At 32.2% G+C, this 72,089-nt stretch overlaps 3 protein-coding genes across 3 annotated transcripts; all 3 read right to left on the bottom strand.

Moving 5' to 3' along the window:
* Positions 1-32,674: 32,674 nt before the first annotated feature.
* LOC132748161 (flavin-containing monooxygenase 5-like) lies at positions 32,675-43,915 on the bottom strand. Its single transcript, XM_060737712.1, has 11 exons — positions 43,841-43,915; positions 42,314-42,498; positions 41,655-41,824; positions 41,034-41,195; positions 40,783-40,909; positions 40,026-40,196; positions 39,192-39,300; positions 38,498-38,647; positions 37,522-37,707; positions 36,399-36,532; positions 32,675-34,414 (listed from the first exon to the last, which is right to left on the bottom strand). Exons 2-11 carry the CDS (start codon positions 42,493-42,495, stop codon positions 34,228-34,230), a joined length of 1,578 nt encoding a protein of 525 aa, XP_060593695.1. The 5' UTR covers positions 42,496-42,498; positions 43,841-43,915; the 3' UTR covers positions 32,675-34,227.
* Positions 43,916-48,557: 4,642 nt separating this feature from the next.
* LOC132748159 (uncharacterized) lies at positions 48,558-61,591 on the bottom strand. Its single transcript, XM_060737710.1, has 12 exons — positions 61,294-61,591; positions 60,653-60,820; positions 60,068-60,214; positions 58,894-59,856; positions 56,709-56,802; positions 53,500-53,558; positions 52,131-52,340; positions 51,745-51,888; positions 50,891-51,037; positions 49,731-50,684; positions 49,344-49,481; positions 48,558-48,801 (listed from the first exon to the last, which is right to left on the bottom strand). Exons 1-12 carry the CDS (start codon positions 61,367-61,369, stop codon positions 48,668-48,670), a joined length of 3,234 nt encoding a protein of 1,077 aa, XP_060593693.1. The 5' UTR covers positions 61,370-61,591; the 3' UTR covers positions 48,558-48,667.
* LOC132748160 (monocarboxylate transporter 12-like) lies at positions 55,192-60,385 on the bottom strand. The gene is made up of 4 exons (XM_060737711.1): positions 60,068-60,385; positions 58,894-59,856; positions 58,497-58,634; positions 55,192-56,802 (listed from the first exon to the last, which is right to left on the bottom strand). The coding sequence occupies exons 1-4, from the start codon at positions 60,201-60,203 to the stop codon at positions 56,672-56,674; spliced, it is 1,368 nt and encodes a 455-aa protein (XP_060593694.1). The 5' UTR covers positions 60,204-60,385; the 3' UTR covers positions 55,192-56,671.
* Positions 61,592-72,089: the final 10,498 nt, after the last annotated feature.

Below are 72,089 nucleotides of genomic sequence, written 5' to 3'. Positions count from 1 at the left end.
TAATGCTATAAATCTAAACTATTACGACGTTTCATTTTGTATACTTTGATCTAAATTTAGAACAACAAAATATTCTGTATCAACTGTAGCATAACAACACTGATGTCACACTAGTCTCATAAATATGTTAACTTTACAACTGTGCATATTTCATAATTGTAAACAGATACGTTGATGTTATGGCCCTCCCGTACAGAATACGGTCAGTAGCTGTTACGTGTAAACTGTAGTGCAAATTGTAGCTTATAAGTAAAAAATGAAAACAATATAGGTTCGATTTGAACAGTTTTGAGAAAAACATATTATTTCATTCTCATCTCCTACAAAAATTTTACTTACTTTAAATAGAAGCCAAGCATCCAAAAGTTGTGTCAAACGAGGCGGGAAAAAAAAGAAACACTATTCACTTAGAGAGACAGATAAAAAAAAAAAAAGGAAGAGACTATCATAAAATTTAAAAAGATATTTTGAAAAGTAATGAGAAAGAAAAGAGATCAAATGATAAAATATTCGAAACAAGAGAGAGTAAAAGAAAAAAAGAACAGATTGTAAAAATAAAAAACAAATTAACTCAAAAAAAAAAAACAAAAAAAAAAAAAAAAAAAAAAAAAAAAAAAAAAAAAAAAAAAAAAAAAAAAAAAAAAGAAAAAAAAAAAAAAAAAAAAAAAAAAAAAAAAAAAAAAGAAAAAGAAAAAAAAAAAAAAAAAAAAAAAAAAAAAAGAAAAAAAAAAAAGAAAAAAAAAAAAAAAAAAAAAAAAAAAAAAAACCAATAGTTTCTAATCGGACAATATTGCAAAAAATATTTATCATGCAGACCACAATTCAAGAGCACTTGGAGGGAGAAAAAAGAAAGAAAAGAAAGGGGAAGAAAAACTGGGAAAATAGTTTCAGAGAATGATGGGAAAAAGCGTTTTTTGTTGGGCTTAAGTTTTGAAAAAAAAAATTGTACAAGTCGCCTAGCTTTTTCAACTGTCAATGGCAGGCTGTGAGAGGGTTTTTGCACACCTTAGTTTTTTGAAATTGAGCCAATTATGCTCTTTTTTTTTTTTAAAAACTGAACAAAATGGCGACCGAATCATGAAAAAGAAAAAAAAAAGTTTTAACAAACCGCTTTGAATTTTGTCTTGAGTATAGTCATTAAAAGGGGTTTTATATTTTTTTAAAAGTGAAAGAAAAATTAAACAAGAAAATTAGGCATTGCTCTCATAAACCTGGTTGTCATTTATGTTATATTCCAGAAAAACATTACCTAAATATCTGAATAAAAAAATATTAAAAATAAAACTGCGTGTTAGGGTATATCTATTTTAAAATATATTTGAGGAAGTCCCGCCAACAAACAAAAAAAAACAATAAAATGACAGAAAAATCGCCAATGGAGAGAGGATGGACAGCTTACCTGCGCATATGTAAGAAATCTCCGCACGCACCCACTGCCCCGAGAGTTCAACCGGTTATATCCCGATTATAGCCCAGGAAAGAATTCACATTTATTTGCCCACAGACCACGATCAATCAAACATCTAAATCTAACAGAATCTGTTATTCCCTGTTCAGGATATCAACCTCCCTTGAATTCAAAAAAGCATCGCTTTCAGTGGTCACATCTTTGTTCTATATCCCCGCCAATTCCCATTTGTCTTGCCGGAACCCACCCACCATTAGGGGTCTTTCTCTTTTCAGACTTTCATCTCGTTTCCAATGTAACACGTTCCTATGGGGGTAAACATCATTACAAACACCGTTTTCCCTTTTTTCGTCCCATTCCATCATTTTCGTGTCCACATTATTTGTATTGATTTTTGATTATCCATCATATCCCCTCTGCTTTAAGGTTTCACTAGTAAGTTTTAGATTTAATAGTAACGGCTAAAAAAGTTTTTTTTGAATTAATTTATTTTTAACAAAAACCTATAAATTTGTTGTTTGAGAAAAAAATTATTCAAGCAAAACCGTTAATAATCTAGGATTTGACATGATTAAAATTGTTTATTCATAGCCCAGCGTTTAAGAAACTTAAAAATTATAATTTCTTTAATTAATTATATTTCAGAGAATTCACAAACAAGATCATTCTATTATCACAAAATGAATACAATTCTTTCGGATTTTTCAAGTCCGCTTGATGTATTTGTTCTTTACCTAATTATGAAACAATCTTCAGCGACTGTTAAACGGGACCATTCGCCAGTAATTTAATGACCTAATGGACCCTGTTCCGTTTATGGAAAACCTGTTTACTCATAGTGGGAAATGTACAAAAGCTTAAATTATTCATAATATTTGCTAGTAAAAAGTCAGATGTTGGAATTTTCCACTGTACACCATGGTCGGTCATCCCTCACATTTTTATCGCTCATCTAGATAAATTAATAATTAAGACCGCCATGAGTTAAAGAAAGTTGAAATGATTGAAATACATGTATCCCATAGCTAAGTGTTTATGATCCCTTGTTGCTTTCAAATAACCAATTAGCATCGACTATTGGTAAAGGACGGTGAATTATTTTATGGCTAAATACGAAGGTGGGCAATATAAAATGTATTTTCTAAATGAGCTTATGATTCTTGTGTTTGTGGAGTCAATGCTATTCTTCAATGCATGGTACCCAAATCATGTGTGTTGTCAATCAATTTAGAATTTTATTCACATTTAAAATTACCTTATACGATCATCTTAATGTAAAATATTTTTGGTAAACGCTCAGTTAAAAGTGCTGAAATAAAAAAGTCGAGATGGATGCATAAATTCATGAAGATTGCCACGAGTCAATTAAAGAAGAAAACGTTCCATAGCAAATAAGAAACTATTTCACGCCAGTTCGCAAATGCAACAGTTAGATTTGGGCCATCAAAAATGTTCGTCAACCATGTATTGCCAAGCGATTTACAAGTGTCAAGAAAGTTATAAATTTTCAATACCCCAAATTCCTGTTCTGTCACATCCAAGTATTATAGAGATATTAAAAAAAACACTTCAATAAAGTTCGTCCTTCGACTGGTATGAAATCGCTGTATTACCTGCATGACAACGCTCCTGCATACAAAATATCTTCTGTAATTGATTTGTCTTTTTCGGGAGAAAAAAGATGGACCCTTTATAAAAATCCAACGTATTCTCCTGACTTGACACACTGTGACTTTTTCCTCTTTCCTAGACTGAAAAACATCTTGGAGTGGAAGACGGACAAAATCCCACACGTCAAAACCCCACATCTCAAAATTTCATAGAGTGGACAAAACCCCACACATAGATCTTATAGAGTGGACAAAGTCACAAAACCACAAACCTTTGATTTCATAGAGTGGACAAAACCCTAGTTTTTTTTGTTGTTGTTGTTGTTTATCGGTCCACTGAAATTTAGCGGTTTATTACGTACATTTTACAAAACGAATATTACACCAACTGCCAACTGAGTTCAATATTTTTTCTAGATTGTTAAATTGATTTATAATTAAATAGAAAACAGAATCCCTAATCATCTCTCGTAAACCAAACACCCACATCATCTCCGCGTATTTATGAGCAATGTTGAAATTCATCAGGTATCTAGCCACAAACATGTAGGTCTAATTTATGCAAATAATTTAATTTGAAATGGAACACTCATATTGATTATGTACTTATCAGCGCATAAATATAATGCGGAAGCTAATGTTCAATCTTGATAATAATAATAATAATAATAATAATAATAATAATAATAATAATAATGATAATAATAATAATAATAATAATAATAATAATAATAATAATAATAATAATAATAATAATGATAATAATAATAATAATAATAATAATAATAATAATAATAGTAATAATAATAATAATAATAATAACTTACTTAATATGCCCATTGATATCAATGAAGTCGTTAAAGCAGTTAATAATCTAAAAAATAACAAAGCGAGTGGTTATGATAACATAGTAAATGAACAGATTAAAGCCTCTCTCTCTTTGATGAAACATGTTTATGTCAAATTATTCAACTTAGTGCTTGATACGGGTTTAATCCCAGAACACTGGACAGTTGGAATCATCAATCCAATCTATAAAAACAAGGGTGATCCTGTTAAACCAGAAAATTATAGACCAATTACATTATTAAGTTGCCTAGGCAAAGTTTTCACAAGCATATTAAATAAAAGAATCACTGATTATGTAGAGTCAAATGATATTGTTAATAACACACAAGCAGGATTTAGAAAAGGTTTTTCAACCTCAGATAATATATTCATTCTACACCATATCATTCAATATTTAAATAATACCGGAAAAAAACTATTTTGCTCATTTATTGATTTAAAACAGGCATTTGATACTGTGTGGAGAAATGGTCTATGGGAAAAATTAATTAATGCTAATATACAAGGTAAATGTCTTCAGGTTATACAAAATATGTACAAAGGAATTAAATCATGTGTGAAGGTAAATTGTCAACTATCTAACTTTTTCTCATGTAATATAGGTGTTCGTCAAGGGGAAAATTTATCTCCCTTGCTCTTCTCGATGTATTTGAATGATCTTAAAGATTTCTTTCAAAATAATAGTAATACACGTGGAATTTTGCTTCATAATGATCAGAATATAAACGAGCTATACAATTTTTTACAAATCTTTATTCTGTTATATGCAGATGACACTGTTATTATGGCCGAGACAGCAAATGACTTAAAAGAAGCGCTTAATACATATGAAAGATATTGCGATATTTGGAAACTTACAGTCAATATTTCTAAAACCAAGATAGTTGTATTTTCAAAAGGGAGACAAAGAAATTATCATTTCACTTATAAGAATGAACAAATCGAAATAGTAAATGAATATTAAATACCTCGGCATATTTTTTTAATAGAAGTGGTTCTTTCGCTAAAACTAAGACACATATTGCAGAACAAGCTACAAGATCGATGTACAGCCTGATAAGAAATTCAAATAGATTAAATTTACCAATTGACTTACAAATTGAACTTTTTAATAAAACTGTTAAACCAATATTACTTTATGGTTCTGAAATCTGGGGATACGGTAATCTTGACGTTATTGAACGCGTACAACTCAAATTTTTAAAACATATCCTAAACTTAAACGTTCGACGGCCAGTTATTTCATATACTAGCCTAAGAGCCAGGGGCCATTTAATCAAAATTTTTGTCCAAATCTGAAACTTACACCAGAGTAAGTATAAAGTCTCTCCTTTACAAAAATCCAAATCTTACAAAATTTTGCTTTCACAATGCTTCAGAATCCAAGATGGCGTCCAATATGGCCGCCGATTTTATGCAAAACAAGTATATATCTTATTATGGTAAAATTTACAGCAAAAACTATGTCATTTTTAATAAAAAGAAGTGCAAATATTTCAGAAGTAATCAAGTTATGATTAAATGACATGAAATATATAGCTTTTTAGGTTTTTGTCTTAAAATTTTCAAAATATCAAAGAAAAATGCCTATTTTTTGCATATTTTTCTTTTATGGTTACCTAGAAATAACAAAAATATTCCAAATAACTCCTTAAATTCTAATATTGTTTTGTTTTTCATAAATACTATGTGCATTTTAAGTTGTTATCATAAAAAACACAAGGAATTGCATAATTTGTAAATTTTATAGTTGATTAAAGTGGGTGGGGTAATTTCACTCCAAAATCGGAAAAATACAAAATTCGCCGAAATATGTTAATTTTATTTCTCTGCTTTTTATTTTACTTTATATGTGATTTCATACAATTATTCTCTTTTTTCATGCATTTTTTTTGTTTTTAAGTTCTTATTTTACGGTGGGTGGTGTAAAATAAAAAAATGCACATATAAATACATGTATGTGTATCGAATTACTGAAAGCTACCGGAAAATCGAAAGGTACTTAAATTTCTTAAGTTGACTTAATAAATAAAGAAATAAATTAGTTATCTAAAGCAATGGAAATGATATAAACCATTTTTTGGAAATTCAGGTATATTTTGTTATATAGTTTTCAACTTCAAATTATTTTTCCTGATCATACTCTTTCGCCACACTTGTTGTTCAACATAGATGCAGGCATGCATATGTTTTGACTGTTTATAAATTTAAATTCGATTTGAAAAAAAGTGTTTTATGCACTAATTCTCATTTGTATGCATTTCTTGTTCTTAAGTTGTTCTTACACATGTCTTTCTTAAAGTATAATGGTCTAGGTAAAAAAAAAGAAGAGAAGATTGCACATTTAAATATATGTATCAAAATACTGATAGCTACCGAGAAATACCTAACTAAACCCAAATTATCTTATGTTGCCTTAAAAACATGAAGATATAAGTCATTTATATCAAACGAAGATGACATAAATCCAAATGTTCATACCAAGGGGTATTTTTGTGCCTTTAATCACCTTTGACCTCAAGATTTAAAAATGTCATATTCTGACCTTAACCACGGCTTTGCTTTTTCCTTTCCAAATTATTGCTTGGACAAGAATAAAGATGTACGTATGAAGCGTTCAGACATATGTACAGACAAACCATCCTATCAACCTATGCTCCCCACTTGTTTTGTTGGGGAATAACAACTGAAGAAATTTAATAAAAGGGAAAAACAACACTAAATATTGCAATTTTAAACAAAGTAAGAACACAAATACCCTATTTATTCGTACAGTAAGAGTTAATGTATTCTTTGAGAAGCCTTATATATGATGCTTTTAATGACACAACTGACTGAATTATTTTTATTGACAGTCAAAGTAGAAAGACAAATCGAGGCATAATATCAAAATAATTTTAGTTTAATCATCTTTACAATATCCAGTTTATTTTTTGTAATTTGAATGTTTCATATTTTAAAGGTTTCTAAAAATAAACTAATTTTATAGGACTGCTGCGTATGTTATCCGTAAAAACAGTTTATAATTATGTTATACTATGGTATTGCATATATAAAGCAAATGGTAATTGAAACAAGCCTACTATTTGTTTTTATTAGCATATTCCAATCCAAGTAAATTATATATCATATAAATGGTATAAAGCTAAGATGATAGCAAAACAGTACAAATAATACTACATTGTATCAGACAGATAAAAGTTTAAAGATAAAACATTCTATATAACTGTCACAAGCTAGAACTCTTTAAACAGATAAATTTCAATATTCCAAACAAATGAATATATTAATGACACATTAAATTATTAATAATTTAATGTTCTAAAAATATGCAGAGCATTTATATAATCAGTATTTTTTGACGTCTCTATGACGTATGATTTGATCTCAGTGCACATTGGTCACTTTTTAAGCATGGTTTAAAGGACGTCCTATACATGGAGTAAAGGATTTATATTGCGGGCACAAAATTGTCGGACATTTGACTTCTAAACTGATGAAGATAACATAAAATGAGCGGAGAAGCATAGGTTCTGCACTACACATCACCTTGCTGGTGTGAATATTTGAGCCAAATTTGATGAAACTCTTACCAGGGTTAGGGTTTGACATGAAATTGTCCGATATTTAACCTTCAAGAGTGCTCTTGGCCTTGAAGCAGCACAGTGGTGACATATGCTACATCATATTGTTGATGTAAACATTTGAGCCATGATTGAACTTATTTCTTATTTATAGAGCAGACACGAAATTGTCTAACATCTGACCTTCAGATGTGACCATTACCTTTTTAGCTCGACTATTCGATAAGAATAAGTAGAGCTATTGTAGTCACCCGAGCGTCGGCGTCGATGTCGGCGTAACCACTTATGTTAAAGTGTTTGTAATACCTCAAACATTTTCAAAGTCCATTGACATATGGCTTTGAAACTTTGCACTCTTGTTCAAAATCATAACCCCAACCTGTAGACAGGAGGAGATAACTATATCAAGCATTTTGACACAATTATGCCCCTTTTTCGACTTAGAATTTACATAAAAGTTTTTGTAATACCTCAAATATATTCAAAGTCCATCGACATATGGCTTTGAATCTTTGTTTGCACTCTTGTTCACCATCATGACCCCTACCTGTAGGCAGGAGGAGGTAACTGTATCAAGCATTCTGACAGAATTATGCTTTTTTTTCGACATAGACTTTATATTTAAGTTTTTGGAACACATCAAATATTATTTTCAAAGTCCATTGACATAATTATGGCTTGAAACTTTGCACATTGTTCATCACCATGACCTCAATCTGTAAACAGGAGGAGGTAACTCTATGAAGCATTTTGACAGAATTATGCCCCTTTTTCAACTTAGAATTTACATTCAAGTTTGCATACCACCTCAGATATTTTCATATTTTATTCTAGCCCAGTTTTAAGATAAATTTTCAAGGGTTAAGTATTTTAGGACAGTAACAGTTTTCCGTTATGGCCATCGCGTTTCCCCTGAGAATGATAAGCGCAAAGCAAGACAGTATGATGATAACAGTACAATGATGGAGTTCGACGATGATGACAATACAACAGTACGATGGTGGCAGTACGACAGTATGTGACCACATTACGATAGTGATGTTTATTGTACTGTCATATTGTCAAATCGTACTGCCAATATAGTACTATCACAATTGAACTATCACAACTGTACTTTCATATTTGCACTATCGTACTGTTGTGCTACCACGATCGTACTGTCACCATTATACTGTCACAATCATACTGTCACCATCGTACTGTTACCATCGTATTGTCACCACCGTACTGTCACAATCGTACAGTCACCATCGTACTGTCACCATCATACTGTCACAATCGTACTGTCACAATCATACTGTCACCATCGTACTGTCACAATCATTCTGTCACTATCGTCATGTCACCATCGTATTGCCATTACCGTACTGTCAGAATCGAACTGTCCTATTGTCACTATCATACCATCATACTGTCACAATCGTACTGTCACCATCATACTGTCACAATCGTAATGTCAACATTATACTGTCATCATCGTACTATCACAATCATACTGTTATATTGTCATTATTGTACTGTTGTATTGTCACCATCGTACTGTCACCTTCCCTTTTAGCATGCCAAAACAAAATATCAACGCGGAGGAAAACGTTGACTTTGTCATAAGAACATAATAGATTTAAAGGCACGTTTCTTCATCTGACGCCATGCTGAGTGACAGTTTGCGTATTCTTGACAAGAAGAAGGCAGTATAATGGTGAAGTGCGGTAGTACGATAGTGACAATACGACAGTACGATGGTGAAGCACGACAGTACCATGGTGGAAGACCATCGTACTGTCGTAATGTCGCGTTTTGCAGCCGTACTGTCACTGTTGTTCTTTGCACTTATCGTTCTCAGAGAAAACGCGCTTGCTCTAACAAAACATTGTAGACAAATGGCTATCTGAAATTTAAACTTCGCCACATCGCCTTTTTTAGGTGGACATATGAATCATAATGAAGTTTGAAGAAATCCTCCAGCTGGGGTATAGTATTGATTCACAGTGATAACAGTATAGCCCGAAAACTTACCATTAATGACCGAAAATGACCGGCTACCCATCCCCATTGATTTCTGATTCAGCAGTGAAAGAGAAAGACAAATAAGCATTACACTTACAGCCGAAACTAATTGTCTTTGAGAAATTACGCCTATGATTGAAGCAGCTACCCCTGGATTTCAAATGCAATGCCTTTTCTATTGATGTAAGCGGGCAGACCTACCACATTTTGAGGTTGGTGGTGGTGTATTATAATAAGTGGACCTATATTAAATCGTGAATTCAATTTGATGAAATTTAGTTAAAAATTAACCATATTTTTATAACCATTATATACCCACTAATAAAAATAATTATGCCTATTCTTGAAACTAATTTTATCATGGTCATTGCAAGAATTAGTATATTTCATATAAAGATTAAAATTAAAACAGCTGTTTAAAAGAACATAAAATTTTTAAAATCAGCAATTACTTTTGTTAGTTAACTTTTCTTATTCAAGTTTACCAACAAAACTTTAAAACAATTAAAAAATGAAAAACTTAGTAATATATTCATATGCACCATTATTCTTTAAATCAAGATTGGACATTTATCAAGTTTTATTTGTTTAAATGGACTTGCCTTGTTTTGAATACAGAACTGTCCTCTGGTAATTTAAGTGATATGAACAAATAGTTTGTGGACAGGTTAAAGTATGACTGACTTGGCCTAATACTGATGGACCATCAATTTTTATGTTTTCTCAGCTAAAGTATGTATTACATAAAGCAAAGGAGCAGGCTGATATACTGTATAAAACTGAACATGTTATAAGATTTATAGCTATGTAACATTTTACTCTTTCACATGTCTCAAACGTAAAATGTAAAATAGCATTTGTTATTTCAAGCCACACATTTACAGAATAATGTTATGAATTTACCTAAAATAATTGTTTATATCTTTAAATTGCGAATATGTATTGTTAAATAAACATTATTTTGTTGGGTGGTTCCAATATTCCTACTTGAATAATGTTGAATCACCCTTAGGATATGTTGCCTGCTTTTTAACTTGTCTTTTGACGTCTTATCTGTGATATGCAGGTTTCACAACCTCTGATCCCCTTTCAAAATTCCATTTTATTTAGTTCCGCCCACTGTTTTGTCTTTTTATTACTTGGGGACCATACGCCGCTTTTCATGGAATGGCACGGAAGTGTCACATTGAAGGTTCCATGATAACCGCCAGATGAACACATCTGCGGATGTTTCTAAATTCAAAGCTTTACCATTTCATGTTTAAATGTTGAATTCTGCTTAAGGCGGTGCTAGGGGGCGTGGACGGTAGTTTGTAATTTACAGTACCGTCTATGAACAGGCTCAGTCAAACCGAGCCTGCAATATTTTCAATTTTGCCGTGTTGGGCATTCTTTGGGGATTCTTATTTTCTCAATTTTGACAATGAACAAAACTGAAGCCTTCAGTGGGTTTTGAGAAATCATGCCATCAGTCAAATTGGTATAAACAAAATCAACACACCCTTTCCAATGGGCCTTCATGTCACCATATTTTCTTGAAAAATCATGGAATAAGGTTATTATATAAAATAATTATCTTATTATCAGAAGATATTTCTCATTTGCGTATTTACAATAAATCTGGCGAATGTTCGAAGCTTGGTGTAAACAAGAAATGTCTTTTATATCATTTTATTTTTTCAAACATCAAATAATAACATTAAAATCATGCCTGTTATTTGTTCACCTATTTTAATCAACGGCATATCAATATGTTCATTACTAAAATGCCGTAATTAAGGTTGACTTTTTTTTTTTCATGCAAAACCAGAAAATTTCATCATTCAGGCCTCTCAGTCTCATATTTTTCTTAAATAAAATTAGATGTTCTGTTTAAGCATCATATTTGAACAATAACCTTTTTGTTCAAACTAATTTTTTTTTAAAAGCGACACATTTTGGTGGCCTCGTTTACCTTACATTTAGTGTTGTTATAATACTATTTGCATGGTTCTTTGGTTTTATTGATACTTTAAATGTTGAAAAGTGAATGCCTGTTAGGGTATCAGAAATAAAATTCTGTTTTCATACAAAAGAAAGTTGAAAATTTTCAAACGTAGACACTATATTTGTATTCATTATTGCACTGCCATACAAATAGTAACATTATTAAAGTAAATATAACACCCTATGCCTAAGAATTTATAATAGCAAAAAAATGGTCATTACCAATTTACATACTTGTGCAGTTTTGTCTTTTTCTGTGAAACAACAAATGCCATTCAAGCCGATTTTAAATATTTCATTCACCATTAACTTGAAGAAATTATGTTTCACTTAAAATATAATCATGTACGAACGTTAACTAAATAGAAATTATTATAATAAGTATATTTCAATATTTGCAGTAGATTTCTGTTATTTGACACATGTGCAGTTTTTTTTATTTAACCCCACCCACCGTTACTAAAGAAATTGAAAAAAGTACTTGAAAACAATAAAAGTACATGAAAAAAAAGAGAATAATTGCATTAAATGACATATAAAGTATAATAAAAAGAAGGCAAATAAAATTAACATATTTTGGCGAATTTTGTATTTTTCCGATTTTGGGGTGAAATTACCCCACCCACTTTAACCAACTATAAAATTTACAAATTATGCAATTTCTTGCATTTTTTTGTAATAACAATTTAATACACACATAGTATTTATGAAAAACAAAACAATGTTAGAAATTTAGAGGCTATATGGAATATTTTTCTTATTTTTAGGTAACCATATTAGAAAAATCTGCCAAAAATAGGCATTTTTCTTTGATATTTTGAAAAATTTAAGACAAAAACCTAAAAAGCTATATATTTCATGTCATTTAATCATAACTTGATTACTTCTGAAATGTTTGCACTTCTTTTTTATTGAAAACGGCATAATTTTTGCTGTAAAATTTACCATAATAAGATATATACTCGTTTTGCATAAAATCGGCGGCCATATTGGACGCCATCTTGGATTCTGAAGCGTTGTGAAAGCAAAATTTTGTAAGATTTGGATTTTTGTAAAGGAGAGACTTTATACTTACTCTGGTGTAAGTTTCAGATTTGGACAAAAAAATTGATTAAATGGCCCTTGGCTCTTAGGCTATACGGTGAAACGGGATGCATGCCATTGTCTGTAGATATCGGAGAAAGAATAGTTTCATTTTGGGCGCGTCTCCTTCAGAACGAAAATGGTTTAGTACCAAATAAATTATCCATACTTTGTATATCGTCATATGCTAAGAAATACAGTAGATATTAATGATAATGATTTGAACGTAATATATCCGTGGATTTATAATTTAAAATCAATACTAATAAAATGCGGGAATCAACAATGTTTGTGATTGATCATAATTTTCCCTGGTACCAAATGGTTAAAATTAACAGTAAAAAACAAAAGCTAAAAGATCTTTTTCTTAAATGAATGGTATTCAAAGATAAATGAATCGAGCAATAGTTCTTTTTTACAAAATTTTTAAACAATCTTTTGGAATAGAACCTTATCTTTCGTATCTCCCAAAAATGCAATGATTTTAATTATGTCAAATTCAGAACAAGAAAACCATAGATTACCAGTTGAAACTGGAAATTGGTCAAATATACCTGTCAATGAAAGAATGTGCATTTTTTGTAGAAATATAATCGGTGATGAGTTTCATTATCTTTCGAATGTAATAGATTTTCTAATGAAAGAAGACAATTTATAAAACCATATTTTTATAGACGTCCTAATATGTATAAATTAGAACAACTTTTTACAATGAAAGATTCGCCTGCATTTTATTAAACTATGCAAATTCTTTAATGATTATTATAAGAAATGTAAGAATGTAATCAAATATTTATGTTTTCATTTTAAAGTCAGTTGTTATTTTGTAATGTTCTGAGATATAGTTTTGTTTTTAATGATATTCACTTACCACTTTCTTACTATACAGCAAAGGTCCTTTATACCGCACATATACTTTTTTTTCATTTTCTCATAAGACTAAGTTTTTGCTGTACTTTTATAGTATTAAACGATTAATCACTGGTTTATTTCATGAATCATCTTTCATTTCAAAATTTGCTTTTTAGAAATAAATACAAGTATAGTAAATAAGCATTTTGTATGGAAGTTAAAATATTACTTTATTTATTTTACAACTTTTATGACAAATTATATCACATTTATAGCTACATTCTCCTAGTAATAAATATCTTACATTCTGTTCAAGCAGTATTTGAATGTTGTAAAATTCAGGTTTGCATTTTCTTAATAAGTTTAAAAAAAAAAAAAAAAAAAATTGTTTCCTAAGCAAAATATGCATATAATTTAATAATATGTAATAGATATGTTGATATTGTTTAGTAATTATATTCTGATCTCCATTTGTATAAATGCCTCGTTAAATATTTTGACATTATCCTCATATTACATGTTGTATGCATGTTTGAGTGAATAAAAGATGTGTTATGTTATGTGTTATGTTATGACCCACAATCGCTACAAACTATATACATTTCATTTATTCGGCCAATAAAAGAACATGGTGATATAGTTTTTGACAACTGTACACTTGAGCAAAAAAGCTGCACTTTAAAAGGTCCAGTACGAGGCTGCCCGTATTGTTACAGGCGCAACTAACTCTTTGCAAAAGCTTCTAGATGAAGTTGATGGGACACTTAAGAAACAAGCTTCTTCATTTCTACCTAACGCCATCTTATCTTTCAGATTTATGTCCACCTTTATTTGACAACGGAACTTGTCTCCTCCATAAACGTGAAGATCTTAGACCACCAAGAGCTAAAACATCGCTGTACTACGACTCGTTTCTCCCTGCAACAACTAGAGCCTTTTAATGGACTTCCTATATCTCTTAGATATGCGGTAACAGTTTCATCTTTTAAGCAAGAATTGTTTAAACAAACAAAAACTGTACCGCAATACTTCTATTTTGGAAAACGTAATAAATCAAATTATTCACGCCCGTATTTGTACAAATTGTAGCTTACTTACTTGCAGACGACCTTTTTTTCCAAAAATATCATCACATAAGCTCTTTTTACCTGTGGAACAGTTAAACAGTCTCATACTTCTTCTTACATTGTAGGCAGTATGATAATACCAGACCTTCCTTGATAAATGTTATCATGCGATACTTTTTGTATTGTTTCAGTTGGAAAGAATGAATTTTTATGTAAAGCTGTTCACACTTATATTGAAAAGTTAAAACGTTTTGACTGATCTGAAAATGGCCCATCCTCTTAATGAAGGTTCTGTACCTTCAAACTTCTTTATATCTTTATACTTTCTCATATTTTCTTCTTTACTCAGATTTCATTCCTAATTCAAACTTCTTAATACTTCTTAATGTTTTTCTCTCGTTATTCCTTTTTCAAAACAGTGACCGAAAATTTGCTTATTGAACTTTACAAGAAACTTATTTTGAAAATACATTTAATATATATATATAATTTTTCTACAAAGGGAACTGAATTTTAAAATACAAATGTAAATGATATATATCATTTAATTTACATTAAGTAATTTTACAAATTTTTTTTTATAGAAAAAGTATCCCTAATGCGCCAAGAAAAAAATCCATTTCTCCGGCATATAATCTTTTAAAACATTAAAAAAGATGAAATGTAAAACAAACTTTTATTGCAATATATATAATTAATTATATTTTGTTTAATACTTGTAATTTATAAACATTCATTGTGTGTGTTATGCAAAAATATCCTCAAATATTTTCGAATTAAACAAATTTTCCACAGCAGCAAAAAGACCTCTCGCAGGCTTCTTTTTAAAGAAGCAAACTTGTAATTATAACATTTACATACGTAACCGGAAGCGGACCATTTACTGAGTCGGAAATGTGAAAATGAGATAGTGTTGCACACGAACACATCGTGATTCAACAAATAGCTTACCGGTATTATTATACCCCTTTTCAGGTTACCATTTACATCTTGTGGATTTTGTTACGTGGGATATAACTGAATATTTATCAAAAGAAATATGAATCTTTTATCTGTATGGTAGAGTTGCATGTTGCGTAAGATTAATAACATCAGTTTAAATATAATCTACTCTTCTTATATAGCCGATCATTTTATAACGAGTGTCATTATATTTTTTGTGAGGTCCGGTCATTAATAAATTGGCGGAGAGGGTCAATTTTCAAAGTTGTTACTTGGCATATAAATGTAGCAACGTTGAAACACACTCGTCAAAACATTGATTTTGTTACCCATGACATTTGTTTGTTTGTTTGTTTGTAAGCTTGCTTGCTTTCACACCGGCCCTGTAAAGAGCATAAGGCGATTCCAGTTTTTTAAGTCGAAAAATACAAAAGAAGTTCGGTAAGCCTTTTTCCCGTTTTTTTTAAAAAAACGTCTCGGGTGTCATCTGGATACATATTAAGCAGTTATTGCTGTTATAAAATATCTTTTTTCCCTTATGCATGAACTTTGGATGTATCAAATTAATATAAACGTAAAGATTTTTTTTATTAAAAAATACAAATTCATGTTTCACTTTCCACACCATATCTATTTTCAATAAAGTAAAGTGAAATATGCAGTGTAAAAACTAGAAAATAACAAGAAGTGTTTTTAACTGTTTTCTAATCTTAATTATCTACTACTATAACTTTATTTGAAAATATTTTTACATCATTTTACTAAACATTCTTTGTCCAATTAGATCTATATCAAAATGCAAACTTGTAGATATAATGGATCCTTATAAGTCCTCCAACATGGCAAATAAAAATGTTTGCAGGTTCGGTTTGGCTGAACTTGATGGAATGCTAGTTATCTTCAATGCTCACGAGCACCGGTTTTAACTAATTTCAATCTATATTTATACGACAATAATCATGGAATTCCGAAAAAAGACACTTTCTTGCCATCCAATGACTGGCAGCGGTCATTTTATATAAAAGATTATGCGTGTGCTATAGGAGCGGAACAAAATCAAATGATTTGTGACGGGATGCTTGCGTAACACAAGTAGGTGTCAAAGGACAACTTTAACAGAAGGTTGATCAAGGAATAAAAGAAAACAGTAGGTGTCAAAGGACAACTTTAACAGAAGGTTGATCAAGAAAACAGCTGAAAGAAACAAAAATACATACAAAACATAATGAAAAATGTTTTGTTGTACGATCTTCAGGATTAAAAATGTAACAATTCCAAGTATACTAGGTAAAGTTGGCGATAGGGCACATACAATGCTGAGGTAACGATGTAATAGAAATAATGTTTCCCAACACAAAGTAACTGAAAATGTTTCCTGATAAATTTGCTGTCAAACCTGTTCATGGACGACAGGTGTAAATGAATACTACCTTGCCAGTCGCCGCCTCTATTTACAATTCATAATAGTATATGAAAATAGATATTTTAAACTCAGCTACATCTGTAAATATGTTCATACGGCGGTAAATGTGTTCATACGGCTGTAAATGTGTTCATACGGCGGTAAATATGTTCATACGGCGGTAAATATGTTCATACGGCGGTTAATAAGTTCATATGGCTGTAAATATGTTCATACGGCTGTAAATATGTTCATACGGCTGTAAATGTGTTCATACGGCGGTAAATATGTTCATATGGCTGTAAATGTCTTCATACGGCGGTAAATATGTTCATACGGCGGTAAATATGTTCATACGGTGGTAAATGTGTTCATACGGCGGGGAATGTGTTCATATCATACGGCGGTAAATATGTTCATACGGCGGTAAATATGTTCATTATGGCGGTAAATATGTTCATATGGCGGTAAATATGTTCATGTGTGTAAATATGTTCATACAGCTGTACATGTGTTCATACGGCGGTAAATATGTTCATATGGGGGTAAATATGTTCATACGGCGGTAAATAGGTTCATACGGCGGTAAATATGTTCATACGGCATTAAATATGTTCATACGGCGGTAAATATGTTCATACGGCTGTAAATATGTTCATACGGCTGTAAATGTGTTCAAACGGCGGTGATTGTGACGGTTCTGTCTTATGCCATCGCTTCATTTTAATGAGCTTGATTTGTACTGAAGTGGTACGTTAAACGTGTCAGTCTACCTTGTTTTTGTCTTCATCTTTTTTGTTGTACTGCAGTGGTTGACCTGGTTTTTGTCTTGACCTGTTTTTTGTCATCATTTTATACTGCAGTGGTAAAAATAAGTGGTAAACTTGACTTGGCTTCTGTCGTCATCGTCGTATTCCCATTAAATATTCACATCATAGCCACTTTTAGTTGCAGCCTTTTTTCCTGAAGGAAATCGAATCACAGCCTCCCTGTTTATATAAAGATAAACCTTGCGCAATGCTGGGCATAAATGAGACAAGTCTTCAAATTATGGGAACAGGCAGTCATTTAATAACCGGTTTTGGAGTGATTCCCTTTTATAATTTCAAATACGTTATCATTATCATATGTCCATATGTAGCATGCATGTGTATGATAATATTTTGTTTCTGTTTGTTTGTTTGTTTGTTTGTTTGTTTGCTTGAATGGAATCCTTTTTGAATACAAAATGACGGATGATGACAATTTAGCGCGTTTTTTTTTTGCTGTAGAGATATACAGCAAACATAACATTGACACCATCAGTCTAAATAAGGACGTGATGACCTTTTATAATTCACATGAGTACCATCGAAACATTTAACAAAGTCAGTATTTTTTTAGTTTTGACAGTACACATGCTCAAAACTTCATTTACACATTATATGTATGTGATATGCTGTAACATGTTGTTGTTTTTGCTTTTTTTGTGTGCGTGTTTATTATTTTTTATTTATTATTATTATTTTCTTTTTTGGCTATGTTTTTTTTGTTGTTGTTGTTGTTGCTTTTTTTTTACAAATTACAGTGTACCTCGTGAAGTTAGCTTTACATTCATTAGTTATAGGTACGTTAATTGACAATTAAAACATGTCAGTAGGTGAAGGTGAAATCCATAGAATAAAAAAAGTTAAAACCTGCGAAAAGGCACACTAGGCCTCAGAAAAGAAAATATCATAGTGCAGACCTATTTTTGTCATGCTGTAATCAATCGGAACGTCCTCGGCTATTATTCGTAATTCAATTTTCAATTCAATTAATTGAATTATTCATAATAATTTTCCGAAGACTGACGGAAAGAGCCGAAAAGTAGCGATTGTGTAATAATGGATGGCTGAGATATATGGCAAATGAGTAACGTTTTGACATTAGAATTTCTAATAGCAGCGGAACATGTTCGCAGTATTTAATATTCAGTAAAAGATAATCAAGTATCATCATCAATTTTGTCTGACAAGTCATGTATAGCCGTTTTACTTCCAGTTGTATATGAAATTGTGGAGACGTTGTTTGAAGCATCAGAATGAGTATGGAAATATTTTATAATAATGGCAAAACATAAACTTGTAGGCGTATTTGTAAGTATTTTAACCAATGTCATTTATTCAGGTCAATGTTAACATATAGCATACGTTTGATGAGACAAATGTTACCTATATATATCTAAGGCTTAATAAACTATTTTCTTCAGATAGCGTTCATTGAACGCCGCCTTTCCTTGTTGATCTTGTTTATCATATTTTTTACTGTTACAAATGTTTCATGAAAAATCATTACCGAGTATTCTGACCACATGACATCAATCGAGGCTTAATGAATGAAAATTGCTAACTTCGTAAGCTAGCCTGATATCTTCCTCACATGATACATAATTCGAAGTCCCTGACGGTAATCGAACTCACAGCAATAAGGAACATGTCGTTTGTCAACGACCTAAACCACACGGCCACGGACGCCCCAAGAAACCTAAATAATATGTGTATAAGAAAACAGTGCTTACCTTCTTCAATTTATCTCAACATCAATTATATCCATATGTGTGTATTTTACTGAAGATAGTATAAGATTGTACCACGATAGCTGGAACGTTTACAGTGTGGGAGATAGTATACGTTTAATCTTTAATGTCATACAAAAATTGAATGCTGCTGTTTATGTAATCAAATACATATATTTTTACAGCATATATAAAACATGATCATAAAATAGTCTAAACAAATCCTAGAATTTATCATTGGTACGTCCTTGAATAGAGAACGTGCTAAACTAGATTCTAAAACGATATGAATTATTAAACGCAGTTTTACTAAACAGTAAATAACATGTAATTAAACATGTTTAGTTATACATCTGGATTTTTAAAAGATACCTTATGCGCTTCACATATGTACAAACTGCATCGGCGATGTCATGTGACACCGTTGTTTTGCTCATACTAACGTAGTTAAGCGCATCATGAACGAATTACAGAAACTTCATATTAACTCTTAACTCTTGTCATTTGGGCCATTTTTTGTATTTTAGGTATCTTGGGTATGTGATAAAAGAGAATATTATATTCGTGTAGGTTCATTATTGAATTTATTGATTTCATTGAATAAAATTAATATCATGCTTGCCAGGGGCTAGCGCATTATCATTCTAGTCAACTCGTTCAATAAATTTAGTACAAAACTTACACTAACTCAATATACTCTATGTATGCAAAGTTATGCAAACGTCACTTATAACCAAACGATAACAGTCTGGTTCCCAGAAGACATACTGTACAACATAAGGACGAACTTTACAAAGTCTAAACCACGCCCACTATCAGAGGGGCGGTTCTCTCTCAACCATAGTTCAATCGTTAAGTTTTAGACATACCCAGGTAAATGACGTAAAGAATAAAGAACATTCGTTGTTTTGAGTGAATATTGAATAAAAATCACTTTGAAAGGACAATTTTTGCACCTTTGGCTTGCACTCTTCACAACAATGACAAAAGAAAACAAGAGGGCCATGATGGCCCTGAGGTCGCTCACCTGTATATAGCCCCCCCCCCCCCCCCCCCCCGGCCCAATTTTTACCCAAGGGCTTTTATTTGTTTATTTGAACAGACTTGGTAGACACCCATAAGAAGATGTTTCATGCAAAACATATAAGTTCTAGCTCATTGGGTTTTTTAAAAAAAGATTTTTTAAGTTTTTACTATACACATATAGTTAAAAACAATGACACCCCTCGGGCAGGGCAAGTTTTGACCCCTGGGCTTTAATTTGAACACACTTTGTAGATATTTACTTAAAGATGTTTCATGCTTAATATCTAAACTCTAGTTATTTGGGTTTTTTTCAAAGAAGATTTTTAAGTTTTTGCTATGTATATAAGGAAAATCAATGACCCCCGGGGCGGGGCCATTTTTGACCCCAGGGCTTTTATTTGAACATACTTGGTAGACACCCATTAGAACTTGTCTCATGCTAAATATCTTAGCTCTTACTCTTTGGGTTCTTTAAAAGAAGATTTTTTAAGTTTTTACTATATGCATATAAGGAAAATCAATGACCCCCTGCGGCGGGGCCAATTTTGACCCCAGGGCTTTTATTTGAACAAACTTGGTAGACATTCACTAGAAGATGTTTCATGCCAAATATCTAAGCTCTAGCTCTTACAGTTCTTTAAAAGAAGATTTTTTAAGTTTTTACTATATGCATATAGGGAAAATCAATGACCCCCTGGGGCGGGGCCAATTTTGACCCCAGGGCTTTTATTTGAACAAACTTGGTAGACACTCACTAGAAGATGTTTTATGCCAAATATCTAAGCTCTAGCTCTTACGGTTCTTTAAAAGAAGATTTTTTAAGTTTTTACTATATGCATATAGGGAAAATCAATTACCCCCCAGGGCGGGGCCAATTTTGACCCCAGGGCTTTTATTTGAACAAACTTGGTAGACATTCACTAGAAGATGTTTCATGCCAAATATCTTAGCTCTAGCTTTTTGGGTTCTTTAAAAGAAGATTTTTATAGTTTTTACTATATGCATATAGGGAAAATCAATGACCCCCTGGGGCGGGGCCAAAATTGACCCCAGGGCTTTTATTTGAACAAACTTGGTAGACATTTACTAGAAGATGTTTCATGCCAAATATCTAAGCTCTAGCTCTTACAGTTCTTTAAAAGAAGATTTTTTAAGTTTTTACTATATGCATATAGGGAAAATCAATGACCCCCCGGGGCGGGGCCAATTTTGACCCCAGGATTTTATTTGAACAAACTTGGTAGACACTCACTAGAAGATGTTCCATGCCAAATATCTTAGCTCTAGCTCTTACAGTTCTTTAAAAGAAGATTTTTTAAGTTTTTACTATATGCATATAGGGAAAATCAATGACCCCCCCCCCCCGGGGCGGGGCCAATTTTGACCCCAGGGCTTTTATTTGAACAAACTTGGTAGACACTCATTAGAAGATGTTTCATGCCAAATATCTAAGCTCTAGCTCTTAGGGTTGTTTAAAAGAAGATATTTAAAGATTTTTCTTTCGGTTGCCATGGCAACCAGAGTTCTGCATGGAATTAAATTCTTTGAACAATTTTTAAAGGTGACCACCAAAGGAAAATTCCTGTGAAGTTTGGATGAAATTGGCTCAGTGGTTTATGAGGAGATGTCATTTAAAGCAAAAGTTTACGGACGGACGACGGACGACGGACGGACGGACGCCGGACGAAAAGCGATCACTAAAGCTCACCCTGTCACTTTGTGACAGGTGAGCTAAAAATAAACAAACAATTGAAAATGAGAAGTGAATTTAAAAGAACGTGACACACATAGTTTCACCGCTAACTTTGCTAGGTATACCTTGACCTTTGCGCACTCAAATCTCTGTATTAAGTTATAAAAATTCAGAAACTATTCATGAATTATTTATGAATGACAGTCTTTATTTGTTTGTTTGTTTGGGATTTACGTCACACCGACACAGTATAGGTCATATAAAACATTCCAGCTTCCCAGGAAGACCTCAGGTGCCCGCCCGTGCATTATTTCAGGCACGAACGGGCAGCTGTGTAGAACCATCGACGTTCCGTAACCTAGCTGAATAGCTTCCTCACAGGAAGTATTTCCAAAGTTCCTGTCGGTAAGATAGTGTAACGTGTATATGTAATATGAAAACTTATTCTTAATGAATATGTCGGGTTAAGAAAAAAAACGTGATGCATCAAAAATACTGAACTATTTAAGTAAACATAACATATCAAAATTCAAAGTCATTTCACATAAAAATTGCTGGACAGTGGACTGATCACATGTTTGATAATAGAATAGAAAAGAATATAGAATATAATATAGAATATAATAAGACAGGATATAGAATAGAATTAGAATATAATAGAAGAATAGAATAGAGAAAAAACATATTCGTCACTCTATGTAATATGTTTCATTTACTGGCATAACTCTTCAGAACATCAAGGGAGATAACCAGAGTTTACATTTAAACTCTTACTTACTTACCAAAGCAAACTGCCAAACTCATATATCCTAGTCAGTGCACGCGTTTGAAATTGGCATGTATATATGTATGTGCGTGCGTGCGTGTAAGGCACAAAAAGCAGCTTTCGCTGTCGAGTACAGAATCCGGACATGTACAGTAATCTGAGACAAGATGAAAAGAAGGGAGTCCTTAAAAGGGAAGTTGGTGCCAAGCAAATGGCCTGCCTTTCAAGCCGTCAGTCTTTGTGCTAGGGGCCCATGTACTCTAGCACACTTTACTCGTCGGCGTCATTGCATGCTTTGTAAGGCAACTCCCCTCGGCTTTAGTCAGGACAATTACAAGTTTTTGTCTTTATTTTTCGCCATCCCGAGTTCTTCAAATCTTCTGTCGATGTTCTTTGCCTTCTCAACGACGTGAACGTACCGAAGGGGTGTGAGAAGTTCCAATTTTCCTATTGTTCTATTCATACGCGGAAAGTCCGACCGGGTCACAGGATATGCGCTCTTAGATAATATGTATGACGTGTATAAGTTAGATTGCAATCACATTTTTTCTACCTTTGCAAAATTAGAAATTCTTCGGGAAATGTAGTCACCCACACGCTTGTGCTTAAATACAAGTACAATCGTCGTATTGAAAGCTCTTTCAGTGCAACGACTGCATTTGGATTGCCAATGTGAAAATTTTGTGCAAGAATGGATAAATCCTATCAACAGCACATTCTGACTCCTCATCATGTAGTATACATTAATCCAGAAGAAAAAAGCAAAAGACTTAATGTAGCGTAAAGAAGAAGAACGTCAAAGAACCATTAAGCAAAAAAAAAAAATAATGAATAAATAAATACAAGAATAATCAAGCTGTCCTTAAGAAGTACGGCTTCTCTATATGAGATGGCAACATAACAAGTGGATGATATTGTAGTTAAAGCATAATGCATAATTATTGTCGCAGCAGTGTTAAGACCTTCTTTATATGTGTCTGTCTGTTTGTTTGATTGATTGATTTGACGCCTTTTCCCCAACAGTATTTCAGTAATATATGCAGGTAGTTTCCTAACCATCGGTCCTAATGAGTTACATCAGTACTAGACTACCTTCCTCCGATATGTGTCTGTGACTTTTCGGATGTGACAGTTTAATTATTTTGTTTAAATGTATTTATTTTTTAGTTTTGTTCATAAATAGGTCAAAATTAATGTAAATACACGCTATCTTAATTGTTTAAATGCATTAGATCTAAATCGATGTCTAATGTCAATTTTTTTGCTACACGATTTTGCAAAGATCTGTTAAGACCTAACGTAACATGGAAAATGAAAAATGTAAAATATCAGATTAATGAATGATAGATATGAAATAGGTTACGTTATAGGTCTTATAATTAGGACTAGCCTATCTCATGCATGCGGATCTCATAGCTGTCTCGAAATTCAAATCAATGCAATGTATACCACAGACACTTGTTTAGAAGCGAATATAAGGCATTTGTAATGGCATTACTCCAGTATATACTATTAAATAACAGTACAATGTACTGTGTAACTGTGTGAAGCAGTATGATGTAGATGTATTCAGTGTGAGTGAATAAAAGATTCACAAGACAAACTTAAAGAACAGAGCGAGTTACAACTTTACTCACAGGCCATGGCGTGATATTCATAGTAATGATACTTCAACAACTTATAAACATCTAACATTTAGTTTCATTTGCATGCGTCTTAAACGATGCGTTTTCGCGGTAACTGTAAAATATAGAATTAAAGGCCTGCATGCTCTGTGGTATTTTCTGATCTTTCCTGTATAAGTTTATTTTTATATACTTTAATTCACCTTACGCAGCGACTGCGTTTAGATTTTTTTCTATAACAGTTTGAGATTGATACATATGGAATTTGGCATGCCTAGAGTTGCATCAAAAAATCATTTTTCATTTTTTTGTGACAGCCACACTTTATCCTTGCATATCGTGGCTACTTCCTTAAAAAAGACACTTAAAAAAATGTTGCCTCAACTAGGATTTGAACCTTAGGCCTCTTACTCCCTAAACGAGCGCGCTACCTCTTCACCACGGTGCATTAATACGTATGTAGCTTGAATAAAAACAAATACATTGTAATTCTAAAATTGAGAATTTCCATATCGTGTTTGTAATCCTTATAAATTTCGAGGTATTTTTTAACGATAAACCTGTTGTTAAACACTGATGAAAATGATGTAGCGAAAATCTTCTCGCCAAAACAGTCCGACATGTATATATTCCACTACTCGACAGATTTATTTGTGTACTACGCTCTGGAGTATTCGGTAATCGACATAGATAAAAATAGCATTTTCATTGATTAAGCTTTACGGAAATAGTCGAACATTATTCATTGGATAAAAAAGATATTCATCCGCGAAATTTGTGATTGTAACCTCATATTTATATTGACTAATCTAAACTTTTAATGCACTGTAATTTGTTAAATGGCTACATTAAAAATTATTTTTTCTTTTAAATTGCTGGCTTTTAAGCAGTTTTGCGTGAGAACTACTTTGCGTCGTTAGGTCTGTGAGGAAATTTTGTGTTAGACCGTGGATGTTAGCTATGTATTTACTGATCTTGCGATCAGAAAATACAAAAATGAAAAAGAAATTATACTTTTTCTGATTTTGACAGATGGCTGGAAAGTAAGAATCAGCTTTGTTAAGACTTTTTTGGTTGGTTTATTGCAATACGAAGAACCAATGAAATGATACATAACAAAACATTTAGGTAATGAAAAGACACGTACGAATAATAGATTGACAGAGCGACATCGTCTGTAAACATTTGACGTCTTTGTTAAGAACGACATCGTCTATAAAAATACGTTAAATTTAGAAAATACATGTATATTTCTAAAGTAAAATACAAATTATGTCTAAAACTAATTTGAAACCACTAAATGAATCGCAAAGAGCCAAAAGGTTTCTTGGATGTCTATATGCACTAATATTAGTAATAAATAGACCTACAATGTATATGTATAGGATGGTCCCCTATGGTACCACTGTTCTTATTATATCCAGCAAATTGTATAAATAAAAAAAGAACTTGAATTTACTATTTTATGAAATTGTGTTTAAGTGTCGCATCTTGACTTTAAAATACACATTTCATTCATAGAATAACTCAATGATTTTAATTAGAATCATCTATTATTAGTCCGCCATGTTTTTAATGGGAGCTTAAACGGAGAGCACTGTGGATAATGGTACCATGGTTTGTAAATTTTTGGCTTCATTAGAATTTTTTTCAACAGAATACGACGTCACTACAGTTTCAGAGGAAGACCTTCACTTGTCGGAACATGAAATTATCACAGACACTTGGGGTTTGGAGTTCCTTGAAAATCCAAATAAAATGCATATTTGTCAATCCCAGCATATATCTTATTTCAACATGCAAAACTCCTTTTGAAATACAAAGACATATAAGCAAATCCATCATGCATCAGATACATGTATGCTCATAATTTTATACATAAAAATCATTTCATTATTGTTGGGTGTACTTTTAATGGTTTTCAAAATCAATATTATACAATAATATCCTGTATATGAACGACGTGCACGAATTGGGACACGGTACGTGCTACCCTTCTATGGTTTTTATCACTTGTTCCAGCACGTCAGTACGTGTTGAGGATTGAAGCTGGCTTAAGCCAGTGGAAGGGGGCGTGGGAAATGTTGCACGTTTACATGATCTATCACCTAGAAATACCCTGCTCTCATAAACATACATCAAACTCAGTATCAATTGCTTTCGATCCAGACTTTTATACATGAACACTGTAACGACGTGCAGTAACTATAATTACTTAATGTAATAACGCCATCAGTGCGTTACCATATTATTACTACATTAGCACGACCAGTTCTCGGGTGACACCACTGTGACCAGTTCAATAGATTGTAAAAAGTCTGTGTAGAGACGTGCAACACTAATTCCTGAGTGGAAAACTAGTCTTTATCTATGATTTCTGTTAGATGCACCAACTCGTAGACATTAATCAATGTCCTAACATACTGAAACACGTGCTGCTGAGCACGTGCATCTGTGCTTGATACATGTAGAGTATGCTTCATGAGAGTCCATTCACCCGTTAAGGCACAAAAACCAACTTTCGCTGTCGAGGACGGACCCATTACCTGTCACCAGTCATTCCCTTAAAGAGTTAATTTTTAAGCACAGTAGTGATCACGTAAATTATCCCCAGAGTATTAGCCAAATAAATTATTTTAAGCCAAAAGAAGATCATTATGCAGCGGTCAATGAGCACCTACATGTACACTCACCAGTGGCAGAAAAGGACTGTTTGTGCCAGCAAAGGGTGCCGGCGTTCGCACTAAGGATTCACACACTGGTCTTTCCTCGTTGTATACGTGTACCATTTTGGGGCTACTCACCTTGGCCTCAGGATTTCGGCAGCTAACTTCATGCAGACTAAGCCCTGCGCTTTCAACTTAACCATGGGCTGTAGCGAGAAAGCACGTGTATTTTTCGTTGCGCACATTGGATCTTCTGCCGAAAGCTGAACACGTGCAAGGTGAACAAATAACACATATTTGTGACAAAAATTGTAATTGATGTGGTTATAGCTGGCAATGTACTTTTCTTATATATGTGTATACTTTTTTGCAAGTATTTAGATGATGTTTAAGATAGTGGAAAAATGTATGTGGTTGGGGTGGGTTTCGAAGGGGTGTCCCCTCGCATAGACTGAGAAAATTTTGAAATATGAGGTTGAAAATGGTGTTATTTCCTTGACTTTCTAGTGCTGTCACACTGCTGTTTATGGTACCTTTTAGATAGTTTAACATCACATTATATTGTGTATAGTTTAGTGTTTGCAGGGTCTTTCAAATAGAATTCCCCTGGTGTTTAGTAGTAAGCATTTACAAAATAACAGGACACTTACCAATGTGTGCGTTGATAAAATTAATTTCAAACACTTAATCAGTTTACTCATCTGAATAATAGACGATTTTCCAAAGTAAAGTGATATTACATAGCCCCTACTAACTTTCTATAGTACAAAAAAAAATTCACTAATACTTATTAAGATTTTTTTTCCATTAATGAATGCATTTAAGAGACTAAAGAAATCAGTAAAATTTAAATTTTATTCAAAAAATTTAACTGACATAAAAAGTTATTAAAAGCAAATGACCAATCATTTCATATTAATAAAAATCTTACTAACTTTAAAACTAGTTATTTAAAAGCAATTCCTTAAATACTTGCCACCTTAATTAACCGGACGTCTCAAAATTGCCAAAAATCACTATTTTGCCTCAAAATTTATTTCAAAGTGCTGCAACTTCTCAAGGGATTGAGATAGAGTCAAAGGCTTTTCAGCGTTGGTTACACGTTATCTTATGATTGACCTAGGGTCATTTTTAGCCTCTCACAAGTCCAAAATTTTCTTGGCGATGAGGAGGACTGCCCGCCCCCCTTCAAACCCCCCCCCACCCCCTCCTTCTGGCAACCCCCTGATGTATCTTTTGAATGGGGGGGGGGGGCGGCGCCGAAAAAGTGCTCACTTTTTTAGCAACATTTCTCAAACAAAAACATGTGTTTGGGGCCCAAATAGGACATTTTTCACTATTTAAGGCCTTATAGAGGGAGGGGGTGTCGAAAGTGCTTTGTTTCGCGTATATATGAGATAAAGGGTTAAAACAAGTTATTTTGAGGTCCACAAACTGATTTACATGCTTAATATTAAGTCTTGGCCTAGCAGTCTCAAAATATGTCTGAGATGTGTTCTGCTTTATAAGTCTATATAAATCAATTAGTCAATTGGGCGGGACCAACATTGAATCAAAGGGCATGGGCATTGTGGTTTCGCATAATGAAATTTAAATGTGTTTTACTATAAACGTCTATTTAAATCAAGTAATTCCCGGGCTAGAAGCCCGAACATGTGTTCTGCATACCGTCTCATGATAAGTAATAAGTTTAAAAAAAGTCTTAATTTCTTTTTTTTCGGTTCAAAAGATACAGAGCGGACACGAACTTCTGAAAATGATATAAAATAAAGTGTAACCTTGACCTGAGAAAAGGTCAAAACTGCGCTCAGTATATCGTCTCATTTTGGTTAACATTTGCGCCAAAAACGTTTAGTTTCCTTCAACTGGTTGACTGGACACGAAAACTGCTGATAGATGGATGGACGGATGGACCAGTTGCATAACATTATACGCCGGCTTTTCTTTTCGGGCGTATAAAAAGATATTGTATTTGGTATTTTTCATTCTTTTCTACTTACAGTGAATTGTGCTTGCTGTACTAAAATATAATGCTGGTTTTTAATGACAAATTATGCCATACGGGTCGCTTTTTTTTAGTGTTCTACTTAAATTCTCGTCTCTTTTGAAAGATATATGTCACATTTCATTTTTCTTTTTTAACTTACAAAAGGCAGACGACATATTAGGATACTTCGATATATCGTCTGCGTCACATAAAATATCATTGTTACGCATGATGTGCTTTCTATTATTTGTATTTCGACTGTTTTGACGAGATGATCTTACCAATATTATTAAAGTTATAATCATTATAAAATATATAATTTTCTGGCAAACACATTTTAGGGCTTATATGCTAACATATACAATACGTTTGCCGAGAGATATTTTATCGTTTTACATTTATAGCTGAATAAATTACTGCTTCCAATAACGTTTTCTACTGTAACCAATTTAAGTTTCATGAAACATAATAATTTCTTAAAAGTTGACACCATTACAGGTTAATTAAATTATATTAGCTGAAAGATGCAATATCTTTGAAGTACCCAAGCACCGACCTAAATTCAGTATTCAATCTTAAACACTTAATTTATCGGAATGAATACTCCTGGGGGTACCGAATATACATTTTGTTTATAACAACACTGAGGTCAAATGAAACAATCATTGAGGTCAGATCAAACTAACACTGAGGTTAGGTCAAACTAACCTATCAAACACTCGAACCGGAAGAGAAAAGCATCTGTAATATGTATACAAGAAGTTCATTTAAATTATAACCATTTTGCGTCTGTGTATTATACTTTAGATAATGTAAAAATATATATATGTAGCAATATAGACCATTTTTTACATTACGATTTTGCGTATGAAACGGAAATATCAATTGGCGCATGCGCATTCTGCGTTATGCAAAAAAAGGTTGATACAGAGAGAATAATGTTTATCAATATAAAACAATTTAAAAAGCGATTTTATCTGATTCAAAAGGTTAATCAACAACAGTGAAGAAGTATTTTGATAATAACCAATGCAAACTTAATTTGAACTTTTCTACATCTATATATTCAGGTTAAGATTATTTTTTTTTAAAAAAGAAAAGAAAAAATTTGCATGATGCATTTGATTCTAACATAGGAAGGACTGATAAAACCATCTATTGCATTAAAGGAATACTCAGGCAAATTAATGACAAAAAATATTAAAATGATTTTGTGCATTCAAATCACACTAAAATGACATTTTTAAAGTCCCAGCATAATTTCTATATATTTTGGGTTTGAAGTATGAATGTATCTAAATATGTTCAACGGAATTTAGACGCCGACAGAATCACCGAGGGTTTTTAAAACAAGTCATGTGACTTTAACAAACTCTGGAAGTTACAATAACAGATAGTGTGGATACTGTATTATTGATACAAGTCGTTCTTTTGGTATGTGCTTTAACGTTTCCAGATTTCACTGTGACATCTTCATGTATTGTGAAATCTTCACGCTGTAACGTGACCCACGTGAGTCAAGTTAGGAAACCACCATTTTATTCTTTATAAGGAGAAAAGTTTTGCTCCTGTGACAGTCTAGTGATTTAATTTTGAGGACATTTATAGAATTATGAATGAAAAATTCAAAACTAAGAAATAAAAAGTTTGCCTGTGTCTCCCTTTAAGGGTACTGTGATCTGCTGAAGTTCATCAGACGACTTTTTTAAGTTATATCATTTAATACCAGTAATTTAGATTGGAACAAACGGGTTGTTTAGTACCATGAATAGTTAATAAAGTACATGCAAATTATGATCATAAAAATAAAATTTATTAACTTTTATATATACATTTTTTATCAGTCTATGGAATCAAATTAATGAAGTGACAAAATAATGTAGATATTTAAAAATGTATTACTTTAGGCTAACGAGAATGTATTATTTCGCTTTAGACTATTTTCAATAGTCCGTTGTGTAATCCAATTTCTTACTGTCGATTCGAGAGACCGATGTGTATACAATGGCACATAATCAAAAAAAAAGAGGGCCATGATGGCCCTGAGTCGCTCACCAGAAACAACTGCTTTTCAGTGATAGAATGTCAATATATTCTAATATAAAATTTGAGCATAGAATATGTTTAAACAATAATTTGAAAAAATGCAATGACCTGGGGTATTAAAGCTTTAGCTTAAACCAAGCTAATCAAATTAATATGAGCATACTTGATAAAAGACTACCTAAGAATGCTACAAAGTTTGGTGATCATCTTTCAATTATTTCAGTAGGAAATGATGTTCGAAGGGTTTTTCTATTTTTAGCTTTAGTGGCCCCTAAAAGGGGCTAATCAAATAAATATAAGCAAACTTGATAAAAGAAGACCCAAGAATGCTACAGACAAAGTTTGGTGATCATCCATCAATTGGTTCTGAAGTAGAAGATGTTTAAAGGATTTCCTATTTTTAGCTTTAGCGGCCCCTAAAAGGGGCCAATCAAATGAATATGAGCAAACTTGATAAAAGATTACCCAAAAATGCTACAGACAAAGTTTGGTGATCATCCATTTATTAGTTCTGTAGGAGAAGATGTTTTAACGTATTTCTATTTTTAATTTTAGCGGCCCCTGAAAGGGGCCAATCAAAATAATATGAGCAAACTTGTTAAAAGACAACCCAACAATGCTTCAGACAAAGTTTGGTGATCATCCATCCATTAGTTCTGTAGAAATAGACATTTAATGGTATTTCTACTTTTAGCTTAAGCGGCCCCTAAAAGGGGCTCATCAAATTAATATGAGCAAACTTGATAAAAGACTCCCTAAGAATGCGACAGACAAAGTTTGGTGATCATCCATCAATTAGTTCTCTAGAAATAGACATTTAAAGGTATTTCTATTTTTAGCTTTTGCGGCCCCTCAAAGGGGCCAATCAAAATAATATGAGCAAACTTGATAAAACACTACCGAAGCATGCTAGCGACTAAGTTTGGTGATCATCCATCAATTAGTTCTATAGGAGAAGATGTTTAAAGGTTTTTCTATTTTTAGCTCTAGAGACCCCTAAAAGGGGCCAATCAAAATAATATTAGCAAACTTGATAAAAGAATACCCAAGAATGCTACAGACAAACTTTGGTGATCATCCATCCATTAGTTCTCTAGAAATAGACATTAAACGGTATTTCTATTTTAGCTTTAGCAGCCCCTAAAAGGGGCCAATCAAATTAATATGAGCAAACTTGATAAAAGACCAAGAATGCTACAAACAAAATTTGGTGATCATCCATCAATTAGTTCTGTAGGAGAAGATGTTTAAAGGTTTTTCTATTTTTAGTCCTAGAAACCCCTAAAAGGAGCCAATCAAAATAATATTAGCAAACCTGATAAAAGACTACCTAAGAATGCTACAGACAAAGTTTGGTGATCATCCATCAATTAGTTCTCTAGAAATAGGCATTTAAAGGTATTTCTATTTTTAGCTTTTGCGGCCCCTAAAAGGGGCCAATCAAATTAATATGAGCAAACTTATTAAAACACTACCCAAGAATGCTACAGACAAAAATTGGTGATCATCCATCCATTTGTTCTGTAGAAGAAGATGTTTAAAGGTTTTTCTATTTTTAGCTCTGCTGACCCCTAAAAGGGGCCAATTGGAATGACATTAGCAAATTCAAGTGTGACTGTCACAAGGATGATAAAGACCAAATTTGAAGTAAATCTGCCCAGTAGTTTCAGAGAAGAAGACAATTGTTGACGCATGACGACGGACGGAGGACGCCGGAGCATCCCCCTTTGATACTAATAGCTTGACCTGAGCCTTCGGCTCTGGTGAGCTAATAAAGCATTGGTTAAAAACACACAAACATATTATAAAGGGGATACTTTCGTGAGTGAATTTCTGTACTTCTGTACTATAATTAAGTACATGTATGTTAAGAAATATGGCAACATTATTTATCATTTAATTATTTTTTTTTCATTTGTATATTCGTTATGTCATATTATATTTCATATTTTCCCTGTAACATTTTTTTACTTTGACACGTCCCTCCCTGCCCTTTCTACCCCCTCCCCCACCACTTACATACAGAAACTTCTGAAAAACACATTCATAACATGCATTCGTGAAATGAACTCAAAATACGTAAAAAATAATTAAAATTGTAAAAAGAATTGTCGTATAATTAAAAATAATCACAAAGTATCTAAGATCAATTATCAAATCATCGGTTTGACTAGAAGATATTCGATTTTTAATTCCATTTTGGAAAAAATGACTACATTGACTATATTTTTTGTTAGTGAAAAATAGCAAACTTTATTATCAGTACAAAGCAAATGGGCAAAATGGATTGCCAATGTAACTGTTTGGTACACTCATATTTATGGCACTGTTTGGGTTAGAAAACATACATACGTTTTGATTGCATCTTCAAACAGTTTTTACTTAATGGATCTAAAATTGCTGAATTAAAAGCCCATTATGCCCCAAAAATGATTTTATAGTTTTAGTTTCCAAAACACATTACTCATGGGCCTATTGCCTGACCCGTTCAATGTCTCTCTTGCGTTTTCGGCAATTATAACATATAACAGTATTGGTGATTAAGCATTGATATTGCAGTCAAAATGTCACTTTGTTTACATTTTCCTACTTTTATAATGAACAATTTCACATTCAGGGCTACTCACTTTAGGTAATAAGCATCCAACATGATATATAAACAAAATAAAAACGTTATAAAACTTCTGTTTGCCCTTTCTAAAGAAAAATTTTTTTACTCGATTCTGAGGCATTATGTGCCTTTATATTTTGATCAAAAACACCAAATTAGATGTACATAAAACATCTTAATTAAATAGCCTGAAAATACCACTGCGATGCTATACACAAATGTATATATACATTTAATTAAACTACATTTCATCGGACTTTTTAATCGTAATAGAATCATTATGAAAAATTAATAAAAACAGATACAACATAAGAACAACAACAAAAACACGTTATACCAGTAATAATGATTAGAGACATGGCGTTTTAAAAAATCAGTGTACCTGTGTACCCCTCTTTAAAAAAAATATTTATATCTGTTCCAGTACACAAACAATGCATGTCAATAGAATAATTCATTTTCTGACGAGTTGAACGCATACTCAAAACAAACCAGTAAAGAAAGAATATAAATAGTATATTATCACAGTCACGAGTACTAGTGCAAATATTCCAGAATAATGCATCAATTCTGTTAAGGGAACTTTTTTCACCGCTTCTTTAGCCCCTTCCCACTTGTTTGGTCCCTGAAGCCTCCATTGATATGCACCGCACGATCCTAGAATTAACCTGTAAAGTATGTGATGTGTTCGTTATTTTTAAGACTAAAAACAATCTTAATATTGGAAAGAAACTACAGTGTAATATCAAATGTTCGTTATTTTAACTCTTCCGCCGCAGACGACAACTGATCCTAGGACCATTCGGAACTGCCTCGGCTATTATCAATTATCCGAAGACTGACGGAAAGGGCCGAGTAGTTGCAATTGCAAATAGGACAAGTGCAGACCAAGGTCAAATGTAATCCAATCATGATCTGCACTGTTCGTTATTCAGGGAGTACATATTTTGCTATTTTCCCTTAAAAGGATAAATAATTTATCAAGAATGAAAAGTTGACTGGTCAATTTAAGATACATAGCATGGTAAGGACTGTAGAAACTTTTTTCGTGTTAAATCTATCAGAATTTAGCAATCTTGATATCTCTTTGACCTCTTCCTCAAAATATATACAAGGGAGAAAACACGACATGTGGTGTGTTTATCTCAATCAATTCATATGATGTATTCAAAATATTGAAGATAAAATGAAAGATAGTAGACTCAAGAAAAATATTTAAATAAATTGTATCTTAATGATATACATGTACTGCACAGTCTTATTATGACACGCCCACTGTTTTCTTGTTTAGGGCTCAAGCATTCTTTTACATTGGAAACCGTAACACCGCTTTTCATGAAATGGCAAGAACATGTCGCATTTTCAAATGGTTTCATGGTTAACGCCGTTTAAAAGCATTTCCAGAAGTTCCGAAATTCAATTATTTAACCATTTACATGTACATGTTTAAATAATGAATACTGCTTAAACCGGTGCTAGGGAGCCTGGATGGTAGCCTGCAATAACCACTACCGTCAATCAAACGCACCATTTTTGTGTTCTTTAGGGATTCCGTTTTTCTCTATTTTGTGGAATTGTAAAATCAATTATATAGAGGATATTTGTTTGTTTTGCATGTAAGATTGAAATATAATTTCACTGAGTGAACCAATCTCCTACGCAGTGATCTCCCCTTATCAGTACAGAGATCTCTGCCATCACAAACAATTTGGATATTTATATTTTTTAGTTTTTTAATTTATTTTTCATTATTTTGATATAATATAAAAGACGTAGGTACAAAAGTTAAAAATAAAACAGAAAGGGAAAAATGACGTTAGATTTTCTATGTAACGGTCGATATTTACATTTGAATTTCGACGTTACGTCATGTGACCTTCATCATCATATGACGTCTGTGAGGGCAGTGATTACAATTCTGCCAAGGGAGGTAATCACTGTGAGGAGTTTGTGAGTGAACACCAGATGCAATATTTTCACGAGTGGCGTAGCCACGAGTGAAAATATAATAGCTGGTGTTCACGATTGAAATATATTTCAATCTTATATGTAAAACAAATAAATTTTCTTTTTATTTTATGCTTTTTAAGTGATTTTAAGTAATTTTTACTGATTTTGCCGCGTAACGTCGCGCATTCTCCTTTGTGACGTCATTATATCATGAAGTCACATCATCAGTTTTGAAATCTAGTTCTGTTAAATTTCTCTAATTTTGTTAAATTTCTAACATGATGTATGATGACATTGACTTTCTTTTCCCAAAGAAGCAAAATTTACGCATGACGGCATTTATTTCTGCCTGTTATTCCATTTAGTTATGATTTTCTGTTCATCCGCTTTCAAATATAGTCAGGCTACAGTGAAAATTATATTTTATAAATTTCACTCTTGGTTTTTATTAGAATATAATCATCTGATATTTTACAATAAAACACTGGAAAGCATGAAATATTTTTTTTATATTTGTTCATAGTGGTTTTACTTACGACCAGTCTAAGATATGATCGTTTGATAAAACATTGTCAATTCAGAATACATGTACTGTATTTGAAATTCAGACTTCAGACTTTCATTAAATGGATCTTGTTGTTCAACTTCCATATGAAACGTAAATATACTTTAACTGGATCAATAAATAATTTAAGACAGTACCTCCATGCTAGATCAGGATGTTTCAATAAACTTGGTTTAGCACCTATAAATCCTGCAACCTCGTCATTATAGACTATAGGGTCTTTCTGAATGGTATGACGAGCTGATTTGGTATATTTTCCTTCATACTGGCTCTAGAAAATAAACCAAATGAAAAACATCATCAGTGTTTGATCGACTTTTGAGATAGAAATAAACGAAAATGATTAGTATATACAGATGTTGACGGTTTAATAAAGTACCTATGGCAGTTGGTTGTGGTATTTTAGTTCCATCGAATATTTTTTCTTAATGAATGGTTCTAGTATTCCAATTTTGGAAAAAGTTTAATAATCATTGAACTATGTTTTTGTCCCGTGACATCAGTCCATGATTTCCAGGTTAAACTACCTATGATCACTCTCGGTATTCCGTTCAATTTAGTTCCGCCCTTTGTTTCCTCGCCTAGTGCACACGTTTTATTTTACTTGGGAGCAATACGCCACTTTCTACGGAATGGCATGAACATGTTACATTAAATGTTCCATATAACTGCCGTATGAAAACATCTGTAGACGTCATTAAATTCTTAATTTCGCCATTCCCATACTTAAATGTTGAACTCTGTTTAAGTACAAGCGGGGGTCTATAACCATTACCGCAAATTAACAGATTCAATCTAATTTTGTCATAATTTAAACTTGTTGCAAGTTTTTTTTCAACTAGGCCCATATGGGCATCAGTGTTATAAATAGCAAATTTCACAAACAAATGAGCATTAACAACAAAATAATACAATTGTGTAAAAAAAAAGCTTGTAGACAAACTAATTTGCATGTTAAATACAAAAATAAATGACTTATAGAGATGAGAGACTAGAAAGAGATAAAATACTAGTAACATAATGCAACCACACAATGAAAATTCCTGACCGAAAACACAAATGAGGTGAAGAGGTGCTAATAGCGTAACAACAACATGGGATGAGCCCCACATTGTAACCACACCATGCCTGTATAATTAGTTCCACTAACATTTATTAGAAAGTGTCATAATGCGATTACAAATGTCATAAGACCTTTTGAAGATGAAAAAAATATTAAAATAATAAAATAAAAACATAAAATAAAAAACAAAATCTAACCTTTTCTTCTTCCATATCTCGCACCATTTCTGACCTGTTAGGTAATCCAACACGTCCTTTACACATCTGTGCAAACCATCTTGCCTGAGTTTCCGACATGGTCAACACACCACCAGAGGCCGGCTGCACAAACCCTATGAAAGCCAATGTCCGGCCAATATCCGGGCTGAACACGTTCTTGAAAAGCTTTTGAAAATAGAGAAATCATCATTGTCATAAGTTAAAACAGATTTTAATAACAAGTAGCCTGCACATGCAATAATATTATAAGAGTTTTTGGATGTATAGATTTTGTACAGAATTTTGGAACAGTTTTAAGATAATATATTCATATATTATTTCATGTTTTTTTGTTTGTTTGTTTTTTTTTGTTCCTTTTTTTTTTAACTTTTATTTTTCACGTTTAATATTATATTTTAAGTAGAAGTATGGAAATTGAAAAATTTTCAGTTCAAAGTGCAATTCAGTGTTTGTGCGCTTGAAAAGCATAATGAGGTTGTTTTGAGTTACTTTTTTAACAAGTTCAAAACTAAATATTATTTTTTTTAAAATTCGTCTTCTTTTCATGAATTAATACAATGTATATGTTTCGAACAAAAAATAATACAATTGTTATATTTATAAACTTTAAGTTTGGCTTAAACCTATGTTTAAAAATAAGGAAACAGCTTCAAAATTTCATTGATGTTAACGCAAGGATATGACAGTTAAGAAAATTCTAAACAACAATGATATTGCAGATGCTATGGGTCGGGGTAATAAAAGTGTTACAATTGATTTTCAATCAAGTGATATCATAAATTTTTGATTTTCATATGTTAGTGTTTGTTCTACTTGAATGAGGCGGTGTGCAAATCACGCCTTCATACTAACCATTGTGTCAACTTAACCAGGTTTTGGAACTAAGCAAACGGACTAATACACGCTGTAAATATGTTGCCAACAATTTGAAACCGCTTATAAATTACAGATGTACCTTTATTTCGTTAGTTTCCTTATTAAGCACTAGTTTTTGCATGTTTTCACTGAGGAAAGGCAAGTCTATCCTATATCCTGTACACATGATAATCTTGTCAAATTCTTCACTCTTTCCGCCCACAAAATATACGCGACTACCTTCAATTCTCTGTGAAAAGTAATCAGTCACAATAATATCTTGTCTAGGTTTGACATTGAATGTATGGGTTGAACTTTCAAAAATAACAGGCGTGAAAACAAACTGTAATACAAGTTGTTACACTCTTAAATTTACAGAATCCCCAAGTGGGATAACAATTAATGAAATAGCAAGAAAGAGTTAAGGATCATTTAGACCATTTGCTAAAAAGCTGACAAATACTTCATCAACCCAGTATAGCAGAATACAAAAGGTGGAAAGGGCAAGAACATATGATTTCTTAAAAATGAAATTTAAAAAAAAAAAGAAATAGTGAAATCTTGTACCCTTTCAACAAAGGAACTTAGACAGTCAAATTTTATTTAAAATTAGATTTTGAAAAAAATATAAGTATCATATCAAGTATTTAATATAAAATCAAGTATTGGATTAAAAAAAAACATATATGTTTTTTGCGCTTATCTGACATAAATTTTAAATTGAAATAAACCTTTTTTTATCTCGAAATAACGTTTTTTATCATTGTATCAATAATGTTGTACTATGGGTATACCTGTATATTTGGTACGATTTTGATGTTATGTCTTTGTATATGATGTACTAATGTAGGGCTGACTGTTGGCTGACTCTGTAACGCTCTCATCTTTGGATTTAACTTCCATCTAAATAAAGTAAGTACAATTCAAATATAACTAAAAATTTTGCTTGTTTTACAGAATTTATTAACTAACCATCAAGGTAATGAGTTAAGTATATTGTTAGATATGACATAAATATACTGTAAGGTTAGGTATACTTTAAACCGTTTGTTAGATATAATGTAAATCTATCATAAAATATAACATAATTGCTGTTTGTTAATTACATGTATACTGTAAATCTACTGTAAAGTATACTGACATCCCACAGTAAATATACTGTAAAGTATATTGTAAAATCACTGTAAAATATACTGTATGTCTTATGTAAGATACATTGTAAATCTAGTGATAGGAAGAGCAACGAAACACAGGCTATCTGATTTGTAACAGGGGACTAGTATAAATGCCTAATTTTTTGATATTCTTTCTCTTTTATATCATTGGCAAAAACACATGTTCCATGTCGTCACAATATTAAAACCCAGAAAAAAAGTTAACAATGTAGGAGCATCTGAATATGACTTTTCTATCGTTATCTCTTTTTCTGTCGTCGCAATAAGTAAATACCAGAAAGAATAAGCCAATCAACGAGCATGCTCAAGACAGACAGACAGTGAGTGCAGGTAACTAATACCTGCACTCTAGTTAACGCACTATGCATGTATTCAATACGTTGTATTGGTATAAGATTTAACTCTGACACGTTTTCATCACAGTCTCCAAACTATGATACAAGCAAATATTACCGTGTAGGGTGTCCACTGACCAGAGATATCACATTCTCAAATATAAAGTTGGCAAGTGTGAAAGGCAGTTTGAAGAAAAGCCGACATGCGTATATATCTGTGGGATGTCCGAATATGTAGTTAGGCACAACCCAAGCTCCAGACCGGGTGCTTATATACACTGACTTTGACCTATTAAAAAGTATAAAAACAACATTTTAACTTAAAAGGTATTTTTATGCAAGACATATAGAATAAACTTTAAATTAAAGAACCAATGTTTTACGCGTGACAAAAAACGTTAATAACAAAACTTTCATCCATATCATCGCCTTCTTATAGAAATAAATTGAGGTTCTTTTATAATGAGTAAACCGTCACAGACAAAAATATCATTTATTACATAAAAGTAAATTGTAATGGGTAACATTGATATTGAAGTCAACATGTATAACTACCATCAACATATATAATAAACCATAAATATTGCAAGAATCAACATTCTCTTTCTGCCTAATGTTTCGATTGACAGGCGCCAATAGGTTGCATCGGAAGCAATTGCTTGAATGGTGTCTAAATATAGTATTTATAATTTTGAAGAGGCTAATAGAGACTTAACGGTAAATTATGGTGGCTGATTTACGCCATGTCAGTAAACTGTGATGGCTGATTTGTGCCATTCTGTATTTTTGCTCCACGTGTTTTTGTCTAGCACCCTGCGGAACGAACATAGGACATGGCACAAATCAGCTACCATAGAAAATAGATAATTTATCACCTCCCGACTGTTGCACAATCAACTGCAGCATCAACCGCACTGTTACCAATCCCAACAATCAGTACACGCTTTCCCGTCATACCATTGGATATTGCGTCATTATAACTTACACTGTGGATTATCTCCTCTGAAATGCATGGCACTACAGATATATGAACAATTTATATACTTTATTACCAAAAAGGGGACGAGTATCACACACACGACATTACAATAAATATCATCAATAGATCAAAGAAAAAAGAGCAAACCTGTGAATGAGTCTTGACCAGGAAATTTTGCCATGCTTGGTTTAGCATGATGACCTGTTGCTATAGCGATGAACCTTGACCTATATATTTCAGGAGATTCACCTTCAAGTATCCTCTTTCCGTCTTCGTCAACGAATTTAGCTGTAACCTGCCACTCGTCGTCTAAAAACAACAACAACCATAATTAGTTCATCGAGTTAGTAATTTTGTGCCATGCCATGGACCAACAAATTATCTATTAAAGTATATCATTGCTGTTCAAAGAAAGAGTGAACAATAGGGATACATATTTAACATTATAATTAAATACAGATTGTGATAATTTTATTTGATAAGCTTTCTATGTTTTCGAGTTTGTCTTCGGACAGTACGCTTCGCTATCCTCAGTGCTTGGTAGTATGATAAAAGCAAAAATGATGAAATCAAAACACATTGATGCTACGACCAATTTTATGTTTTTGCTGAGTGGACACGTTGTCCGTATCTTGCATTAAAATGTACTCTTTAAAAATGGTTTTATGTCCCAACCAATACTTTAGTTGTATCTATAGCTAAACGAAGAAACGAAGTGAGCAGAATATAAACACTAGGTGCATTAAAGTCATTGGTGCGTAACTTTACCTATTTTCTCAATATCTAAAACTTTTCTTCTAAATCTGATGTCATCTTCAAGGTTAAAGTTTTGAACATAGTCAACGATATATTTAGCCATGTCTGTGTTGTGGGGGTAGTCTGGAGTGTCGTCTGGAAACGGGAAATCCGAGAAACAGTAGTTATACTTAGACACATTTCTACAAACACGAGAGAAACAATATCTTTCAAAGTATTTTCTCACATAAAGCAAAGTTCAATTCAATTTTACACTTTAATATATACAAGTATACATTTTATATATAATAACACTGTACATTTTTTTTTGTTTAAGACATTTAGACATAGTAATGCGTAAAGGTGAACGAATCGTAAAGGTGAAAAGAAATCGTGTTCATCTCAAAATTTAAAACAGCTTTTTATTAAAAAAAACACTTCATAGAACATTTGATTGGTATCAACGTTCAGTTTCTAAGTAAAACATCCTCCACAAAGTTAACGAGATGATTCGGTAACAAATTTAAAATTAAAATAGTACAATCTATAAATGACAGAACATGCCGATTATATTTGGTGACTACTTTAATATATATTTTTTTCTAGTGATAGGACGGAAAGGCGAAATCAACAAAGCATTGCTTCTTTATATTACAACATATTTAAGCTTTCTTTCTTATACTGATTCTTACATGTGCGTAAATCTCATAACACCGTAGTCATTTTCTCGGAACATCCAAAGCCCGCCTACTTCCCCTGTCCGTTCGAGTACGACTGCCGAAAGACCCGCCTCTTTTAGACATTTTAATGTAGCGAGACCGGAAATGCCCGCCCCTATTATGACGACGTCAGTCCTGATAGCCGACGAGTCCATTATCTGTAATATAACCAACAGTTAGCTACACTTATTTCCATATGACTACAAATGTATATATATGAATATTTGAATAAAAATAAAACTTTAATAAGGAAATGCAAATCGCCATAAATTATCTGTCACTTTTGTTACAAAATCTCGGAAATTTGATGTTATCTAAAACATAAATACAAAAGTCCAGATTCAGCCTTCTCGAGTGTACGGGGTGAAGTATAACATTCAAGGCCATAATCCTGCCACAATCAAACAAAAGCACTATCATACAAAAACTTGGTAAGGATTCGCTTCTTTACTCAAAGTTTTCAATTTTTCAAAGTGCTAATTGACTAATCTGCCTATGTAGGGATTCTTACCTTAATCTAATAGTTGAATTACGCAAAACGTTAAGTCACATGATTATATTCATCAAATTTTGTCCTCAAATATTTAGAGACCTTGAAATGTTATCTTTTATTTTATGATGAAATAATCAAACATATATATTTGTTTAACAGATAACTACAATCATTACAAGATTACATGCATGTTGTAGAGTAAACATGTAATTAGTTTTAGAATATACATTTTGTTGTTTCAAAGACAGACATTGATCTTATAAGACAACATATTTCACTTATAAGGGACTTATTTGATACACATTAGTTCTGCCGTTTAAATATACGCATATTGCGCATGCTCAGTAGCACGCTAGTCAGCGTCTCGATATTAGGTATTAGTATACAAGTGTTTGTGTTATATTTCTATTTTTTGTGAAGTTTACTTGATTATTTTATCTCCCAACAACAAAACATTAATGTTATTCCGAACAACAGATCAAGTTTGTTACAGAATGAAAAGATGCGCCCCAAAAAAAACTTTGAAAATGACCTCAAACATTTGCATCATTTTGAAATTTCACCAATATACTTTATTTGTTCACTTAATAAACTTGAGACATTAGTATCGTCTGCTTGAAAAACGACAATGATAGCAAATACTTTAATCATAACATAAGAAGAAATGTAAGATTAATCAACTTTTAGCCAAATGTTAAAAACTTTTAACAAATATAAAACTTCCTGTAGCTAATGTTAAATAATTTAAACAATTATATCAATTTAGAAAAGCAACCTTTCACTAAATATTTATAATTATTTAAACAAATGTTATGTTAAACATTATTTAACTAAAATTTGTAAGTGCGACAATTATTTAGCCACTGTACAAGGTTTTAATAATATCAGCTCTAAAACCGTTTCAGTTTCACTTTATTTGTCATGTATTAAGCACTAAGTTATTAACGTTATACATGTACATGCTACTGAAATACACGACTAGAGCAGAAAGTAGAATGTTTACATACCTTTATTTACAAAATTAAAATGATCTTCTGTTATGCTTCATTGATTTATCTGTAAAACTACCAGGGAAAAGGGTTTAAACCCCAATTCCCAAAACCCAAAACTTTCCACACCCTTAATAAAAATTTTAAATTTTCCTTATCACTTTTTTAACTTAATTTTACTTTTTAGGGGCTAATAAAACCCAAGTAATATAACGCTAGGGTTTTTGAAAAATTTAAAAAGGGCCATTTTAAAAGTTTTTTCATTAAATAAAATAAAAAAGGGGGAATTTTAAATTTACTGGGCTAGGTTTATTAAATTTTATGAATTACATGACAAAAACTTGCGTAGCTGCTTATTGATTCCATAGGTATGCTTACGATGTAACCTTTGTCAAAATTAATATACATGTATGTTCATACAATCAAAGGTATGTAAAGCACAGGTGACAGTATCAGTGTTTGGACTGCCACTGGATCCCTGGAAAATAATTTAAATTACTAAAATATGTTTCCACTCTTGCTTTAAATAAACCGTTATTATACAGTTCATTTGTAAATGTTTGTATGCGATACAAAATCCTATGATATTAATCTTTTTTTTTTCTAAGGCTTTGCCAAAATTCTACCGGACTAGTCAGGCATTGAATAATAACTACAAGTAACAAGGGGCAGGACGTGAAGTGGTTGCACACTTGGTTCAAGCGAGCGAATTAGTTGCAAACTTGACAAAATGCCGAACACGGCGTGATTTTTTGAAACGGGTGAACGAATTTTTGCCAGGCAAGTGGGGTTGTTTGTTATTTTGAAGTTCATTTAGTATGTCTATTCCATAATGCAATATATATGCCACACTCGGTTAATGGTTTCAGCATCCTAGATTCTGTTTTTGACGAAGTTATTGAAGATATAAACTGATCATGTAGATATTTTTTGAAATTTGACATGTGAACTGTTCTGGTCGGGTTTTCTCCTAATTTATTTGAATTTGTAACTTTTGAACTGCATTTAACAATAACAAAATATGTTTCTGTCAATGCTGTACAAATGGTTTAGTTCGCAAGTTCGAAGATAATAATTAACGTTCAATACACAAAAATATCTTGTTCAAGCACATTTTGGTTGCAGACTTATACTTCAAGCATTTTTGGTTGCAAACTTATTCTTATGCTATTGAATCCATAGTAAAACTTTGCAAAAAGGAGTGTAGAAGGTTTATATTTATTAACCTATTTTTCAATGGCAATTTGACATTTTATGTTCTGTTACTAATGTTTTTGTTATAAATGTTATTTATACTTTCTTCTTTTACAACAATTATGGCACTTTATGTTTCAAATTACATGGTTTCTCAGTTCAATACTATAATCATCAGTAAAAGCCTGCAAACAAAATAATAGCATATAGAAAAATATTTATTGAGACTTCAATTCTAAAATATGTCATCATATGTAAAATGCAAATGAAAACTACATACAAAACAAACGTATGTGAGAGTACTGTTGTATGTAAGTGAATTTCATCATAAACATAAGGACATATGCACACATACGATGTTACTCGGCAAAATTTCCAAAGTTTATCAAAACCACAAGAAATGTTAATTGTTTCTTATGTAAAGATCATCAGTTGCTTTAGACATAAAGTATGTAAATGTACTTAAAATATTTTTACAAACCAAAGTTAAAATGATATGCTTGTTTACAATATTTCGGATTTGATGTCAATTGGTATTCTAAAGATGATTTTAATTATTAGATCATAATATAAATGGAATACGATTGGTTATTTACATTGACTGATACGTGACAAAACTACTAAAAGTCATTGTTCGAGTTAGGGAATTTGGAAGATGTTTCGATTGGTCAATAATAAGGAACAATTTAAAGAAACATGTGAATAATGCCCTTGTGTCAATGTTAATATAGTTTTTATCTACTATATACTCAAATTTATTTTAAATCTAAAAAAAGAACAATAATGAAAGCTGTTTGTTGCTATTTTTTCTTCTTTTCCTTTATAGTTAGTCATGCCAAGATACAAAAAAGTCCTAAGACTTTGTAAAAAGAAGAGGAGAAAAAATGATGAAGATAAACAGAACTGAACTTCAATTTAACATATTGTGTTTTATATCTATTTGAAAGACCCTATGTTAGGATATATCTGCACGCATGCACAATTTGCATATATATTTCTTATTAGATGAACGGGTATAACTGCCTTAATAATGCTAATTATTTAAAAAAAAAATAAAAAAATTAGTTATTCCTCGCTAAAAATATGCATGCCTCATTATTGACACAAAAGTTTGCAACCAAAAATGCTTGAAGTATAAGTCTGCAACCAAAATGTGCTTGAACAAGATATTTTTGTGTATTGGACGTTATCTTCGGACTTGCGAACTAAACCATTTGTACAGCAGTGACGGAAACATATTTTGTTATTGTTAAATGCAGTTCAAAAGTTACAAATTCGAATAAATTAGGAGAAAAATCGACCAGAACAGTCACATGTCAAATTTCAAAATATCTACATGATCAGTTAATATCTTCAATAACTTCGTCAAAACAAAATCTAGGATGATAAAACCTTTAACCGAGTGTGGCATATATATTGCATTATGGTATAGACATACTAATGAACTTCAAAATAACAAAGAACCCTACTTGCCTGGCACAAATTCGTTCACCCGTTTCAAAAAATCACGCCGTGTTCGCCATTTTGTCAAGTTTGCAACTAATTCGCTCGCTTGAACCAAGTGTGCAACCACTTCACGTCCTGCCCCTTGAGTAAAATATATCGGATTGATTTTAACTCTCAAAAATTAGCATCGGTAAACAGTTTATGTGAATTTCCGCTGCACCAGATGTGAAGCATAACACCAGATCTAACAGTGAAATTAGGTCAATCGCAAGGTAAGTTTTCATCTTTTTAAACAGTTATATAAAAATCAAACCAATTTTTAAGAAAATCGAAATGTTTGAAAAGTTTAAAACTTACCCTGCGATTGATCTAATTTTACTGTCACATCTGGTGTTATGCTTCACATCTAATGCAGCGGAAATTCCTAATTACAGTTCCTTGTTACTATTAGGTATTCAAGGGAAATCTAAACGGTAAAATGTCATTTAAATGTTATCTCTATCTGTGGTTATGAAAATAATATAAAGTATGAGTTTTACACTAAACTCTGCTTTTTCACAGCTGGAGTGATCTCATTTAGGAGAAACGCTCTTTATTATAACCATAACTCTCTTATATATAATTTTGAAGTTATTACCCTTTGTAAATTTCACATTATATTTTATTTTCAGGAGCAAAACTGAAGAACTATTAGATATATCAACTTGAAATTTCGTAGATTAAGTGATTATTAAATTATTGTCCAGTGTATTTTTCCATTGGAGTAAATGAATTTTGTATGTAATTTTTCGTATAAAATTTTGTCTGGAGCATATCCTAAAGTCAGATGTAGACAAAATAATATGTTGAGATATCTGACAGAATCAGTAATTTCTATTCATAACAAAGGAACATGACATGAAAAGTTGCCTGCATTTTATATTTGTCTTTTGACGTGTTGATATATGTTTCTGGTCCTTCGGGATCATTGATGCCAGCACTATTAAGTGTTGAGAATTGCTCAAGTCGGTGCTAGGGGATGTGAGGAATGTTGCACTTATTCATTATCTCTCATATACAGACTCAATCAAACCGAGTCTGCAATTTTCATATAATTTTGCTGTGATTAATGCTTCCGAGGGATCAGAACTATCGATAACCTTTCAAAATTTCATTTTGTTTAGTTTCGCCCATTGTCTTCTCGTGAGGCACACGCATCCTTTTTAAATGATTAAATGTTGATTTCTGCTTATGCCGGTGCAAGGATAGGGACATGGACGGTAGCTTTCCAATACTGTCTATGAAAATGCTAAATAAAACCAAGCGTGTAACATCTTACTTTGCCGTTTTGGGCGTGCTTTACTTCAATTGAGTCAATGAGCTATAATGTTTCAAGCCTTACCAAATAACGAATTGATGGTCAAAAGATGTCTAACGCGGTTGCATGTTTGCTTATGTAATTGGGTTTCCATGTTATTTATAAATTTAGAATTATAGTGTTGCTTACAACATAAATGCTATGTCTATGTAGGTTAAAGCTGTCATCTTCTGAATTGCTTAAGCGGTATTAACAGTTATCGTCAAGTTATTTTTTTCTGGATATTTTTTTTCTAGCCAAGGGATGTTTGTAGCATGTCAGAAACTCGAAAACCCCTTTGGCATACATAAAATCAATAAACGTCATTTATTTGTCATACCAAGTTTGAAATTCTTATGCTCAGGCATTCTTAAGTTATTGATGGGAAATAATTTGGACTACGCACAGGAAGACGGACTGACCGACAGACAGACAAGTGCAAAGAAATATACACCTACAAATGTACTTCTTCGAAAAGATACATAATTAAGCACGTTTATATCACTTTATGATGAAAAGAACAACGTTTCTTCTAATTCTTTCGCAAGCTAGATGCAAGAATGAAACTGATTCGCATCCTTCAGCGCTTGAGATTAATAATGAAATCACACTGACCAGTTTCTGGCCATATTACCAAAAGCTTTCTGTAAACGGTTATCATTATGTTGTACCATCTTACGTGCATATTTCTTCATAAAATAAAACAAAACAAAGATTGCAATCTTCCAATATATATCTACTAAGTAATTTTTTTATTATACCAACATCTTTCAGTTTTATACGCATGCATAAAAGAAGGTTTATTACAAAAAAACGTCCATTAACACAACACCGTTTACTGCGATGTTATCTTAACTTTTTTATATATCCTATTTCACTTCAGTTTGTTGCTGTCTTCTATGGAAATATGGCAAAGATAATGCAAATGCAGCACCCGCGAATGACATGGTTCCCAGGAAATGGTATGACGCATAATAACTTCCGGTCAAATCCCTCAAAGAGCCTGAAATAAAGGATGATTTGTTTCAAAAATTATAAAAGTAATGGTTGGATACTACCTGTAAATCAATCACTAAATCTCAAATAGTTTGAAGATATCAGTTTTCGAGGAAAAACAACACACACTGTTTTCTTTGTGAAACAAATTAGAAAATAAGCAATTTAAAGAAAGAACGGTAACATACAAGCTCTATGAAAATTATTTTTGAGATAAACAAAGATGTTTCAAAATGTCCGTGTGTGGATTAACGTTAGTAGTGCAGTTAAACAACTTGACTTTTGTATAATCTACCATAGAAGGAATATAAACTACATGCATGTTCGTGTCATATTGAATTTATTCATAACACACGGTTTGTTCTTCCATTAAAAATACACTTCACAAAAAGACGGGGACTAATCTTGCCATTGATAGATATACAATACAAATTCATAGAATTTGGCAGAAATAGCACATAAATGTAAAGACTTAAAAGATTACCAAAAATATTTTAGTATTCAAATGATCATGAATATCAATTGCTTAAAATACATGAATGCTATTACCAATAACAAAGAATGTGCCTGCAACGGACAGCCCGTGACATAATATAGTGAATCCTATACAGGTTTTCAACTTGGGTAACGTCAAATATTCCACCAGAACAACTGGATACATTGATAGATATATATCAGAGCACAAACCTACAAAACAAAGACATGACGTTTTAATTGTTGGCTAACTCTTAAGACAGATTCCATTGTAATTGACATTACATGTAAAAGACTTGACATTATCAGAAAACATACCGGTATTAAGTAAGGAAAAGTATAGTAAAATTTAATCTGAGCATTTCAATACATTTATTTCTGTGGTTCAATATAATAAGATTATTTTATAAATATAATGTAATATAATGTTCACTGCATTAACAATTAAAAAAACAAACTTACCAATAATCACAGCCATAAAAACTAACAAAGGAAAAGACGTGAACAATCTAGCACAATGCGCTGTAATTCCGGCCAGTATTGAAACAACAGCTAAAAGTGTAGTCAATCTAATGAACTTTTTGTCGGCAAATAAGGCACACATTATTCTTGAAAACATTCCAATACCATATGCAATTGACATCAGGATTCCAGTCTGGTCCGAACTTAAACCTATATCTTTTGCTAATGGAGCTATAAACAATGGAATTAAATAGCTGGTCGATACAAGCATAGCAGCCATCAATAAAAACATTGGGAATAATGGACTTTTAAACAGTTTCATTTCGAATGAAGCTTTAAGGTTATTGATAAATGCTGACTTTGTGTTTCTGTTTATGCTTTTTGTGTTCATGTCACCTGTTCCTTTGTCTTGAGTATCAATATAAGACCCATAAATTCCGTCAGCACTTGAAAACAGCGTCATACATGACCGTGATATTGGCTGGACAGAACTATTCAACTGCAGTAACTCATTACTTTGAGAAACAGTTTGTTGCTCCCTGGAACCAAGAGACAATGCTCTAGCCCGTGGTAACAATTGGGAACCAGATTTTGTGTCTTGAAATTTTGTATCTAGTAACGGTTCCAGTTTTTCATCTTCTTCAGTATTTACCAAAATCTTTTCAGAGTTTGTCTTATAATTTATGTTTTCTGCCGTCTGTTTATGCCTTTCAAAAGAGTTAATTGGTCTTAACAATGCACTGGTTACAAGAATATTCAAAGTGAGGCCAGCGACAATCATATATGTTCCCGTATATCCATAGTCTGTGAACAATGTAGAAAAGATTGGGGCAAATAATAGCCCGCCAAAACTAGCACCACTAAATGCTAAACCGTTTGCCAATCCTCTTCTCTTATCGAAATATTCTCCAAGAGTTGCAATGACAGCAGGGTTTGTCAAAGCGATTCCAAAACCTACAAAGAATAATCAAAATTATGCGGGAGTAATGACATACAATCATTTAGAACTAAAGATGCTGAAAACTAATGCATCTACTTATTATTTAGAGAAATACTTTCTTTCTACTTGATATGGAATTACATTGAAAGTAATTTTTGTTTGAAATATCTAATGAGAATCTGGCCATTGATGTAACCAAGACAACACCAACATGGCTTACCTTCTAGGAAACCTATTGACAGGAAAAGCAGACGTAAATCTTTCGCGAACGCTGAGATCATGTGTGCAACTGTGATAGACAAAGCTCCGAGCATTATCGATGTCCTCTTAGACATGACCTGCAACCCTAGAGCCGTGATGATCAAAGCTGCAAATAATCAGAAATCATCAAAATTCATTATCATTGACATCCATCCTTTAAAAGTAATAAAATCATAGGGAAATAGAAAGATAAGTGAAAATAGCAGATTCAATTGAAAGAAAATGAAAAATAGTTTTATATTATGTATATAAAACAACATTTCGACTCGTCAATAGGTTGCTAAATCGTCTAATGTTTGCATTAATTTCCACATTAAAACTATGCAAATGGTTTTACTTTTGTAACCGAGTATCAACAGTCTTCTTTAATTATCTTAATTATCTCTTAGATTGTTTTACAGCTTAAGATCCTGTAACACAACTTTTTATGGTTTTAAATCATAAATATGATGCTCAAATTAAAATTTATCAATATTGTAAGTTCCAAAAAGCATTATTTATAAAGGTATTACCGAACTTAACATTTCATGTAAATAAAGGGCGGTTATAGAAAATTTATTATCTATAAAGACTAAGTTAAATTTTTCAATAAGAAATGAATGCATATATTTTAATGATTACATATTATATGTAAAAATATTTGCAGTAGATATTTTACATATTCTTCGATGTTTGAAAATTGTTTAATATGTATGATTATAGACATATATATATATAATTTCACTTAAGTGTGGTATATAACCTCAATTTCAACATACAAGATCTTTAAAGTAAGGAAGAACAAAACATTGCTAGTATTTAGGCTTATCTTACACGAGAAACTCATGACTAGATTATGCATGGTTGTCAGTAATGACGTCAGAGAAGCTGAAGATCCAAACTTGGTCTGTATAGCGACGAACAAAATACCATAATTCTTCCTTATACCTCCGTGTATAATCATAAATAATGTTGTTCCTGCAAACGATGATATGATTTGTTGTTATATTGGAATTTATCATTTTTCAAATTCAAACACAATGTTATGAAGCAAAACCGAATCCAAACAAACAAAATAAAAACATAGCAAGACTAATCAAACTATTATGCAGACGACGTTCTACAAACTATCTTTTAAATATGTATGATAATCTTCTAATTTGTAATGATATTTTATTTTGTAATGATATTTTAATTTGCAATAATCTTTTGGTACTTACCGGCAAGTACAAACCATGCCCAGCCTTTGTCTATCGGTAAATGTGTGGTTTTAACTTCTTCTATGGTAGATTGCTTCTCTCTCTCGTCTCCGGTAGCAATAGAATGATCCACGTGTTCCTGCGCGTGGTTGTTGTCTAGTCCAGACAGCTGTTTATGTTCTACCATAGTCATTTCCTCTGTTGAATTTTCAATTTTGCCATATCTGCGACCTTATACAATATCAAACAATAAACCACAAAGATCCGGTTTGAAAATGAAATTAGGTATTCATTTATTCAAATTTGAAACTCACGACCTTTTGCGAAGTTCACCTGAAAAATATTTAAAATAAAAAAGAATATTAAACGACATAAACCTGTAAAATGATATTTGTTATTTACTTACTATTTCTAGCAACATAATTTATGAATTGTCTTTCATGGAATTTTTTCATTGTGTCAAAGGCCGCTGCAAACGCCAAATATGCATATTCTCATCCTATCGTTAGCTTTGAATTATGCAATGGAAGCTCAAACCATAGCAAATTTTGAATCAACGTGAATGCAAAGTTATACAATTCTTGTGTGATGATGAAGTGAATATTAACGTATATGAGCGTCGGTTATTTATTATTTACATAAGCCTGATCCACAGACTTGAATATTCTCCGAAATCTTCATACAATAACTATTTCATTTTATGAACAATTTACAATTCATCATTGGTAAAGTTTCCAATTTGACGCGAACACAACATAATTAACTGGACGGGAAGCGCACTTTCCAGTTGTAGGCATTTGTTTCCAATTCTATAGAGTGTATTTCAAAGCGTGTTTATTAGAAGGCAAAACAAAATGCCTTTTCACTTCATCGTAGTTATATAATCCAGTTTTAATCCATCAACCATTAGCTGTTAATATTATGTGCTTACGAATGAATGAATGCAATGTTAAAATAGATATAAAGTTTTGATCCCCAAGTAAATTTTATGTAAACTTCACGTCCTTCACTTTCTTAACCACTACTATATATTGAAAGCGTTGGTTTACTAGTCTTCAGAATAAATCATAATTTAGATTCAACTAATTTGATATGAGATTTACCAATTTCCTGCTTAGTTCGCGAAGGTTCAAGCTGATACTATGAACAAAGTAAAGAGTTGTTTACTAAAAGAGGATGTAAGATGACATTAGAGCATTAGAGCGAAACCAAATATGTTACCACTACATTGTATACATATTATTTTGAAATAAACTTAAGCAGTGATTTTTAATTAGATAATATTCAAATATAGAAAAATCGAAGTGAGAAAGAAGACGACATAAAAATGTGTGACTCATAAGAAAGAGCTTTTCTTTTCTACAAAACAAATAATAAAGATTGTTTTTACCTACATGTAATTTTATATCATCTTGCTCTTTGGACAACTGGTCTGGCTTTTCATTACTACTAAAATCCAAAGTATATTATTAACATATGAAGACTGTTATACACTGTTTCATACTTTACGTGTAGTAAAAAAAAAATATCATTCATCATATCCATGATAATGCCTTTTTAAAAAGAACGAAAATGTGTAATTTAATGTAAACAAACACACACACACACGAGATAAATGTTGGTTATTTATTTTTGTGTTCTAAATTGATCGTCCGTGTGGTAAATATGTAAATTATATCATTTACATGTTTACCTAAAACGTACCAATATAACTGGTGTTGAAAGGCCACTGACTTTATTTATAATTACAGTTTAGAGTTAATTTTACTGTTAATTAAAGAAAACAAGTTCTTTACACTTCAAGATTAATTGGAATAAATGATTGATAAATAGACAGATGAAACTATAACCAATAAATAAATGCACGACAATTGTAAGATAACTTTTCCTCATTTTCTCATGATTTAAAACAAACGCGTTAAATAAAGAGTAACAATTTCTGGCGTAAAACAAGGGAATATATTTATCAAAGTGCATACAGCGCGGAAAAATGCATGAAACATCTAAAAGTAGACATTTTATAAAATCATCTGAAAGTATAAACGTAATATAAAAACATCTGAGAAAAGAGATAATTGAAAATCATCTGAAAGAAGACATATATGTAACCCATGTATACAGAAACGGACGTTCAAACGGGACAATACTTATGTGGTTACTTCATTGTTCTCTCTATTGTTCTTCATAACTTTTAAAGCAACATGAAGGAAAATAGCCACACAAAAGCTTATGGAATGAATGACATCAAAGAAAAAGAATAGTTACCTTTTGTTCCTATACCTACAGAAGTATTCAAATGTTAGCTTGCAGAAACAGAAAATTAGTTCTGAATGAAAACATTTAATAAAAGATCTTCTTGAACTTAAAGTTCAATACCAGTATATGGGTCAGTCTTTTATACGATTGATTTGTAAAAATAGCCAATTTGATAACTCTAATAAAGTACGTTTCTTTAAATTAAGTGCTGTACTTCAAATAAAGCACATCGTATTTTGTAGACAAAAAATACACGGGTCATTTGGCTATATAATACAGAGACTGGAAATTAGTACAATTATATTCAGATGTGGGACTCTGCGGCACCGAGGATGGGTACAGCAGACAGAGCACTTAGTAGAGAACAGTTTTGTCTGGAGCATGGGTTTTTTTTATAGAAATTCCTAAGTGATTCCTAAGTCATAGGACTTGTGACAAACTATAGGACTAACTTAAGACCGTTTCAATGAATATTTTCATCTTGAGTAAAAGTTTTATACTTTAATTTATCTAATACGTTCTCCTGCAAAAAAAGATATAAAATACAATGGCATGAGCTTCAAGCTACAATGTGTAAATAATCATCTGCATCAGAAACTGCATGAAAGCCTTAACATTAAGGAGTCATATGTTAAAACATTTTCTTTGAAACGAAAATAGTCTCAGTTTTGGACATATTTTAGACTTAGGACTTTCCATGAGACGCAACGCTCGAGTGTTTATATTAAAAAAAACCTTGATCTTTTTTCGTAAAAAAAAATTAGTGATGGTGAACTTGTCTGCATAAATCTTCCTTAAGACATGACGTATGTAGTTATATGCGCACTTTTATGACTTTCAAGATGATCATGGTATTCAGTTTTGAAATCCGTCTATTTGAGTGAAATGTAATGTGACAATTTAGTTTAATCATATTTTATTGCATATTTACATACAGTATAATATATTAACACAATTTAACATCATTATCTTACAAACATAATTACAATGTACTTACAAAGTAGTCAGACCAAAGTTATACCAACTTTATTTGGCCATTCTTGAAGGGTATATCTTATTGGTTCATTTTAACTTTATAACTAAGTGCCATATATTACTATAAATTGTTTGGAAAAAAATCGCTCTATCTTAAAAGCCAAACAAAGAAATAAAATCGTGTTGATTCGACACTCTGCACAATATTGACACAGCACAATTTACATTTATAAACAACGGTAGTTTGCAATTACCACTTCCGTCTATGAACAGGCTCAATGCAACATTTAACCATTTGCCATATTTGCGGTTCTCTAGGGATACTTATTTTTAATGCAACTGCAAAATGAAAAAAAATATCAGGATATAAATTTTAAAGCATAAATTTCAAAGCACGAGAATTGAAATCTGATAAAGGGGCTGAATTATGATTTCAGCTATCTGTTGCCTTGTTTTTTTCTTTTTTATTTATTTCTTTTTTTATATATCTTGCGTTGTCCTTTTGAAAGATAGCCTATGTGAAAAATGTTGTGAGATAATTGTTTATAGACATTTTTTTTTATTACAGAATTGTTATATTCATCTGTTCATTCGAGGTCACTGATTGCATCAGATTTTGTGTCGAAGACCGATTGATGCGCAAACAACGATATGTTTTTAGAAAAGAAAAGAGTTTAAAACGTAAATATCTACATATCAATAGTTGTTAATGATATATGACTTTTCTTAAAGAATGAGCAATCATTTGAAGCGTGAAAAATGATAAAAAAAACTAATCTTGTTTAGATATTACAGGGAAAAAAAGAACTACGTTTTGATAAAATACCATTATCATCTTATGTTGTTATCAACTTTTTGATGCATGCCTGCAGACAAGAACGGGAATATTAGAACGCTTGTGTCACAGTGCTGGCTATGTAAATGTAGACAGAGCACTATAGTACGAGCGTATATTCTGTCCTTATCTCTACTGCAAGCTATTATATCGTAATGTGTTTTTCATTGTAATATGTACAAAGAAGTACAAACCCGATTAAAAAACTAAATTCAAGTTTGTAATGGTGAAAGTGTGATTTATTCACCATACATTTTCTGTAAATACTGTGCTTTTATTTTTTTTATATAATAACACAAAACATCAGTCTTTCAAAATAGACACAGTCATGTATTATGTCTTACAAATGAAAATTACTGTACTTTATATTTATATAACTATATCAGTTGTTTACAGCAGTACATACCAAAATGTTTATATGCATTTTTTTAAAAATAATTTCCTCACATCTCATCCACATACTATTTCAGCTACCATGTAAAACATAATTATGGAATTAAACTTCGTTTTCTTGCTGTCGCCTATGCAAATACGGCAAAGACAATGCAAAAGCAGCTCCAGCAAATGACATGGTTCCCAGAAAGTGGTATGACGCATAATAACTTCCGGTTGAATCTCTTAACGAACCTGAAATAGAATATGATTTGAAAAATAATAATATAAAACAAAATTATTCATCTAATTAAAGAACAGAAAGAACCCATTTTTTTGGGTTATAATACGCTTAATAGCAGTATTAAAAAGTTATCTTTTAATTATGAAAGAACCCCCATACAGGAAATTTGTCCGAAAAATGTTTTGAATTTTTAATACTTCTTTAATTTCCTTGTCGGTTTCTATTATTTCCTATTATGTATTATCAAAGTAATCATCCCGGCAGTGTTTAGCCCTTGTGTCATATCCTGTTTTGGTTCTGCTTGCTACCTTGTCGGTGGTCCCGTGTTGCTGGGTCGTGTGGAGGTTGCGTTCATTGAATGTCGCCCTTCCTTGGTGATCTTGTTTTTCATAATTTATCAAACTAGGTGCACCATACAGGGGCCGGGTTTTACTTCTTGATATGATTCATGTAACTTTTAGTTCTAGGCAATACTACATACTAGATATTTCTACTATGGGCATTCTAGTTTTCCAAAGGAAAATTAAAATGTTACCTTTAGTTTAAACATGTCTAAAAAAAACTGGATGAAGTGTGATCCATCGGAAGCATCAATCACATCAAAATAACATAAAAAATTGCAGACTCTGTTGACTGAGTCTGTAAATGAGGGATAATGAAAAAGGGTAACATCATTTACGCCCCTAGCACCGGCTTTAGCGGTACTCAACTTTCGATTATCAATCAATGATCCCGAAGGATCAGAAAAACATAACAACACTGAAGTGAAGTATATGGCAACTTTTTTACAGCTGCCACACGGCATTTAACTCCGCTGTTGTGAAGTATAAAACATCTGGATAAAGTGTGATCCCTTGGAAGCATTAATCACAACAAAATTACATGAACATTGCAGACTCGGTATGATTGATTACGTACAAGTCACGAGCCCTTTGTCGTGGTTTATAAACCATTTTTAGAGGTCAACTAGGAAATGCTACATGTCTAATATCCAAACTGTCGCATTATGAATTCAAAAAAAAAAATACTAAAATGTAGCTTGCAAAATACCACTATTGTCCATGACACACCTAATCAAACTGCGTCTGAATCATTCTTATTTTTGCCGTTTAAGGCGTTTCTTTGCAATTCCGTTTTTATCTATTTTATTGTCACATCAGTGTTGTTTTTTAATGTGGATGCTGTAAATAATCGCCCCCCCCCACCCCGCGCTTCATTCAAGCTCGCTTTTAGTGCTTGTAATGGTACTGCATGAAAATTACACATTGAAGGTTCGATTATTACCACAATACAATGTATTAACATGTCTTCGGTGCATCTAATTCCCAAAATTTCAACATTGCCACATTTATAAATGTTGACTACTGCTCAGTTCGGAGCTAACGCGTGGATAGTAGTTTGCAAGTACCAGTACCGTCCATGAACGGATTCAATGGGACTTAGCCTGCAGTATTATCAATTTTGCCATTTTGGCGTTCTTTAGGGAATTCTTTTCCTCTCTTTCTTTCTTATTGTTTCCTTTTTTTAAACCAGAGACATGACTTATGTAACGTTTGCAGAAGCCAACACACTGAAATTACTTAAATATGCTTGTATGATAAGCAAGAAACCAAAATGTATCTTTATTTAAATGATCACGACGATCGAATGCTATCACGGAAATATAAGTCTATGAAATAAATATTGAATAGATAAATGGTAATACCGACAACAAGGAATGTGACTGCAACAGCCAACCCGTGACATAATATGGTGAATCCGATACAGGTTTTCAACTTGGGTAAAGTCAAAAATTCCACCAAAATAACTGGATACATTGATAGATATATATCAGTGGACAAACCTACAAAACAAATACATAGCTTTGTAATTGTTTGGTAATATCAAACACTTATTTCATTGTCATTTTCATAAGGATTACATAGACTGACACTTATAAGAAATGATATAAACTAAAAGAGTATAATTGATCTGAAGTATAAATTGTAGACAATTCCATGCCTTATTTTGATAAGTCGGTCATTGTAATAGCTTTAATTAATTCATGAATAAATTGTTTTATAGTTGGTTTACTGCTTTCACAATTTAAATGAACCACATACCTATTACCACAGCCATGAAAACCAATAATGGAAAAGAAGTGAACAATCTTATGCAGTGTGCTGTTATTCCCGACATTATTGAAACAACTGCTAAAAGTGTAGTCAACCTCATAAACTTTTTATCAGCAAATAAAGCACAAGTAACTCTGGAGAACATCCCAACACCACATACAATTGACATCAATAATCCAATCTGGTCCGCACTTAAACCAATATCATTTGCTAAAGGAGCTATAAACAGTGGAATTAAATAACTGGTTGGTGCAAGTACTGCTGCCATCAGTAAAAACACAGGAAATAATGGACTTTTAAATAAATTGACCTCAAATGAAGCTTTAAGCTTATCTAAAATTGTTGTCTTTGGGATTTTGCATTCGTCATTGTCGTTCTTGTCGTCTATTTCGTTGTCTCGGATATCAGTAATAGATCCATAAATCCCGTCAACACTTGCATACAACGCCACACGTGAACGTGATAATGATTCAACAAGATTATTTAAGGGCGATAACCCTTTATGTGAACCTTGAGAAACAGTTTGTGCTTGTCTGTTACCGACAGACAAGGCTCTTGCCCGCGGTAATAATGGTGAACCAGATAGTTTGTCAGGAGAACTGCTTATTAAATTCTTGTTTAAAACTGGCATAAATTTTTCATTTTCTGCAGTATTTGCCAAAACATCTGTTTTACATTTTAACTTTTCTGCTTTCTGGGTATTTCTTTCAAAAGATTTCAATGGTCTCAACAAAGCACTTGTTACAAGAATATTCATGGTTAATCCAGCGATTATTAAAAATGTTCCCGTATATCCATAGTCTGTAAACAATGTTGAAAAGATCGGTGCAAATAACAGACCGCCAAGACTACCGCCACTAAATGTTAAACCGTTTGCTAGTCCCCTTCTCTTATGGAAATATTCTCCTAGAGTTGCAATGATAGCAGGATTTGACAAGGCAATTCCTAGACCTATAAAAGCATAAACAAAATGATGCATTTGTAGTACATGAGCGTTCACTAAAATGTTTCAAAATAAACTAGTAAAACCAATGATCTTAAAAAAATTTAATACTTAATTAATGTGACGTCCTTTCAATACTCTTTTACAGTACTTAAATATGCTAAAAATTGGCAACAGAGTTTGGCCATTGTGGTAACAAGACAGAATCTATTGGCTTACCTTCTAGGAAACCTATCGAGACGAACAGCAGACGTAAATCTGTCGCGAACGCTGAGATAATGTGTGCAGCTGTGATAGTCAAAGCCCCTAGCATTATTGATGTCCTCTTAGACATGACATGCATCCCTAGAGCCATGATGATCAAAGCTGCAACCAGTAATGAAAGTGGAGATCAATCGAGTGCAATGAAATAAAAATATAAAAACAAATGTACATTGTATGTAAAATTATCAAAGAAATTAGTTAAAAAAATAAGCAACATTTACAGGAACTCTATGCATAATTTGCCAGATTATCTTTTTGCATTAATTGTCACTTGCAAAACTCTGTAAAAAATGTCTACTTTAGTCATATATCATTGAAATTGACATTTGATATCAAGAGCTAATAACCGGAAATAAGATACCCACTCCGGTGTGCAGATTTATACCTATTTAAGTTAAGCCTCTGATTTCCTTCCATATACAGTTGACTCTCGGTAACTCGAAATCCAAGGGACTGAGCATTTTTTTACTTCGAGAGAAACGGAATTCGAGTAACGTGGATCTGCATGTATATTGTTTACATAGGAACAAAAACATAATCATGATAGTAACAAGACCATCTTACACAAGAAGCTCATGACTAGATTCTGCATTGTTGTCAGGAGCGCCGTTAGAGAAGCTGTAGATCCAAACTTGCTCTGGATAGCCACGAACACTATACCATAATTCCTCTTTATACCTCCGTGTAAAATCATATAAAATATTGTTCCTGCAAAAGATAAAGTTTGAAATTTTTCAACGTAATGAATATGGCATAATTAAACTTATTAAGATATTTGAGACATTCTTCTGTCATAAGTATTGAAAATAAAGTACAGTGTCAAATACATTTAGAAACCCAAATAATTTATTCTGTACAATCCGATATCACTTTGCACATCACGGTAAAATTGAAATTCTTGAAATGAATGTTTAGAAATGATGTTATCTTGTTAAAGATACATATGCATTGATATGTGTTATATAGCATGAATAAATTTATGCTAGATTCTTTTATTTTATTCAAAACCCTTCCCCTTTTTTGAAATTACAATCAGTTGTCAATGAAAATACTATGTATATCGATCTGAAAGTAAGTTTCAAAAATTTGTAAAGGTATATATATTAATTTTAAAAAACGATCTAAAATGACCTGTGAAAATGTTTGGCAATCATGATATTTGTGATGATATTGCTGCTTACCGGCAAGAACAAACCATGCCCAGCCTTTGTCTATCGGTAAATGTTTGTTTCTCTCGTTTTCAGTTTCTCTCTTCATGCTAATTCACTTCTCTTTTATGCCTTTCTTGACACCAGCATCAGCAGCGAATTTCTGGTCGGGACTAACGATAAATCAAGACAATTGTACCTGTTCTATATCTTTGTGCACGACAGAATAAAAAAGAAATGGAAAAAATTAAAGAAAGCCTAAGAAGGCAAATTTGAAAATATTTCAGTTTCGGTTTGAATAATCTTGTGAACGATAGTAATTACTGTATTTTTCAGTCTTTGCCTCCCAGCCGAAGCATTCTTCTGTTGAGTTTTAATTTATATATTATTGACCTTTAATTTATACATTATTGACCTGTAAATTATATACATACATAATATGATAAACTGGCATTAGTAACCGACCAACTTATACAATTTCAATCAAGCATATAACAAATGTGAAGATGGAAATAAAGATAGTCTTTTGTAACAATAATTATTTTTTGGACAGTTGTAAATAAGACATTTAATATTGTACTTGAAAGCACTTCAATGAAGACAATATTCAATACGTGTTATATTAAGTAATCATTTACAGTTCCCATCACTCAACACATGTTTGTAAAAATTGCTAGTTTTTGCATTATTTTACCAATTAATTTCCTTAATATTTACCTCCTATCATTGACGTAAACAACTGCAAATTTTAATGTCTGCAGATAAACATATATTTCAATAGTTTGATATATTAATTTTTCGTTTTTAAATATCAAGCAATCACTTACCGAATTCGTATATTTTGCACTTGCCTGAGCGCAATGTATACATGTACTGTAATGAATTCATTATTTATTACTTTACTTTTACTTGAACAAGAACGATTATCTGCAGTACACATTATTGTTGTTGATGGTGTTAGTAGTAGTGGTGTTGCAGATACTGATTATACTGTTGCCGCTAACAAAAAAAAATGTTTGAACTAACACGACGACGGTTTACCAAAAAATTAATTGTTACTGCATCTTCCTTTCTATTGATGTCGTCCAAACATGACACAAGATGTCGTTACAGCATTAGAGCGAAACCAACTATTTTTAAACTTCATATTTTATATAATGTATAAGTATGACATAAACTTGAATATACAAATAAAAGTTAGAAAAAAGTACATTGTAGCAAAATATAATGTGGAAGTTAACGATATAAAAGGTGTTAGATATACGCTACTCAAGGAAGAAAACAGAAAATAAGGAATAAAAAAATATGAAAATCATATGTGATTATTTTTAGATTATATTATATGGTGTATTATATCTGTACGTGTTTTAGCTTTATGATTATTGCACTTATCTTTTATCAGTATAATCCATAATGTATTACTTCCATATGAAGACTGCTTTACACTGATTCATTGCTGACATGTTGTCAATATTATCCTTTAACAATTGTTTTATCTATATTCTATATAAACACAAAATCAGTCCATGTCTTAGCGTCTATAAATAGAGCGAACATGTATAAACGTAAATAAAACATATAACCACGATGTTGGGTTGCAATGTATCCAATTAAATTGATCGCCCGTATGCTAAATATGTAAATTATATCATATACAGGTACATTTAAAACATAAAATCATTCTTGGTTCATATATGCATGGGAACATCTGTTACTAGGGCATTTGATTGCATGGTGAGATTTTAGACCAAATTTAAGACAGCTGTAGTTAAAGGCATATGCTACAGCTGCATATAAACATAAAGTTGAAATAAAACTGTTTATTATATACTTTTAAATGAAATATTGAGAAATATTGATGAAATAAAATGCGTATTTTCATTTTCCGTATTTTCACTGTAAAAATTTATTTTTCACTGCAGTGAAACATATTTTCCGTATTTTCACTGGTGTCTTGCCGGACTACTTTCTTTTAAATTCTGCCAGTACTCAAAATTTAAGGGAAAGTCTTGCAAATTTTAATGTCCTGAAAGAGAAAATTGTATATAAAAAGCAGAAAATTCAAGTTTTTTCTATAAATACATGATTTATTTTCATCTTGTGGCATGAAAATTACCATATTTCACTCGTGGCTACTGCCACTCATGAAATATTTATTTTCATACCACTCAATGAAAAAAAAAACATGTATTTATAGAAAAAACTTGAATATCCTCTATATATTATTTATACATTGCATTATCTAAGAATATGATAACAGAAACACTGGGATTCATAATCTGTCATTAATCAGAAAGTCACTTTCAATGACGTATAACTTGAAACAAAGCCGGTTAACCACTTTTTTGGTTTGATTGTTTATTTGTTTGTTTAATATATCATATTCATAATTCATGCAAAGTTTGAATAAATTGATATACAAAATTTATTATTCTACTATAACCACTGCATACGCCTTTAAAACAGACTGCTTATATACTCTAATGGGTTAATGTGACATAGTGTTAAAAAGGTAAAAAAACAACATATATACACTTAACAAATCTTATAAATGTGCATGTATGATATATAATGTGAGTCAATATTGACCCTATTATGTTGGAATTTTCAATATATATAGGTGAGAGACATGGTATGATACTCCATTTATTTATTTTTATAAGAAACACAAATTTAACACACATGGCCTATAAATGTGATTGTGATTTCGCAAAATTATAACACCTGTGATTTCTATTCTAAAACAATGTTCGTTTACAATGACTTTGATAATAACATGGTAGTTTGATTTATTGTTTGTACATTTAATTTCAGGGTAGATTTTAATCTAAAGAAATCTTGGCTGGTTACTTGGCAATGGTCTGTTGCACTCCACAGGGAAGTTCAGCAAGTCTGTGCCACTAACAATGTGTTCATTAACAGTAATTTCAATACAATGAGCTTCAAACTACGGGTTTATCAATGTCTTAAGAACAACATATGATTGCAGTTTTTACAGGATGCCTTACATGTACACAGGCAGATCGCCAATAATCTTTCTAAACATTCATAAACAACATCAATGAATCGGAATATCACCAACATCAATCAATGAATTGGAATATCACCAACATCTCTAGACTTAAATGTGATAGAAGCTATACGGAAATGTGATAGAATCTCAATGGGGTTAAATGAACCACCTCATAAGCAGTTTTCGTACAGTGGCACAAACCATCGACTACGAATATGCAAAGATTGTCTGTCCAATAGAGAATAAATCTCCTCCAATATTATGAAAAAGACTTGGTCAAATCCATACCACAACGCTGCCAGGTTGATAACAACATTCATACGATATAAGAATAATTTTCAATGATACATTAATTTTGCGACATTGGCGTATAACGCACGTTACATATTTTTGGCATGTTTATTTAATTTGTGTTTCTTATGATATTTGATAAATGGAATATCATATCATGTCTCTCAACTGTATATAATGAAAAGTTCAGCACAATCGTGCCAAAATTGACACACATAATAATAATATTATGATACCATTTATACATGCACACTCATATGATTTGTTAAGTTGAATACATTTAACTAATTTGGGCGGGACAGACTATGTAAGAAGATTCATGAATAGAAGATGGATAGAAGATGGATACAAAAAAAATGTATCCAGTGTTTCCGTCGCAATCATGTTTTTTATAGAAAGACCTTCGATCCACTGTTTCTGCCTCAATATTTTAGAGATAGAACCCTAAATCCACTATAGCCGTCTCATTATTTTCTGTACAGATAGACACTTGATGCTTCCAACAGTCTCGTCGCTATGCTATAACAATTACACATCGTTTTATTTGCAGGTGTATAATGTAGATGTTAAAGTACGCAAATTTGAATCTAACAATGGAGATTAAATGTAAACTACAATAGTAAGCTTGTTTGTTGGATTTTAAGACACGCGGAAACTGTAAATGAAATATGGCAGTTTTCCAGTTTTCATGTCAAGGAAGGTCAACAGTGCCCTTTCTTGATTAGCAGGCACCTGATAAGACTAAATTCGATAGGATAGCTTCCTTACATAAAAGAATTCAAAATCCATAACGGGATTCACTGACTGGACCCACAGCAATGAAGGACATGTGATATGAAGTTGGCGACATTAAGAACTCGGCCACGGAGGTCCCTTCACCTCAGCTATATGTCATTATACTATGTGTATTTGCGTGATTTTGAGAGTATATATGTATAATTTAAGGAATTTGTTAACAGAAGCTATGTTCTTCATCTCAGAATTCTTATATTCATCTGGTTATTGAAGATTGATTGCTGCTTAAACCGCGGAACGATTCAAAACATATATCAACAGTGGTTGATTAAATTATTAATTATTTTGTTTTTTCTGCCCGACAATCATTCTCCCTCAGTTTATGTCTCAAACTGTTCAAAAGCATTGTTTTCATTTCATTCATTGTTAAGATTCAATAAGTTATACATGTATCTGTAATTTTTTTTATTTTTTTTTTCAAATAAAATCATAAATGGACTTAATATAACAGTTATTAATATGTTTGTTTTGTTTACTTCGAGACTTCCGTTGTCGGATTATTATCAGGTTTCAAAACTGTCATTGTTTCAATGTTATAGGAATAAGAAAACACTATTGCAATCTAATTTAAGACATGCCTTTGTAAGATTGTCTAATCATCTATTTATATAAAATTATATCGGTAAAAATGAGTGCGTAGTAATACTAGAAAATGCTTTTCGTGTCATTTTCAATACATGTATTTACAAAAACAATCATTTAGAGTAAGCAGCCTTTTAAATTATTTAACGTTGTGAAATATTATCTTTTATATATGGAAGCTTGAATTTACCCCCCGAGATGCCGTGGTCCGTGATAATTTATATGTGGTCATGTTGATATATGTTAGTCCGACATGGCGTGCTGTATTATGGTTTTGATGGAGAGACATAGAATCTGTACAACATCTGTATCAGACCATGTCGACATAACTTATGTCTATTATAAAACAGGACGGGGACCATTTGAACGTCATAATTATTATCCGGAAACTAAATCCCGCCCATCGAGTAATGACTGATGTGTTTTTTAGTTTCCTTTTAATTTCATATGTACAATACTATAACTCAGAATAATACATTTGGCTGCAAACTGAAATATCATTTTAAAGGTGTCCAAACGTCTTGATAAGTGTACATGTATATACGTATATAAAATACTAGTATATGGTTGCTAACCAAGCACTGACTAGAAAAATTGTCACGGTTCGGAACTGTTCACTATTTCGGGGCGATGATGTGTAAGCGGCCGGATAGCTCAGTCGGTAGAGCTGCGGTACGGTATTCCGAGGGTCCCGGGTTTGAGTCCCGGTCAGGCTGCACATTTTTCTCACCCTGTGACATAATTTATTTGGTATAACTGCTAGTTAGATAAAAACGCATATACAAAATGCACTGCAGAAACGGACATATACCAAATTTTATATTAAAACGCAAATGACCTTTCAAAGTGTCTACCAAGATGCTCTTCAAAGGGTGAACAATTCAAAGATTTTGGTTTGGTGGGAGGAGTTTACTTTCCGAATATTAATTGGGTCTTTCCGACAGTGCCCATGATGTTAATACGCGGTGATATTCTCCAAGAAGCAGATATAACAAGGCTTGTCGAGATAAAATACGTTGACATAGCTATTATTGATTCCCATTAACTCCATTACTGACAAAAAATATGTCGACATGCCTTGAAACAAACGTTGCCCATACGTCTTTATTATCTCACCAAACAATAATAGAAGACGACATGTCGCGTAAATATAAGTCGACATGACGACACACGAGTAATCACGAACACGGCATCTAGGGGGTCAATTCAAGCTTCCATATTTATATATTCACCAATTACTGATAACTTCAAATTTATGGACGACGTATAGCATATACATACATGTTGTATAGGTTATCATAAACAATTTTAATTTCATGAGATACACATTTACTGACGTTTTCTATAAACAAAAGTTCACCATATAAATTTTCGAATTTTGGATTCTAATTCAGCCAGAGTAACTGACATGGAAAGAACAAACAGAGGCAATATTCATATTGATATAATATGTTCCCTTGTTTCCTTTAAAATGATACGCAGCAGCAACTTTTGATGCCGATGACAGCATGCGATCAAAGTCGTTTAAGTTTTTTATTTGAACAACTCTAATTCATGTTATCGCAAGAAAGGTTCAAGTTGAAATATATAGGCTCCCAAGAAAGTTACAGTGATCGGAAGTACAACGTGCTTGTAAACGCAAGACATGGTATAGACTGGTTTGATTTTGGGAACATGTTCATCCTAACGGCATTTTTTAGTACAAGCAGGTAGTTGGGCTTACTTACCTATTTCGAGTACGCTGAATTCATTTTTTGCTCTACCACGGCTGTATTTTTAGTCCTTGACCTTTAAACATCAATTTCAAAATGGCCACCATTGACTTTTTTAATTTTACTTTAATTCTCTCATGGGCGAGGTATATACACATTTTTTGGCATTTTAATTTAAGGCTTTGTTAATTTTAGTCTGCTAAAGTGTTGACGAGAAGAATAGATGCAAAAACAAACAAAAAAATATTGAGGCAGCCATCTTGGATTTCAAAATGGCTGACAATTTCCTAAGTTTTATACATTGTTATTATAAATAAAAGTAAAGAAGCACAAGAAGGCATATTACCAGGCATGTTTTCTTTATTAGAAAGTGCAGTGATTACTAAGTAATTACTTCCAAGCGCAGACTTTTTGAAAAACATCCATTAAAATTACAAAACTTTATGGTGGCAAAAAGGTCACAATTTATACCCTAATAACAACGTAAATGAGAGTCATAATTGCGTTTCACCTTTGTCATTTAGATCTTAATTTATATACTTCTAAGAATACAATGGATGTTCTTTAAAAATAATTGCAATGTTTTTTTTAAATTTGATTTGTATCGCCCTGAGGGGGCCTGCTCAAATGTCTGTCCGTTCTTTCTATCTGTCCGAGCGTCCTCTTTGTGTCAGTTAGGGGTATTTATAGTATGAATCATTGGTTATAGGAGGTAAAAGGCTGCTTTTTTACTAAGAAACAAACATGAAGATAACAGACATCTTTACAAATCTCTCAGTATGAGCTTGTCCCTGTCTGCCCGTTTTTAATCCCGTCCATATCTGTCATTTTTAGCTCGACTATTCGATAAGAATAAGTAGAGCTATTGCAGTCACCCGAGCGTCGGCGTCGGCGTCGGCGTAACCACTTATGTTAAAGTTTTTGTAATAGTTCAAATATTTTCAAAGTCCAAAGACATATGGCTTTGAAACTTTGCACACTTGTTCACCATCATGATCCCAACCTGTAGACAGGAGGAGGTAACTGTATCAAGCATTTTGATAGAATTATGCCCCTTTTTCGACTTAGAATTTACGTTAAAGTTTTTGTAATAGTTCAAATATTTTCAAAGTCCATTGACATATGGCTTTGAAACTTTGCACACTTGTTCAACATCATGACCCCAACCTGTAAACAGGAGGAGGTAACTCTATCAAGCATTTTTTTTTACTATCAAGCACTAAGAATAGTCGAGCGTTGCTGGCCTACTGACAGCTCTTGTTGGATAGATTTTGAAATAAATTGCAATAATGTGTGTCACTTTGATACAATGTCATTAGAAAGACCCAGGTTTGAAGCTCAACTCCTAAAGTTAGACTTGAAAGTGCTTAAAAAGATGTGCATTTGAGTATTCTGTCATTAAGAGATGGATTTTGAAATAGTTAAGCATAAATATACGGCCTATATAGGATTAGGAATGATGTCCCTTATAGTATTACTTATTCTTCAAACAGGGATACCATGAAAATTGTTTGGTTATTTCTTATGTCAATGTCAATTGCGCAAAAACATGTACTGGAACTTCGTGCTTGAGAGCCAATTCAACAGTCTAAAAGATCAGGGTAATGTCTATCAAGAAAGACAATTTTGTAAAAGTTCATTAGTGGGGAATCCGGTCAACAATTTTTCATGCACGACCTGATATTCAAAAAAAGTCTTAGTATTTCCAAAAGTAATATAGAAATCGCCATCCTGGCTGGCATTCGAAAACTTATTTTTTTCATGAAACAGACTACTTTCCTGAAGAATAGAGTTAATGTTTCTTCTTGTAAGAGAAATATTCCATATTGTGTTTATCCCATAGAAGCCCCTACATACTAGTGCCGAGCTTCGTGCATGAGGATAGTATTTTATTTGCTTATATAGGTAACCCGACAAGAACATGGTGGTTGAGGCCCCTGTGTTAGGACTTTTGTCGACTATTTTGTTATCATGTGGTATTAAATTATCTGTTTTGATTGACCTAGAGCAGGCGGTGTACGGGTAAAAATATTTAAATCTTGTTTATTGTATATGCCGCCGTCCTGGAACGACAATAACTTTGCGTAAATGTGTAATTTGAAACGGTCGTGTAATGCAAAAGCAAGGTTATGTCTACAGTTAAACTTCTATATAATAAATCATGATATAAACATAACAAGATCATGGTTGTGTCCGATCTATAACTTTCTCATTAATTGATGCCTTTTGAAATAATTCTGCATAAATATATGGCACATATGAACAATGAGTCACATGTAAAACCAAGCTGATGATGTAAATCAAAGACCAAAATCATAATTTGACTTCGAACAAAATATTTCCTTAAAGTGTCTAAAAAGTCTGGTTAAGGATTTTGTCATTAATGGATGAATTAAAAATCATTTGTGATAAATATGGCTCTTCTTCGTAAGACGACATGTAGCGGACAAATTTTCACAGGTCACACTTGTATTTCAAAAGTCATGATATGAGATTGCATTTGTGGTCATGTCCAGTCCATATATGTGTTATTCAGCGAGAGTTAATGATAAATGCGTGGTACTTTGAAACAATTTGTCTGGAGTGAGAAAAGAAATGTTGCATAAAGTAAGATTTCAGACATAAAAGGTAATATTTCATTTCATATAAATATTTTGAAGGTCATGTCCGGTCATGAATTCTGTCATTATGGATGGCTATTAGCGTAACTGACATACATTTGTGGCACATTAGGACTACTTGTAACGTTTAAACACTAGGTTGATAGCTAGATAGGTCAATTTAGAACATTGATGGTTGTGTCTATATCTTTGTCATTTATTCATGGATGCTTTTTAAAATAATAAGAAATACTGAAGATATAAATAAATGCTTCTTAATGTTTCTTTTTTTGTGTGTAAAACTTGTAAGACTACAGTAACCATGCCTTCAATGTAAAAAATGGAAAACAAGATTAACAAGGAAAGGTGATGAACGCCACCCCAACACGACCCAGCAACAAAGGTAATGGGTCCTTAACTGAGCCGAGCTTCGGAGACATTTCAAGTGACACGCCCTTGTTTATCTTTGTTTTACATAATTGTCAGGATAGTGCAAAAATAGTTGGTATACATTTTAGTGACTAAAATTACACTTAGAAAAACCAAAGTAATTTTATGGAGTGATAGCTGAATAAATATGAGATAAAATAATTATAGTGTGGCAAATGACATCAATAATATGTTATATCATAATGGAATAAGATACTCATCAATTTCTTGAAAGATAGCCAAGAACAAAATAAGTATGAAGATTTGAATATATCTTAGTCACTTGAATGATATTAAAACATGAGATAGAATAAGGCGCAGCGTCCTTGACAAAGTGACATAATTATAATGTAGACGCTGATATTAACTAAGACAATGAATACATACCAATGAATTAATGACAAAACGCAGAAAAAATCGTATTTTCAGTTAATTTAATAAAATTTGAAGACATAGGCTTCGACAGCATATATTTAACATGATTAAGTATCAAAAAACCAAAATGCTGTATAAAATCATTCTGTGTTAATAATAAGGGGTAAACAGCAGTAAATCGTCGATATATTAATTGCAGAATTTGTATCAATTAACTGTCTAATCTTCTATGTATGTACCATCATCAAATACCCACGGTAGACCTATGATGTTTTACTCTATATTATTCATTAACCATAAGACAGTTGCAAGCTCGTAGACTGTTTATGGTTCATGTTTTGCAAGACTTTTTTTTTCAAAAGTGAAAGATAATAAAGATTAAAATGACTTTACCATTTATTTTGAGTTTATTTCAATTAATAAATAGATTATCTGTCTTTAACCATGTCTAGGCATGTTTAAAGTTTGATTGATAAATGCGAACCTTTATAAAGTAGCTATATCAATACAAACAATAAAACATATCGTATAAAACACATCTGCGCATGTTTCTAAATTCCAAATTTCACAATTTCCCCCTTTGATATATGAATTTTGTTTAGGCCGGTGCTAGGGTGCTTGGACGGTACCTTGCAATTTCCAGTAACGTCCATGTACAGGCTCAATCAAATCGAGCCTACAACGTTTTCAATTTTTGCCGTTTTTTTTGGTCGTTTTTTAGGGATTCTGTTGTTGTTGTTTTTTTTTTCTATTTTTAATCGGGTCGTACAATAGATATTGTTGCAAAGACATGCGGGCTCAAAGACATAGTCGCTGACCTATGAAGATGACAGACAATTTTTAAAATATTTACATACTGACTCTTGACTCTTTGGCATTCAAATTATAAATGACCCAGAGTCCATAAAGGTATACACAAATGCTATTCTATTAAAATAAAGAAAACTTAAACATCTAATGGTAAATTAAAATGTGCAGGATTTATGTAAGACATTTGGGATCTCAGATACCTGATAAAGATTAATTGTCCAA

This window comes from Ruditapes philippinarum, unplaced genomic scaffold (assembly GCF_026571515.1).
Source record: "Ruditapes philippinarum isolate M1 unplaced genomic scaffold, ASM2657151v2 ctg2894_1_1_1_1, whole genome shotgun sequence".
NCBI classification, from domain to species: Eukaryota; Metazoa; Mollusca; class Bivalvia; order Venerida; family Veneridae; genus Ruditapes; species Ruditapes philippinarum.
This window is presented reverse-complemented; position numbering and strand designations above follow the sequence as displayed.

Coding starts and splice junctions, on each gene's coding strand:
- LOC132748161 (XM_060737712.1), bottom strand. CDS start 42,495: ATGGACTCGTCGGCTATCAGGACTGACGTCGTCATAATAGGGGCGGGC. Junction 40,197..40,782: donor GATTGTGCAACAGTCGGGAG/GTGATAAATTAT, acceptor ACTTTTTAATAG/GTCAAAGTCAGTGTATATAA. Junction 34,415..36,398: donor CATCCTGATCTAGCATGGAG/GTACTGTCTTAA, acceptor CATACTTTACAG/GTTAATTCTAGGATCGTGCG.
- LOC132748160 (XM_060737711.1), bottom strand. CDS start 60,203: ATGGCTCTAGGGATGCATGTCATGTCTAAGAGGACATCAATAATGCTA. Junction 59,857..60,067: donor CTCGATAGGTTTCCTAGAAG/GTAAGCCAATAG, acceptor ATGCTTTTATAG/GTCTAGGAATTGCCTTGTCA. Junction 56,803..58,496: donor AGTCACATTCCTTGTTGTCG/GTATTACCATTT, acceptor ATTCTATTTCAG/GTTCGTTAAGAGATTCAACC.
- LOC132748159 (XM_060737710.1), bottom strand. CDS start 61,369: ATGAAGAGAGAAACTGAAAACGAGAGAAACAAACATTTACCGATAGAC. Junction 51,038..51,744: donor TCTAGTCATGAGTTTCTCGT/GTAAGATAAGCC, acceptor GATTATTTGCAG/CTTTGATCATCACGGCTCTA. Junction 48,802..49,343: donor AGGCACATTCTTTGTTATTG/GTAATAGCATTC, acceptor CCTTTATTTCAG/GCTCTTTGAGGGATTTGACC.